The sequence below is a fragment of the Agelaius tricolor genome, unplaced genomic scaffold (genome assembly GCF_023055355.1).
Source record: "Agelaius tricolor isolate 1412-34295 unplaced genomic scaffold, bAgeTri1.0.p SCAF_2, whole genome shotgun sequence".
Classification (NCBI taxonomy): Eukaryota; Metazoa; Chordata; class Aves; order Passeriformes; family Icteridae; genus Agelaius; species Agelaius tricolor.
This window is the reverse complement of record NW_027269262.1, coordinates 4,818,513-4,890,154: the sequence shown is the minus strand read 5'-3', so window position 1 is coordinate 4,890,154 and position 71,642 is coordinate 4,818,513. Positions and strand designations below refer to the sequence as shown.

Genomic DNA, 71,642 nt, shown 5'->3' with positions numbered 1-71,642 from the left:
TATGTCTAGCCCTGTTTTGGAAACTGGGAATTGTCTGTTTGTATTTCAAATGGATGAGGAAGGATAAAAAGCTTTGAACATGTCTCAGGCATGTTGGCCCACACTACTTCACCAAAAGAAGTCCTCCAAGTTCAAAAGTGTCTGCCAAGGCTGCATACATGACATTTGCTGTTTCAGTTCCTATGGGAGAGTGAAGATAAGATCCTTACGGGTAAGGAATAATATTAGACAATCTCTAGCCAAAGATTTCAGAGAATGCTTTAGCCTTTACTTTTTGGAAGTACTGAAAATGGCCCTGATCCAGTAAAGCTCTAAAGAACATAATTTAAGCGCTTTGCTAGATTAGAACTGTAGCATGCAATGGAAGAGAACACAAATATCTGACTATTACAAACACTGAAAAAGGGAACATACAAGCACAGTTGAAGTTTACTGCTACAGTCAGTTTTTCCTATGGCAAATCCCATGTTCCTATGGATCTGCTCCCTTTCCCATAAGAAAAATTAATGGCAAACTGCCAGGGTATGGACCTAGTCTTTAACATAATCCCCCTGTGCTACTGAGTCTCTCTCTACAAATTTTCTTTTTAATGCTTTTAGTGATATTCTGTGCCCAATCATATTTTGCCTTATGCATCTACACATACAACACCAGATAAAGTTAATCTGCAGATATGCCACAGGTGACGAGCTGTAGATCAGGAATGCTGAAGCAACAGAGACACCAGGATGAGCTCTGTGCAGAGCCAATTCAGGTCTGATTGAGTTCATTAGCTAAGGCTGCAGCCCAGACCATGGCAAGATGTCACATCCATACAAGTACTTTCATGTATCACAGAATATGAATGCATCTTGTAGATCTTGCCCAATTATCCCTATGCTGTGCTCCCAGGACAGTTAGGTAGCAAAGTCCAGATGGATTTGAGAGGCCTTGGGATGGAGTTAGGTCTATTAACCCCAGACTGAACTCAGTCTGGGCTTTGGTGGGCACGGCACAAACCCAGCCCGGATGCAGGACTGCTGCTGAGCCCATCCCTGTGCACTGTGAAGCAGAGCACACAGGCTCTGTGCTCAGGCTGACTCAGTACCTCCTGCTCAGCACCAGGCAGCATCAGCCTCTGTCTGGACACCTGCTGCGCTGGGCTCCTCAGCACTCCTGATAACAGGAGCGCAGCATGGACACACCCAAACAGGCATGGATCTGGTTCAGCAAGGCTTAACACATCATTTCCATAGGGGTGGAATGCTGCTGGAGTGTGTCCAGGTGCACACACAGTGCTAGGTGTTCAGAGCCACTCTGGGTCCTGAGGAACTGCTGATCAGACACCCTTGCAACAGAGTCCTTAGCTCGCATCAGAGTTTCCACAGGGCTCCCCTCCCCAGCATCACTTAGAGGAGTTTGCCCTGCCTCCTTTGTACAACACCCAGCTTTTCCATCTGTCCTGAATCTAAGTGCAGCTCTCCAGGAAAACACTTTACAGAAAGGCAGGATGCAAACACGTGAAGGACTGAACCTGAGACACAACAGCATCACAATACTGTTGCAAAAGAAACCCCCAAACCAGCGTAAGTTATCCACATAAATCAGAATGGATACGCAGTGATTGCATTATACAGAGACCATCTTTATAACAAGATGCCAGCATACCAGCCTGGCTCTTTTGCATCTAAAGCTTTTGGTTACAATGAGTTATAATTCGTTATAACAATGGTAATAAATTAAAAGCACAAAGGGGCAATTACAATCACATTAAAACATTCTGTAATTTTGGAAAATTAATGTTTCACTAAGCCTTCATTTTTACAGATAAATTGAGTCAGAACTGTGCTGTTCCTACACTGTGCTAACTAGTATCAATGTTAAGCTTTTTGGAACCATATGGAAAGCTATCAATTTTTTCTTAAGTAGGATTCTCATCACTTTGTTTAATATCACTACAAATTACACAGGCTAATATTTACAGATGGTTTCCTGTAGGAACTGTGAATCAACAAACTCCAAGGCAATAGGTAGTAACTATTCATTCTCAAAGGAAGTAGTGCGAGCTACCTGCCAGAGAGTTGTATAGAAAACCTGGGAAGCTCTCTCACTTCCAATCCTTCGTTTGACTCAGGGCCCCTTTGGGACTTTGGAAAGTCACACGGGGCAAATCTGCAGCAGTATCAAACTGTAGCATGAGAAGTTCCTGAATCAAGTTTAAAAAAAAAAAGTATAGATATATAAAATCACATTAGTAGCTTCAAAAGTCACAAATTTAACATTCCTCTGTAGGTTTGTTTTATTTGTCTCCTGATGCTTCTGCTGCAACTTTTAGTGAACTCAGACTTCAAAAATTTTCTTAGTGAACACAAAGCATAGAAGCATATCTATTAAGTCAATAAAACAAGGTATTTGCAAAGTTTGACATCAGCCCTAGCTCTTTCACAGAGATATTGAGCATTTTAAGTTTTTCAGGTGAGCTGAGAAAGACTACAGCATTTAAGCTTTCAAAACAGTCTATCAAGATTTTCACGTACTGGACCACAATACTGGGGTAAAAAATGTTTCACTCTTGGGCAGCTAAAGAGAAAACATTTTCCAGAAGTACTCAGCACACGGCAGTCCCGTTTCCATGCAATCCTTCTCCCACCGTCTCAAAAACTGGATCACACAACTCCAGGCTTGCGGAGAGGAGCGTCAGAACGAAAAATCGGACCAGAAGTCCGCATGGGACGGGTTGTAGGAATCTATTTTCTTCAGCTGTGGGGGGGAAAAGGAAAGCACCTAGGGAGAATACAGTAGAAATCAGCAAAACCAGTAATTATATATATGTGCGTGTGTGTATATATATATATATATTTGTGTGTGTGTATATTTGTGTGTGTATGTATGTAAGTGTGTGTATATATATAAAATGTATATTGTATATGTATACATGTATATATGTGTATATATTTATGCATATGTATATGTATATGTATATATGTATGTATGTATGTATGTATGTATATGGTGAATGTGGAATTTTTTAGACCACCCAAGCTTCCCGAGACCCGGGGGTGCCTCTGGTCCCGCAGCATTCCCCATCGCGTAGGGCACGGGTAAAATACCTGCGGGGGGAGTTGGCGGGGGTGTACAGGGCTGCCCGGGAAGGGGACGGGAAGAGCGGGGACGCGCGGCGCGGCGGGGACGCGCCGGGCGCGCTCCCGGGGCGGGCGGGCGGGCAGCTGGAAGTCATTGCCCGCGGATCGGCGTCCGCGTTGCCGCGGCGACCGCCCCGGCGGCGCCAGCCGGGCCGCAGTGTGAATGGGTGATGTCACGGGCCCGGCGCCGGCCAGTCTGGGCCGCCCGGGCCAAGGCAGCGGCCGGGGAGGGGCGGAGGGAGCCGGGGGCTGGGAGCGGGAGCGCCGGGAGTCGCCCCCCCCCAGCCCGCAGCGCCCTGCGCCTCTTCCACGCGTGGGGCGGGAGCGCTGCCGCATCCCCGCGGGTGTTCCCGCCGCTTCCCCGCGCCGCTCCCGCTCGTCCCCCGCTGGCCGTGGGGGCCGGGTGTTGCGCTCGGTCCTTGCCAGCTCCCCATTGTTTGAATGGAGATGTCTCTGTTTCCATCCTCAATTCATTTGCAGGCACTTTAGAAAAGTTCTTTCCTGCAGGAATGAGGGGCTTTTCACTGCGCTCCAGCAAGGTTTACAATCCCTGCCAACGCTCACAAACTTGCCACATTCAGCCTCGAAGTTTCCCACTGCTTTCAGCAGCAAGATTCCCACACTGCAGAATACCCGATTATATTGATAATTTGGCCCGTTTCAATAAAATAGCTCCTCAAATTTGCAGTGGAAGTTTATTTCACGTGTGAAATTCTTCATTACTTTCTTACTGCAGTTCTTCACGAGAGGATATGTTCTTAATGGCGTGTCTTAGGCCCACGGTGGGAAAATATGATTGTTCCTTAATGTAAGTTGTTTACATAGATCTGCTCTTTACATTAGTTTCAGAGAGTTCAGGACAAAGACTCCTCAGGAAAAGCCAGCGTAGCTCTTTTTGTGACGCAGCAGGAGATGCAGGTTGGGTTTAAACATAAATTTCTCTCCTTAGAGACATTAAACTATTGCAGAGTGCAGGTTTGTTTCTTTTTTTTTTTTCAGGGAATGGAATGGCCCCTCGACCATCAGTCTGAAACTACAGCTCCTCCATATTTTACCTAGTCTTCATCACACAGCACCTCTAGCTGTGGGCCTCAGAGCCCGCATGCATAGGAGCTGTCCCAGGCTGTGCAGAAGGAGATGTGACATCAGGTACCCCTATCAGTACAATCTTAGAGCAACTCAAGTTACAGCTTTGTGTTTTGCTTCGCTTGGCTTTTACTGAGGAGCCGTTTGAGGCCAGGCAGGTGGGACACTTGCAATGCTTTTCGTTGAAATTCTGCTTGTTTTAATTCTCCCATTAATAAACTGGTTTCTGCATAAGTTCTGAGAGAACAAAAGGAGGTTGACTCCAAACCTTTAGGAATTATAACAACCGTTTGCAGCCATACAGAAGCCTCGAAAGGCAGCAGAAACCGTAGCTTAAATGTCACCTGTCAGCTTGCAGACCCCTTATCTGAACCTTGTCGCAGCAAAGGCTCAGCCACCCGAAGGAGCAAGAGTGGCGGCAGGAGAGGGGACACTGGGAGCGGCAGCGTCTCCACAGGCCAGCAGGGAGGATGGGGAGGGGACCCGTGTGCCCCACCAGCAGCTCAGTCCTCACAGTGACAATGGATTTTTACACCGATTCAAGCAGCACATTCGGTCTGCAGGCGAGGTGAAAGCTGATGCCCTGCAAAGTCAGGATGCAAAGGGACCTTGCAGTCAGTGCAGCATATCAGGACCAATGGCTTCATTCACGGGTGTGCAGCTGGGCATTGGGACAGGCAGGTACGAAGGACTCATGTGCAAACACCAGTTTATCAGAGGTTACTCAGTGCACACACATTGCAGGGTCAAACACTCGTCTTTAGTTTGCTGGACACCTTGAAAATTGGTGGGTGGCAAGTAAGCTGAGTTTATGTAAATATGATTTTAGTGTGAGGCTCAAGTTAATTCTTTCTGATTTTAACTGCTTGATATGATATTTAAATCTTAAATGACCAGTAACCTTCAAAATCTTATTGGGATTTTAACGCTGAATGTTTTTGATGACTGCTTAAGGGAAATTAATCTGACGACAATCATTGACAGTCAGCCATTTCCATCAGGTAACTTTGCAGTAAAGGAAAAAAATTCCAGCTGGTGGGGGAAGGGGGAGAGTGTCCTGAGAAACTCACTCCTGTGCTCCCATTGATCATCACCTGCACCGGACTTCATACAGCAGTTTAATCCTATTCTCTCCCTGAAAGGTTTCAAGCCTCTGCAAGATCCTGACTGCTAGGGAACAAAGACTGGTATGTGGTTCCCTCAGAGGTCAGTCATTAACCTGCCCCAACAACAGTTTTAGGAAGATCAAGGCAATGAAGAAAAACTAAGAAAAAGCACTTTCACTTTGGAATGAATTGTTCAAAATGCCCTTATGCATTCGGTTTTATTCCCTTTCAACTCCACAGTTCTTAGTTCCTGCACGTATTTATTTCTCATCAGGAATAATGGCAAGATTTGCTCTCCCAGAGATTTGACCTTAAGTTTATTTTAGCCCCAACACTATAGATCATTCTATCAATTATGAATGTACCCATGTGTACAGAGGAACTGGTAAGCCAGCTCAGTAATGCTACCTTGTTCTGAAGACTTACCTTATAAATAAATTAGGGACATATCTTTATGAAATACCAGAAAGAAATAGAAGATAAAGAAAATGAGAAAAGAAAAGAAAAAAGAAAAGAGAAGAGAAAAGAAAAGAAAAGAAAAGAAAAGAAAAGAAAAGAAAAGAAAAGAAAAGAAAAGAAAAAAGATGGAAGAAAACCAAAATCTAAAAAGCCACATTTTTCTAAAGATAGGACTGAAGCTAATATCAAAATTGGTTTGTCTGTGATTTGTATTTTCTGTGCCTGCATGTCTGTATGTGAGACAATATACTGGACTTGCAGTAGCCAGACTCTCAGTGAGACATTTATTTCCATAAGTTATTGATGACCCTTTACCTCACAAGTGACAGGCCAAAGTAGAGCCACGAGCAACTTCTGAGAGGTCATCAATAACAACTGAAAATAAATGTTTTATCCAGTCCCAGCCCATTGTGTGTCCTCTTTATGCAATGCCAGTTAAGTTTCATTTGGTGTAGTTTTCTGTGGGTTGTAACTACCTCAGCTCCTGTCTGAAGCAATGTGGAAGGAGGGACACACACACACACACACACACACACACACACACACACACACATCCCCATTTGGTTGCTCACATGCTTGGTGGAGTACCTTTTGTGAGATGCAGAGGTAAAAGCAAGCATCTCTCAACACATGAGGATGAAACAGTACCCTGAAGAGTGAAAGGAGAGACTGCCACCTTACTAAAACATTAAACACCATAGAGGATCCTGATGCTGCAAGTGCAAGACAGTCCAGGAGAAAGAAGATACAGAGGGGACAAAAAAAAGAAGCTGAGATGCAAGGTTGTAAATAAATCATACCTCATGCTAATATTACAAATACAGAATATTCTATTAATGTATTTCTAATAATAATTCATACCATACTGCAAGAAAGACTGATGTATTGTGTGTGTTGTCCCTGAGGGCAAAAGAAAACTCTTTTTGTCTATAAGGAATGTCTTACTCCCAGTGGAAAAAGACAGCAATGGACATGGGGTACAACACCATGGGGACATAAAATGTACTTTGAATAATCATCATCACTTACCAAAATGTCTTTTAATTAAACATTTGTGCTTAACATTTCCATTTTTCTTACTCTTTTGCATATGCATTTTCACGTTTTACAAAATATCATTTTGAGAGCCAGTCCTCAGGCGCTCAGTGTTCAGCAATTATTTCAAGAGGCTGGTCTCAAATAAGCTAATGACTTTGCATCCAGTTTTGAAACTTCTGCTCACTTGAGCAGTCCCTATATCCATATCCTAACTCAGGCAAATAAGCTCATTAACTTCAAGAAAAACTTTCTATATAAGCAAGGATTTGTGCTGCTTTTCAAGTCAATTTCTCCATTGAGGTAAATTAAGAGATTTGCTTGAATAAAATTTTATCAGTTCTTTAAAGTGTTGAAAGAGCACGTTAGTGGAGCAAAAATTACCAAAATAAATGTCATTAACACTTCAAGATAAATATGTAGAAACATACTGGTATCGAGGACAACTTGAAATAGTTACTTAGCATAAGCTGTGTGATTACCCAAAATATTCTCATATATGCACATCATTTAGCTTAAAGAAAACAAAGTGAAACTATAAGAAATTTGCATGCTGAAGCATTTTGAACAGCAATTTTAAATATGTCTTTAAAATAATTTTGCTTAGTTTGTCCCCTGTACAAGAAGCAAAACCATGAAGAATTACTATACAATTACTCCTAAATGGAAAATAGCATTCATTCCCATTTCTTCTAAGAGAAAATTAGTAAGTCATAGAATATATTTAACTGTGAAGAATTGCACTTCATGGATCACTGTCCAATATTCTCCCTACATCCATCTTTCTTTTTCCTGCATCTCCAGCCATTTGCAGTCTGCAATGTATGTCTTGATTTAAATTCACAGTGCTACACAGTGGTTTTTGTTTGACAATCCTGTTTTCCTAATAAATATATAAGGTCACTTTAACATATACTATTGATGAGATTAAACTCATGATGTTACCCTGTCTGCCTCTAAAGGAGACATTACCTGTCAATGGTTTTTTCATGGTCTCTAAACATGAAATCCTGCAAAGAGCAGTTTCTGTCAACAAAAGCTGAGGTCTCTTGTTTTCTTAAGTGACGACTTTCTCAGAAGCCATGCAGGCTACAAAGAATGATCACAGAAAGCAGCCTGCTACAAAATAATGCAAAACTCACCTTTTGAGCAGATTGCTTTTTTCAAACACACACAAGTGCATCAGAAAATTTAACTGGTGCTATCATCCTATAACTAATTTCCTGCTATTCTAGCATTTCGTCTGCAAGATGAAATAAAAGAATGAGGAAGAGCCTTTGTTACTAAGGCCTTGGTAGAGCCTCACGTGTTATGGCAACAGGAACTCTATAGTGGGTAAATAAATAGATAATAAGATTACAAAGATTTCAGCAGGTATGGGAAGTACATGGTGTGGCTCATAAATAGCTGCAGTCAGGGGATTTGAAGATGCATTGAAAAGCTTCTCCTCCACAAACACAACCACCAGACTTGAATTTCTAGTCCTTTCTAACTTCTGTTCCCAGTGGTGTCACCAATTTGACTTGAACCAAATCCAGCAAACACCATTTTCTATAGTGCCTACATATTTGCCAGGCTGTCACTAGCATGAAACAAAATGCAGAACTGGAAATGAGTATTTGGCAAGCAGGTTATGTCTGAAGGTGACACTGGCCCATAGAAGTACTTTGAGAACCAACTGACTGCAGTCACAGAACACATCAATGCATTTACATCCACACAGAGGAAGCAAAGGTCTCTCCATCTACCTTGGATGTCCTTGCCCTCTGGGAAAGATTGTCTTCATGGTCAGGGAAAAAGAGGTGATTTCTTCTTTAAATTTTAAAATTTAAAACATTTATTTTAAAGATTAAAAAAAAAAAAAAACCTCTGAGGATTTTGAAGAATTCCTTAAAACACTCACGGAGAACAAATAATGAGCATGTTAGTATTAGCTTTCAAAATGTAAAATGTTGTATTAGTGCAAAATATTGCTATTGAGGGTTTTCTTGTGGCATGAACTTAGACTGCTTTTGCTGATGAAGCTCTTCAGGTCCCCTGAAAATAAATACCAATATCATTGGTGTAGTGCTAACATATGCAGATGAGCATGTACACATCTAGATACTTATTTAATTTAGGTCGATTTGCCAATTGTCCCTGTAGGCTGCATTATTTGTGTGATTATAGACCTCTTAATGGAAACTCATAACAAACACAAAAATAGCATGAGGTGGTATCATACCATTGGTTTTCAGGCAGATTTGCTGAGGATTTCTGTCTACAAACAAAAGGTATGACATTGCACATAAATCTGATCTAAATCTACACAAAATAAAATTAAAGTTAAGACTCTAAATTCAATCTGTTACTATGTAACTCAGTTTAATAGAGTGTTCCTCAGGAAGCTGCTCCAAATACTCCTGAATTATTTCCCCTTCCCCAGAATAAGCATCTTGATTGCTTATATTTGGACCACACTGCAGAAGGTTGTCAACATGAGTTATCTTTCTTGCCACAAGCTTGCTTTAGTCAATGCAGAAATCTGACATTACCTAACAAACCCAGTGTTTCTGGTCACCTGAACAAAGCAACCTTCTTAAATGACATTAGCCTTCAGCTGACATACAACCACCAGCAAATGCCAGGGCGCCTGTCAGTGACATACCAATGTTTTATGCTGCTGCAGACTCTCAAAGGGACAAGGTGGCTTTGAACAAATTCCCACAACACAGCCATGCTGGAGACAGCCCAGCAAAAAACCCTTGTAGACATGAAGCTCATCACAGTATTTCTTTGGTTCTCTCCACTAACTGAGGTAAAATATTTCCTTATGCATTTATTTCCACATTTGTGTAAAAAAATGCGTACTTGACCATCAAGCCATGGAGAGGGGCTTTTTAAATTCTGTTCCTCATCTCTCTGTAATGTCTGTTTTTATGTGACTTGTAGCATACAAACCTGAAGGGAAGAATAAAGTAGTGGGCAGGAGTATGCTCCAGTCATAAGAAGGGTGCTCTAACCTGGGGAACTACATGAACATGCAAGAAAAAGAAACCAATTCTCTTTTGTCTGTGAATAGCTATTGTGAGCAATCAACAACCATTTTTCTTTTTATTTTATATTAAACTTCATGCAAGGGGGCACTGAGAAATTGAAGGTCTTGAGAATCTTTTAGGTTTTCTTATTGAGAAGAAATTTCTGTAATGAACACAACCAGAAAATGAGAACCCCCCCCCCCCCCCGCCATTTAGTAAAGTGTATGAGTTGTATTTAAAATCTGAGTTTGAGGAATATAAGGACAACAGTACTGAAGATGGCTGGTGTTATTTGGGGAAAAGGCTTTGTTAAGTGAAGTTCTGGTGATCAAGAGCTTTGGTGATGAATTATTCGTGGTGAGGAGTGGTACCAGAAGGCGGATGGATTTCTGTCCACTGGTACACTCTGCAGAGTGAGGTGACTTCTCTGTACTCCCTGAATGCCCAATGGATCTTCCCTGACCTATTTGGAGGATCCATGGGGCATCACTGCAAAGGAGCCTGCAGTCTCACCTCCAATCTGTTGCCCAAAGGGACACACAGACATGTAGGAATAATAATCCAGTAAAAGATTTACACAGTCTTTCCTCCATCTCACTCCCCCGCCCAATTTTTCATTTCATATCACTATCCCCTGTTGCCAAGAGGAGTTTATCTATGGTGTTGGATAAGGGAGCACTAAACACATTATACTGCTATTTTAAATGACATCACAACTAACTAGATATTTTAATTGAAGGTAAATAACCAACATTATTGCCTTTTGAATGATAGCAATAGCTGAGAGTAATGGCACCACTGAGGAATCAATTGCTATTTCCCTCATAAACCATAAACCATTCAGAGATTTATAATGCTTTTTTAATGATCAGCCCTTCTAGGTGTTGAGCAGCTCCTCCAAGATCCTGAGTTTCTGGCTGCTTGCTGAAGTCACCAGGAATGGGGAGCAGGGGGTCTCAGTATCTCATGTATCTTTATGCCCACCAGGATGGAACTTGTCACACCAGTTACCAGCCTCCAGCAAAGGAAAGCTTGGGGTTTTACTGCACTGCTCTGACACTGTGTGCCCCAAGCTTAAAAACGAGGACACTTGACTGAACCACTGTTTCATAACCTGCTTAAGAATAAAAATGCATTCAGCATTTGTGTGCATTTCATGCCCTCTTAAGGTAGGTATAGCAAGTAACCTTGTGTAAGTAACCACGTTGATTGCTTGCTTCCCTTTGCATACCTTAATGTGTTCCCTTCAAATTTTATCTGTCCAGAGACTATTTTAACTAATGTGTTGGTTCAGTGGCATCATATCATGCACAAACATCTGTGGATCCAGAGTGCTGTCAGAGGAAATGCCACACATTCTGAGTTTGGATGGACTGTCCCCCTTCCCTGGCGCCATGGCGCAAGAAAGAGCATCAATGTCTCAGGTTTATTTTTTCACCTGGAGTCAATGGCATGTTCATATACTCATACTTGTGCTGACAAATTCAGAATACATTATTCATTCTTGTTAAATTCAATGGGTTTATCCTCATGACACAAGGGCATACAAGGCCAGTCATTACATTTTCATTTTCAACTTGTTTTACTTTGGGTTTGAATCAAAAGTGACTTTTCTAATCTTCAGAGAACACCTATGATGTGGTCTGAACTCATTGATTCTCTTTTAATAGACCAAACTGGTCCAATCAAGCATTATTAAGGATCTTGGGCTAATATTGCAAGAGTTTCTTAAAATGGAAATGAATCTTGACTCTGGATGTGGGAAGAGAGCACAGAAAAACCCAGCCAAGACAGATAAACCCCTTCAGCCAGCCAGAAAGGGACCAGATGTTTAAAAATGCATAGAATTTATTTAAAAATCCAAATTTAGTCTGGTGAAAAACAGAAGTGTTAATCCCTATATACTCACGTCATGAAAAATATTGCTATTAGTAGGATAAAAGCATGAACAATAGCCACTGTTCCTCCTTCTTGTGTACAAGCCACTTTAGGGATGAAGAGTTTTACTGTGCCCACCTAAATGGATAACATTCTGGGTTCTCCAATCTGTTTCTAAAGCAATTTACTCACCACATCCACCCTAAATTTTGAAAAAAGCAGCCAACCTAACCTGGTCCCACTTAAGTCAATGACAAAACCACCATTGACTTCAAGGAGAGCAAAAGCAGACCTGTTGTTGGCAGGGAATTGGTGCATATTGTTCAGCCAAGCATGTCGGACTAGCATGTATCAGCTTCATGAGTATCAAAGGGAGTTACTAGAGGAAAACCCTGAATATTTATAGGGTAGTTGAAGGGGAGGGCTGTTTTTGCCTCTCCCACAAATCTCTGCTGTGATGCATTAGCTACATGAACACACATAATCCTGTCACAACTTCAGCGCTTGCAGACCCTCAGATTTGCCTTTGTACCCTCTGCGGTGGAAGTAGCCTGATGGAAAAAGAGCTGGTGGGGCATTTCATGGTTCTTCATGAGTTTACAGAAATACTGAGTCATCTTCAGGAACCAGTGTGGTCTCAGTGGATTTGCTGCTCCAGGATGTGTGTTTGTGTGCATTTGTGTGCGTGCACAGAAATAATCTGTCCAAATTAGCTTGGGAGGACTAGAGGGGAACCAGTTACATATTGGGGTTTCCCAGAGATTTCCAGTGAGATCAGAGAAGCTCCCAGAGGGGATTCAGTACAAACAGAACAGCCCAATATTACAGGGTATCTAGTTTCATGCCGATTTTAATTAAATGGCACCAGCAAGATTTGAGCCTGCATTTTCACCATAATTTACAATGGGTTTTTTTTTTTCTGAACAGCATATCAAATCTGTCCATATTGCCAGGACTCCAGAAACAGACAAAGTAACCATACACGCTTTAATGCCTGTGCCTGCAAGGAAACCCAAGGAGTTTCACTGAATAAAACCAATGACTACAACAAAATACGGATCATGCAGCCTATAGGTAATGGAAATACACCTTCTCATCAAAACCTCCTGATGTAGCATACACCTAGACTGAGGTCTAGATTTACACCTCAAAGATTTACACTGCACAAGTGGATTTTAAGCTGAGAGGAGCCTAACTGCCATGGATGGCAGTAGCAGTGTGGGACAAAATAAGGAAAACAAGAGCGTGAGTATTTCTAAGCAGAGCTTCCAAACACGCGTCTTTAAGAGGTGAGAGAGAATGCAAGTGTGCTTCATTATACGCTTCAGATGATCCAGCCTCACCCCTCATTCAAGTTCTGGCTTTGACAGCTTCCCACTGTATCCTTTATATATCACCCGTTGTGACTAAGCTTGGAGGGGACATGTAATCATTAATCACCATTATGGATTCCTTCCCTTCTGGTGGGTTAGACATACAAGCTTAGGGGCAGATCTTTCAGCCTTTGCTCCTTCCTTCAGCCCTTTGCCCCAGCAATCAGCCCTGCTTCACTCACGGACAGCTTGCAGTGCTGTAGGATCGGGCGCCAAGTTTCTTACACCGGCGTCCCATTCAAATACGCAGAGGCTCTTAATCCTTAGCAGGAATTAACAGGAAGTTTCAACACTGCATTATTAAATTAAAAGGTTACAATATGCCACAAGATGACTTAAGCAGGACTCAGGAGTATATGTCTGTTAATTTTAATGCTCTGTCTTGAAGTACAGAACTCTGGACATTTCCAGCATCATATTTAAAACATGGTACATCTACTAATACGTGATCTGGTGCATTAATGGACCAAATTAAGTTACAGGTATGAATTTTACATAAAACGGATTAATATTATATGTCATGGAGGAATTTTAAATACTCCATCTCCATGCATTTTTAATAGTTATGTGCTCTAATTTAATGTTCCCTGGCTTTGCTTTGCTTTAAGTCCCTAAACCCTCCTCCTTCCTTCTCCCCCACACTCCTCAAGTTTTGCTTGGGATTTTCCCTGCCTGTAAACCAGCGTCCCCAAGTCCCTCAAAAAAATGTGTAAAGCTGGAATAAGGCTCCTACACCGAGAGGATAAAAATGCGATTCACCACCGAGGAGATGCCAACCCTCCCGGGAAAGGGAACGGGGGAGGGATGGGGGGCGGGTGCAGCCGCCTTGGTCCAGGTCGGGCGGCGGGGAGCGGCGCCGGTCGCGCGGGGCTGCGCTCCGGACCGCGGGGCCGGCGCCGGGATCCGCTGGGCGGCGGGTCCCGCCCGCATTCCCGCAGTCCTTCCTCGCCGGGACCGCCTCCTCCTCCTCCTCCTTCGCCGCCCCCTCCTCCCCGGGGGGGTCGGCGCGCGCCGCCCGCCCCCCCGCAGCGCCACCGCCCCCCTGCCCCGCCGCCATTGGCCGCCGCCGCGCTCCGGGGGGGCCGCCGCGCCCTGATTGGCTGCGCTCGGCCCCGCGGCGCCCCCCCCGCTCCCGCGCCGCGCTCGCCGGGCCCCGCCGCGGAGCCGCCCGCCCCGCCCGCGCCCCGCGCTATATAGGGGGCGGCGCGGCCAGCGGCGGCAGCAGAGGTGGTTGTGTTCGCGGCCGGGCGTTTGCAGAGCACGGGCTCTTCATTTTAGGAAAAATAATTTTTTTTTCCGGAGCGGGCGGGTTCCCGGTGCCGCTCTTGGCGCGGCTCTGCGAGCGCCTCTGGTTACGTTCCCGGGGCGGCCGCTGTTAACGCCATCGAGGCGCTGCGGCCGCGCTCCGCTCCCGTTGCGGGCGGTGCGTGCGCGGCTTCCCGAGGTCGCAGCGGCGGCAGCAGCAGGCGGCGGTGGTGGAGAGGGAGGTTTCCCTCCCTCCTTGCGGCACCATGAAAGCCGTGAGCCCCGTCCGGCACCCCAGTCGCAAGGCGCAGCCCGGCGTGGCGGGCGGCGGTGGGGGGCACCTGGCTCTGCGGTGCCTGGCCGAGCACAGCGGCTGCAAAGGGAGCCCGCCGTCGGGCGAGGAGCCGGCGGCGCTGTGCCTGCAGTGCGATATGAATGACTGTTACAGCCGGCTGAGGAAGCTGGTGCCCACCATCCCGCCCAACAAGAGGGTCAGCAAAGTGGAGATCCTACAGCACGTCATCGACTACATCCTCGACCTGCAGCTGGCTCTGGAGACGCACCCAGCGCTGCTCCGGCAGCAGCCGCCGCCGCCCGCTCTGCACCCAGGCAGCTGTCCCGCGGGCACCCCCAGGACCCCGCTGACTGCCCTGAACACTGACCCGGTAAGAGGTGCGTGATACCCGAGCGCGGGGAGCGTGGTGCGGAGCAGAGCGGCGTGGCGCGGTGGTCGGCGCTGGCCGCCGTGGGAGCGCCCCGGTGATGTGCCGCCACTCTCGTACCCGTGGCTCTGGCGAGAAGCCGTGGCTCCCGGAGGGGACGGGGCGGACGGGCGCGGGAACGCCCCGGCGGTGCGCGGTGGGTGCCCGCATCCCCTCGGTGCGGGCAGGCAGCCGCACGGTGTGTGCCGTGTAATTACGGCCTCTCGAGGGAGTACCTGTAGCCGGCGTGTTCGCGCACACGAGAACAGGCGCGCTGTTCCTGCACTTCCCAGCCTCCGCGCCGTGCAGCGAGCGTGAGGGGCTGTGGGGGCCGTGCACATGGAACGCAGCGTGCTTTGGAGGGGCGGGAATCGGGGAGCGACTCCCCGGTACGGGACCCACGGTGGCAGCGCGGGAAGCGGGTGCCCCGGCATCCCGGGCTTGCCGCAGCGCTGCGGTGACCCCCTCGGCTCTGTATCCCTGGGGGCTTCCCTGAGCGCTCCCGACGAGGCTATGGCAGTGCCTGGGTGAGCGGAGGAGGAGGGCGTCTGGGCAGTGGGGGGTGTCTCCGTGTCGTTTCTCCCCAGTTGTTAATTTGCTGTGTTTGGTTGCTGTGCAGGCAGGCTCTGTTAACAAGCCGGGGGACAGCATCCTCTGCCGCTGACCGCCGCTCCCCAGGTGAGTGCCGGGCGGGCGCGGGGCCGCGGGCGGGGGCAGCGCAGCGCCCGGGCTCGGTGGGGCCGCTCCGCATCCTGCGGGAAGGAAGCCTGCCGAGGGGGGACCAGAGCCTGGCGAGAAATACTTGCAGGCGGCTTTGGGGTTTTATTTTTAATTACGGGTTGGTTATTTTATTTTCCCTAACTACCGGGTGGTTGGGGTTTCCCCCCTCCCCCCGCGGAGCGCCTCTGGCTGCGGCGTGCAGCTGCGCATCCCTCCCTCCGCCTGGCCCAGCCTGGGAGCTGCGGTTGTTGTTTGACCTGGTTTGTTTTGGGTTGTTGATCAAGCATGTCTTGTGTTTTGTTGGTGGCGCCAGTCGGTCTGGAGCGGAGCGGTTCACACACCCCCTCTATTCATTCCTCTCCCACAGGTGTGCGGCGGCGCCGCGCCGCGCAGAGGCAACGCGGGGGGCGGGCGGCGGCGGGGGGGGCCCGGCCCTGCCCCGCCGCACCGGAGGAAGGAGCCATCCAACCCCCCGAGCAGTTCCCATGCTTCACCCCGGCAGAGCCAAGCCTTTTCACCATTTTGCACGTCCGTAGCGGTCCCCCCCTCCCCAGCTCCCCGTGTCCTTTTCCCCCCTTTCCCCCCTGGTTCCGTCTCTTCTCGTCGTTCCCGGCCAGCTGTGAGCGGCGGCGTGTCCCACGGTGGCAGCGGGAAAAGTTGCGACTCTGCCCCGGGATAGAGGACCGAGCCTAAACCAGACTTTAGAAACCTTGTAACTCTTAAGGGACCGAGCAGCCGAATCTTGAAGCTTTACTAATCTCCCAGAGCATTTGTAGATATATTTGACATCTATTGTTTAAAATAGATGGATTTTATTGGGGCCCAGGGAACTTTCTTATCCCTGCAGGAATGTTACATATTGTATAGACAAATGAGTGACATTTCATACTGTGTATATATAGAGATGTTCTATAAGTGTGAGAAAAGTATATGCTTTAATAGACTACTGTAATTATAAAATATTTTTAATTAAATATTTTTTTGTAAATATTATAACGGTGTGTATGTTTTTTTTAATCTGTGGGAGCTCAAGTACGGAGCTGCTAATATGGAAATATCTTAAATGTTTAGGACTTTTTTTGTCCCCAAATGTCCTATAGACTTGAGAGTTGCAGCTTTAGCTAGTGGTCCTGCATGATTGCATGAGGTGTCTAATTGCAAATAAACTTGTTTGGAGTCCATACAACGTGTTTTCCTCAATCTAGACTAAAAATGTTTGTAAGTGTATTATACATTTTGAGACTACACTTTTGTCATTTAGGCACAGGGATTTTCTGTGCGTTCTATAAAAGTAGCGGTAAGATGTGTTTTTTACTGAGACAAGAAAAATTCTATCTAGTTTTTTTGCATTACGAGGGCAATGCTTTAGATCTCTTATCAGTTTGGTTTGTTTTTTTAAATCTGCTCTTGAATTAGATCAAGAAATTTGTTCGGAAACTTTGTTAGCACCAAAAGGTTTTATCGCAAATTTGTGTTCCTACAGCTTATTAATTGCTTAAAAACTGAAAACTGTTCTCTGCTTGCAGCCAAAGGGCAAACCATTAACAAAAACAGTTGCTGTTTCCTTCATCCAAAGAGTTTTAATAGTGAACTGCAGAAGGGCACATGGGCTAAGTCTTTATGATCAGTGATGTAAATTCATCTGAAAATGAACTTAAGTAGACCAAAAATCGGATAACTGCGTCAAGATTATTTTTCTAGTGCAAAATTACTTACATTTCACTGCAGCTATGTTACAGTTAAAATCCTGTTTAATCTCTGTGATGTGTAACTACTACATGTGAACATTAAACTAGATTTACCTGTCTTTAACCGTGATTCTTCAGCTTATTTCTTCAATCCTCTGAATTTGCACATTGTCCTCACTATTTGTATGTAGCATTTGACGGGTGAATTATTTTCACGGCAAGCTCTTGTACAGTCAGGTGCTGTTGGCTGTAAACTTGTGTCCAGGCTCAGTGAAAGATCCTCATCTTGTGTGATCAGTAGCCTGCACAGTAGTGCAATGGGATAGTCAGAGTGGGAGAATTAAGTAGGATTTAATTGGGTGCTTTGTAAATAGCTAGCCAACTGTGTGTGTAACATGGTCTGTTTGACTAAAAAAGAGGATTTGTTTCAGATTATACAAGTGTCAAAAGTACTATAACCCATGGGAGGACTTCTATTAACTTAAATATTTATAAGGAAATTAACTATGGGAGCCATTAGATATAGACTACAGTGATAGTGTCAACAAGATGAACACTTTCTTTATCAAAATAATTCCGTAAAGATCAAATCAAAAAGTGGCTAACACATCTGCAAACACAAGGCCTCCTGTCACTGCAAATACTTTAAAGGCACAGGCATTTTACAGCCTGAGCAGGGACTTAAGGGATGGGGAGTGGGTCCCTGCATTGTATTTCCCCAGCTCTGCTGGTGCACTTTTAGTCAATTTAATGAGCAAAATACACGTTCTTGTAAAATAAAGTCACAAACCTCTTATCCTGGATTCTCCCAGCTATTTTCATGACAGTAGCAATGCTATCAATAGGATTTTTGCTGCACTTCGGGAATTTTTCCGTTGTGTTAAAAAAGAGAGACTCAACGGCCTTTTTCCAAAGGATTGGTTTAAATTTACATTGATTTTCTTTGTTTATCCTATTAATATTTGTTGTTCTCTGCTTACTTCAGCTTGTACAGCTCAGATTATTTTGTATACAATTTTTCAGTAACATTGGTTCTCAGTACACTCATTTGTTGCTATCCACTGTTGCCAAATTATAGTATTCCATTACATAGGAGAGGAAGCAAGCAAGAGGTGCTGTCCTAAAACATAAAACTATCTTGTAGAGTTTCTAAATATCAAAGCTGACGTATCCTGGGAGAGCTGGTAAACGACTGAGCTGCTCTTCAAGGAAGAACGTACCAAAGCCCAGATTGTTTCAGGTCAGGGCAGTCTCCCGTTAAGTTTAGCAGCTTAAGGGTTTGGGTTTGCTTTTTGGAAAACCTGCGGTGCAACAAGTTAGGACCTTTAGAAAATGAAGTCTTAATAAAGAGCTGTGAAAATTTTTCCTGTTATATGTAGGATTCTTCAGAAATGTGAAAGCCTGCATATAGCACTCAGACTAGATTACAATAGATGCTGGTCTTTACTTATTCCTTATGCTGCATATAAAACTAAAGGAATATCTAATTGCTTGCTTCCTGATGCCTGGGATCAGTACAGTCCTAAGTGCAGCCATAATTATTTTCTGTTTTTCAAAGATTTTAGAGTCTTTCATCATACAGTAATCCCGTATCTTGTTTAAATCATGTTTTCCATATAGCAAAAGGTGTAAATGTTTGAACAAAGGCAAATTAAAAGGACTCTTTCTTCTAATTACTTGAATTTTCTCTTAGTCACAAAAGCATTCCTTAAAAGGAGCTTTTTGATTGCGTGATGAGAGTTGTGGTGAGGCTGCCAGATTAGGAATTAGGATACCAAATTCTGTTCCCAGCTCTGCTACTGAGGCTCTTTTGTGACCTTGAGCAAGTCACCGGCTGTCAAACAAACTTCCAGTTTTCCGCTTGTACCAGTGGCAACATGCACTCATCTTTACAGAAGCTAGGAGATGAAACAGGCAAAATGCATTCCTGTTTTAACACCTTTCTTATGCAGAGCAAGTTTTGGGTAAGAAAGGAAACACGGGGAAAGCTGGGGTGATTACCAGGAGCTTTCCTAAGGAGGAGCTGGTTGGGAAATACATTGCAAGTAAAGGTTGCAAGAACCTCTTCTCATAGAACATTGAAATTGTCAAGAACTAGAAAGCAGTCTCTAGGAGGAATAGATGAGGGAGCCAGGTATTTTCTGTCCCTAACTCGAATGCTGTCTGCAGAGCACAGCGATAGACACTGCTAATGCTGCAGGTCCATTTTAGTGAGCAGCAGCGTGGAGGTCCCGATCCTTGCAGGTGCTGAGGCTCCCCTCTGAAATTTCCAAGTGACAGAAAAGGTTCATTCCACATAAAAGCCAAATGCCAGCTCCTGTGGCATTTTTCCTGCTGTTTCACACGGGAATGGTATTTATTTTCACTTTCCGTAGTGTTCCTTTTATATAGTTGCATTTTCAGCCACAAGCGAAGTGGTCATAAGGAATGCCATAGCTGTCCTGCTGGTTGTTCCGAGAGTTAATGAATAAACCATGTATAGGATAAACAGGTTTATGCAAATGCAAAGCAGCACTTTACTATTATTTGTATTTTCAAGGCTTTTGTAGTCGTAGAACTCACATTTCTGCAAAACCTTTACAGTTGGAGAGAAGAAACCACGGTACAAGTAATTCAAGTAATTGTTTTAGATGCAACACAATTTACTGGTTTCTCCAATAGTAAGGTTTGCAATACTGAATAGCATGGTTCCAAAACAGTATTGAAAACGTTCTGCTCTCCAGTCCCAGAACATGTGATCTGAAAACACTGGCTAAGTATATTCCCCCATACAACTGCCTGCTTTTTTGCATTAGAAAATCCACCCTTTACTCTCATTCCTGGGTAAGAGGAAACTTGCGTGCTCTGCCTACCAGTAGAGCTTGCTTTGCCAAATGTCCAAAGCAGGCACGCAGGCACCAGCCCTTGGAGCACATCAGAGCTGATCTGGGGACTGGGCAGCCTGGGGCTGTACAGCACTTGGGAGCTTGGTTGCAGGCAGTTGCCAGCCATATGCCAGCATCCCACGGATCAGAGGCAGTCTCTAAGCCACCACGTCCTGGTCGTACCTTCTTGACAAAACCCTTTTTCCTCTTCACAGCCTGAAATAACAAAATAATTTGCAGGGACCAGGGTATGGCATAAACTTCAGTGTGATCACAGCAACATGGACATGTGGAGGAATTTTCTAAGTTGGCATCCCCCCTCCAAAACATCTCCTCCAAAACAGCAAAACATCTGCCAGAGAAAAGCCATGAAACCCACGGAGCACTGGGGAAGGAGCAGTGCAAACCCTCCCAAATGCTCAGCCCAGACACAAGCCTGTCAGCCAGATGCTGGTCCAGAGCAATGGACCTGGCTGCTGGGCACACTAAGTACTCCAAGGCAGAGTTTCCCCCTGTTTTGTTCCTCTTGAAGGTATCAGGGGCTGTTTTTAGTCCGTGCATAGCGGTGCTGAGGCAGTTGAGGACCTGTAGGCATAGCCCTAAGAAGCACATCTCCACACACAGAGGTGCAAACGATGCCAGCAGGTTGCGGTTCCCTGCCTGTCCCCCGTGTCACTCAGAGGGGCACGGGCTGGGAGAGCGAGCAGAGCACTCTTCTGGCAGCTTAATTCACCATAGAGGATACAGCAGTGGCTGGAATGAATTAGTCCCCATTTGTAATTTCTTGGCCTGTAGGGAGAAGAGCTGGCACCCCGGACTTTGGCACACAGAGCCACGAGCATTCCCTCCCCACATGAAGTGTGACAGCAGCACTGCAAGGGATGCGGGGCAGGGCAGTGCGGGCTTTTCTTCCTTTGATGGGCATGAAACACACTTTGATACGGGACAAGGGTCGGGTTTTATTTTTTTCTCTTTTTTTCTTTTCCCCTTTTCTCTACTTTTTTTTCTTTCTTTTTCTTTTTTTTTTTTTTTTTTTTTTGCTCCTTCTCTAACCTTCTTTTAGCCTCAGGTTTACTTCCTTTTGGGTTTTTTTCCCCCAAAGACGATGTGTTTGTCAACTGATAGGATGCACTTGCTTCTGGTAAAAGAAGCACTTTGACAATTTTCACAACATGCATAATTTGCTTAAGGACCATAATGGCTTGTTCTGAGCCATGTGTCATGTAAATAAATATTCCGGTGATTTTTAACATGAATATTATGTACTCCATAGATCAATGGCTCCTTTGAAGCTCTTACCATTTATCCTGAAAGTTCCTATTCAGACATTTTTAAATATGTGTTATTTATTCAACAGGCTATCTTTTCACTCAGAGATGCTGATGTCTATGTTTGTAGCAGTCTAGCATCCATATCTTGTTTAGAATATTTAAAAATCAGTATTTCTTAGTCTTTGCAGCAGGTTGAAAATATTCCCATAAAAATTCTATAACAGGAAAGAATACTTCAAATGATTAAGACTGAAACATACATCTATTTAGGATTATTTTTTAAAGACCCTGTCTTCTGTTCCCTTTTACCTTCTCCAGCAGCCCTGAAACCTGCAGGGACAGAAGCAGGTGACGTGTGGGCTGCAGTGCAGGAATTCAATCCTTGGGAGGGTTTGGGAGGGTAACAGTGCCTGGACTCAGGGGAGCAGGTGGACACAGTGCTACAAGCCAGCATTTCCCTTGACTTCTGATGTGTCTGTTCAGAGACTGGGGGCGGGGGGGGGGGGGGGGGGGGGGTCCATCCCAGCAGGAGCATCACAGCACTGGGGCAGCAATCATGGAAAAGGACATTGCCTTCTCCAGTTCAATGAGGAAACAAGTTTCTTGGTTCATGGGCAGGACAGGCTCACCAGGTAAATAGGAGCCAATATTACCAGCACTGCCTTGTGAGCTGCCCCAGGACTTCAGGTGCCATCAGGGGTTTTTGGGCTGTGGTGTTTTTGAGATGCATAGGGGCTCCGTGCTAGGCAGCTGCCAAAGCCAGGGGCAGGTGTGAAGGTGCAGTGCACATGGAAGCAAAAGCATGGATGCATGTGACTTTGTGCCTTTGCAGCTATTAGCCAGGGCAAATCCTTTCCCATTCTCAGAGCATGGGGGAGCAAGCAGAAGTTCTATCCCCACCTCAATAGAAAGCTGCAAGGGGAACCCAGTGAGCTCCTGGGTCCTGGCAGGAGTTGCCCATGAGATAAGAGGGTCTCTGACCTCCATGCAGGCTAATGAAGGAGGAAAACCAGGGCTGAGAAAGATAAAGTTCATATTTAAATGCAGGCATCTGCAACAATAGAGGTGGAAACATAAATTGCTATCAAATTCATTTGCTTGTAGTATGAAGGCTTTTGTCTCACCTTGTTGAAACAGTCCCACTCCTGTGTTTAGTTTACTTGTGTTAATATCCCCCAGAGGCTTCATCATTTGCTATTGATGAGCATACACAAAAAAAAAAAAAAAAAAGGTGGTGCTGTCCAAGCAATTAATTCTCTTTCCAAGTGTTTAAAATTCAGCATGTCCCTTCAGTTCCAAAGGTGCTAGATCTTCAAAACCAGCAAGCTGCTCACAGTCAGCTGGGAAACCCCAAGTTATTTTGGAGCACATAAAAACATTCAGTGCTGATAAATACTCACGCTGTGTTTTGCATCTTCATAATTTGGGATTCCTTTTACTTGACATATGCAATAAATAAAGCAATAAATAAAATATGCTCCCTGCCTCAAGGACGTTTCTCTGTGTAAGTTGCAACCCAGTATACAAACTCCTTCCAAACCAGCTGGTGCTACACATCTACCTTCCTTCCTTATTCTAATTCAGGGACACCTTCATAAGAAGGTGACTTTGAACAATGCTCTTTAAAACCATGATGGAAGCAGATGTGGATAAGGATTCTAATAAGAATAAAAAGCAGTAAAAATAGAGCAGTGCTTTAGCTGGAAAATGGTAAAAAAAATTCATTAGCCCTTTTTGGTGAAAAATGTTTTTACCTAAAGCGTTGGAAAGTCCAGTGACTCAGCTCTTGGATCAAATGCCCACCAGAATCTTTCCATCACCTTCAGCAGATGTCAAATGGCGAATTCACATGAATGAATGGGTACATTTAGGTCTCTGTAGTGCACTGCTTTGCATGGACAAAATCCCATTATGCTTCCTCCAGGCCTCAATTAGGAGGTAGGTTTTGCCATTTTTTGCCAATTTACTCTAGACCTACACTGTTGTTACTGGTATAAGAAGTTGGGGGTAGACTTCAACCAAACAGAACAGCACCAGGACCCACAGCTTTTAACTTTCCCCTATTCTAAAACCATGACAGCTCTCTATGCAAAGACTTATATGTGATTCAATAGCAGCAGCAGCTCCGTCAGGGCACAACGATGAAGGAAATTAATTTTGAGACCCAGCCTGTCCCTGGCTTGGCCTTGGACTCAGTCTCATGTTAATTACACAATTATAGAAGGATTTGAGTTGGAAGGGACCTTAAAGATCATCTAGTTCCAACCCTTCTGCCTCAGGCAGGGACACTAGACCAGGTTGCTCAAAGCCCCATCTGACCTGGCTTTGAAATACCTTGAGAGTTACAAAATTCTCTTTTTCATTGTCAGATGGGTTTTGAGTTGAGTTTTGCCATGAGTTTGTCCATGAGTTAGTTTAGTGGGGAGGGCCAGATGCTCACTGCCATCAGTTGCTGGGGAAGCTTGCATTGTATTTGGCTTGTGTGCTGAATATAAACAAAGCTATCCATCAGTATTTGCTTGGATTCATTGAAATATTAAAACAAATGCTTATGTCTGTGTTACAGGGCAAGGTCTTCTTTATTTTGCTGGGGCAATGGCCATATTGAAACAAATTGTATTTTGTTTTCTTTCAGACAGGTGTGATGGCACACCTGTGGAGCTCAGGCTTGAATAGCAACTTGTAACCTTTTGTGGGTAAGGTGGGGGGCAAATCCTGCTTAACAAGGATGTCAAACTGATCTTTGTTCCCTTCTCCCAACCAAGTATCTGTGGCAACAAACTGGAGACAGGTAAACAATCGGCTTCTGCTACCGCAAGCTTTCCATTTACAGTTCACCAGGAGCTCTTATTATATGAAAGGAAAGGGTGGATGTGGTGTCAACACAAGGTAATAGTAATATTATTTGAACAGGTGTGTGGGGTGTTGCTAAAGTGAGAGAGCAGGCAAGCTGTAGGGAGCAGTTAGTACAGGGCTGTGCATGTAATAACCAGAGCTCACCCGTGTGTATTATCATAACAATCATGTGTGGCCATGGGTTTCACAATAAGCTGGTCTGATTTACCTGGTGCATTAAACTAGTTTTGTTGTTTCTCACTTCCTAACTCCCTTCTGGAAAAGAGCCCGAAAAAATACACACACTAAGAATTTGGTAAGCAGACCCACCGTGCACGCAGCTACAGATAGATAACCCACCAGGCCACAATTATCCCCCAGACTCCACTCCTCCACAGGCAACTTTGCTGCTGATTTACGTCTTGGAAAGAGAGAAAGCAGATTAAGCATCTCAGGACTGCATTACAAAGGGATGGCAGGTTTGCGGCAAGTGTTAAGGCACCGTGGAATTGGGAGAGTCGAGTACCTCAGCAGTTTTGTCTATACATCTATTCTCTGTAATGCAGTTAATTTTAATAATGTATTTCCAGTCTGTGATGTGTGTTAAATTGATATGTATCTGTGATTCGAATGTATATTCATCTCTGACTGTATAGAGTTAGATGAATATCCTTTCAGCAAGAAAACTGTGTGCCACAATAGAGAATGGAAGCAGTAAAAATAATCTTTTAGATTCTGCTTTTAAGGAGATGACTGGAATCACATTAGCAAGGATTAATGCAAGGTAGGTACATACCTTGCTGAAATTTGCATGCTTCCATTGTGGGAAAGTGGGAAACAAAGGGAAAAATCATACCCTGATGCGTTCTCCAAGTAGAGCTATATGCTATGATTCACTGAAGACAGCCATGGAGGTTACAAAACAGAAATTAAGAGACAATATAAATTATGTGAGGGTGTTCTAGACAATTAGACAACTCGTTGGTCCATTTACAGTGCTGCTCGTAGCTTTATATCAAATCTAATGGAAGTGTGGCAAATTTCAAGCAAGGAAATTTTTCACTCTCTCCTCTCCTTAAGGCATACTTTGTTTAGAGATATCGTAATGCGTATCCTGAGCATTTTAATAAGAAACTATTGCATGCCACTAGTTTGTGCAAACAGTAGTTGCATTATTACAGAGGATGAATTAATCTTCCAGGCGTCCATTTGTGTTACTCAGATCAGGCAGGGTTTATTTGCAAAGGGCTGACCCTGCTTCCTGGCAGGTTCGCCGGGAGCTGCCGTGCCAGATTCTCTCCAGTGGATGCGAGAGGGTTCAGCTGGCACATCCCAGGGACCGAGGGGACAGTCACATGGCAGGGGCTGCCGCCTGGGGGAACGCGGGGCAGTGGCTGTGACGGCAGCGGCACCGCGTCCCGGGCTCGACAGGCTCCTGCAGGGATTCTTTAGTGGGTATTGAAGGCTGGTTGGAAACGAGTATTCTCAAAGCTTGGGTCTGCATTCTTCTGGTAATGCAGATTTAGCCCAAGGTCACACAAGAAACCTTTATTTCAAGCAGCTTGCTCCGTCTTAAGGAGAATTGCTACAGCATTTCCCTGTGTACACATTTCATTAAGTAAATGCTTAATAGCAGGGTGGCTGTCATCTTAGGGCAAATATTTTAGAAATCCCTTGTTAGTCACATCAGGTGTGCTTCTTCAATATTGCAACATCTGTTATTTGTTAGATGCAAACAGAGAATGAAAATGTGTATTTGCCTTGTCCTGGGCTCTTCAAGTAATTCAGGCAACCTGGCTGAATGTGCCAGAGACAGTGCTGACAGTACAGTTATGTCAGGAGGGTAAAATTGCACAAAAACTTGAGTAGGGGGTGAACCAAAAAGTGTTGTATTACGCTTGGGTGCCCTCTAGATCTTTTACAATCCAGTATGTACTTTAAATATACCTTGATCCTTGGAATTTCCTTGTAGAAGTCAATGCTGTGCTGCTGTTCCAGCAGAGCAAACACTGCATGGGCTCTTCACAAACAGTGGGTCAGTCACAGTCAGCTGGAGGGAGCGTACTCATGATCACAAGGGTCTGGGCTTCTGCAATGAAACAAGCATTTTGATCTTCCTTTGCAGGTATGATTATTTCACGCTAGAAGATGCATATTCATATTTCGATTTTTGCATCACAAAAGTCTGATCCTTTGCTTTGGATTAGTTTTGCTGGTTTTTAAGCAAATACTGAAGTAATCAAAAATAGCAGCCTGGTAGCATTTTAGGCATAGTTTGAAGAATTTAATTGAATAGGGACTTTAATGAGAGGGCAGTGGATTCTTAATTACCTCAGGCGCAGTTTAGCACTTTGGTCATGTATGGTATTGTTCTGGAGTGCATCAGTCTGTTAGTTGGCTATTGCAGCGCAAAAGTTGGTGGCAAAGTCATTGTGGTGTGCTGCAGAAACAGCATTATAGCTGCACAACAGCCTAAGCAAGAATTCCTTGTACATGGATGGGATATATTCATTAACACCATCAACCAATTAAGAGCGTGTTTGGGTTTGGTTTGATATATATATATATATATATATATATATATAAACTCCTAAGAATATTGCACGTCTTCCATCAAATTTAATTTTTCAGAATGTTCGTCTATTTTGCGACTGACGATTTTCACTTGCTGACATTCTTTTACACGCTTGGGAATCGTCCCCTTCCTTTGGATCAGCCTAAGGAAAATGCTGCCCTCTCTTGAATTTGAGGACGCAGTGCACCTCCTGGCTGAGACTGCCCGGGGAGCAGGAGGCAACACATTCCTGAAAGATGCTCGTGACTTCTGCAGGGCTGATGAGTGTTGAGAAAGGCAGCACTGTACTTTAGACTAGTAAACAGGGTTAAGAGAATTGTTCCGAAGGATGTAAATTCTCTAAAATAGAAAGTTTCTCTCTTCGGAAAGGAATTGGAAAACAAGCAAATATGCTTTATTCCATTATGGAAACACCTTAGCCAGGAAAATGTCATTGTCTCCCGTGCCTGCATAGAGAGGAGGCCAAGTCCTGAAATGCTTTGGACTACTTTCACTCAAATTTAAGTTATTTCTTTGACTGTTTCAGTTGTGAGTTTTGCTGAATGCCCATGTAGATCTTGCAGTCAAAGGAAAACTTACTTTCTGCTAGGGCCTTCTCTGAAGGAGGGAGGATGTAACTGGCTGCCACTGGTCCTCTGCACCAGAAAAGAAACACTTGGGTCACTCTAGCATGTGAAAACCCCCAGAGCTTTCCCACTGGTATGGAACCACTGATGTGTTGCTTGTAGAAACCAACATGTCACTGCCTTGAACAGCTTGGCCACGAGATGTGTCTCCAGCTGGAGGGAGGAGGATGTTTCTCCAGCTGCTTCTCCTCTTCTCTGCTGAGCATGGATGGGATGTACTTTTCGTGTGTCTCCTTCAAGGAGGGATTATAAAGGGGAACTTGTGGGAAAAGATATTCTGGAGTAGCTTCTGCCTCCATTTCTTCAATAGGGACATTAAAACAAGCAAACAAAAAGCTCTCCCCTTCTCCCATGGACACCCCTGCTTGTAGAAAGATGTGTACTTTTCTGCTGGAAGCAAGGGGTGAAAAAGACCATTAGGTGATGTGTAGGAGGGATTGCCTAGAAAGTAGTCCTACAGCAAGCCAGCATCCTTAGGAGGGAGGATGTGCAGGTTTTGGTTTGTATTAACTCCAAAGATGCCAGTGCACTCATGAGAACCAAGTTTCCTGGACATCAGATACTGCATGAGAGGAAGGTGAAGCAGGGTGTGCATTGTGGAAGACAAGGAGTAAAACATACATGCACATCTAAACCCATGGTCTTTTTCTTTACTGTTGTTATTTAATAGGTTTTTCTGAACATACTGCTCCCCACCCAGCCCTCTTGCACTTCTCAGAAGCTAAAAGACAGGGAGGCACTAAAGAGCAACATGCAGGGAAAATGATTGGCTAACAATAGCTGCAAATATTGTTAGTTACATGATTTGTGCAAAAGGACATACTTCTTAATATTTATCTCACTTTTCTGCACCTACAGTTATCTTGGTTTTGTTTTTTACACAAATTTGAGGGTGATTAATCCCAGATGCAATCTGAAAAAGGATAAACAGAAGGAGACTGAGCAAGTGTATGTTGCGTGCACTGTATACTACCTCATCTATATTAAATATGAGACAAAGTAATAAAAATAAACAATACAGTATTGTGTCAGTTGCAACTCAGGCAGTAACAAAATATTGCCACATTTTTTCTTACAAAGCTGGCTGTGTGGTGGCTGGAAAGACCCCTAAAGCATATAAAGCTCTTATCTTCGTACATTTCCCTAAAGAATAATAGATCAGTCGGTGCTCTGATGCTGTTTTAATAATGTACAATTTACAATTCATTTGGTTACCAAGCACTCACAGTATAATTAATTTCACAGACCCTTTCTACATATTGGCATGGTTTATGACAGTACAGAGGGAAGATGGGAAAACTCTGTTCCCCCTGCTGTCAAGGAAAGTGCCTGGATGATGTGTCACCTGGCTGGTCTCACAGCAGTCCTGCCTTCGTAGGGGTGAGAGGGCTTGATTTCCCCTTTCCTTCTGCCCCACTTCCCAGCTGCCTTTCCCATCTCCCTACATAAGCACCTCCATGGAGGCTGTTGCCTTGGGGATGAGCCAGGCTCATCCTGCAGCTCTCCAGTAGCACTGAGCCAGATCTGCCCCATCCTTTTGGGTCACAGCAGGCCCTGAGACCTGCTGCAAGAGCTGGAGCAAAAGCTAAGGTGAGCCAAGGGGAAGACTCAAGGACAAAAGGCAGGTGACAAGCCTTCAGTGCCTCTCAGCAGTACCTCTCTTCCCCCTGGCAGCTGGGGACAGGAGAGCCTGTCAGGAATACAGGTATTGCTCCGGTCAGGAGTGACTGTCCATCCGAACTGTCAGTGCACCAGCCCAAGCCTGATATCATTTAACAGAATCAAGGCATGAAAAACAGAGGGAAAGGCTCCAGAAGTGGCAGAATACATATTGCTGGGGGCTTTATTTCCACAGTCCTGATATTTTTCCCTTTATGGGGAATCTGTACAGTTGCCTGAGAGACTTAAATAATGGACTCTCTCTGCAATGAATGGAGCTGCTGTTCTGTGATGTCTTGCACATCAAAGCAATTTTTTTGAATCTGCATTTACCTCTTTGATAAAGACAACACTGTGAGGAATTCAGCAACTGCAGAGAACCTGCGGGTCTGCACATCCACCCGGAGCTTGCTTTGACAGCAGTGTATGAATTGCTATTGAAGTGATGGTTTTGTTTCCATTATCAAATAAACAGGCGTTTCCTTTTCTGAATTTCCCAAACATTATTTTCTTGTTTGAAGTTCTTGATTCCTATAGATGCACAGTGTATGTATACACATACATGGCTACTCGTGTGCATGTATATATATACATATATAGGCACACACACACACACACACACACACATATATATATAGTTCTGTTAGATATATATAAATGCCTGAGGGTAGAGGTCACAGTTTGTGAAGGCTGAGCACACAATCCTGTATATAAACACACAAGAACTCACACTGAAGTGCAACTTAAAGCTAGGTTTACTGATTTTCTAAAACTACAGTTACAGTTTCTCTCTTTTTTTCTTAGATGTTCAAAAGCTGGTTTCTTCTAGGGACTAAAGAACATTATAAGCCACAGCCCCAAAAGTTTGATTAACCCCTGTGTGGTTTTCACAAGACATTAACTGTAAGAGGTACATCTCTTGCACTGTATCTGCAGCCGGCTACTCAATCCTAATGATTTGGTTTCCTAATCTCTTGAAGAAAAATATGGTGAGGCAGAGACCATGAGATACTGCTTTCACATCTTTTTTCCATATGGGATTTGGCAGCCAATTTACCAACATATTGATGACCTGCTGCTCTTATTTTTTACATCTATAGAAATTTGACTCTTCTGTGAATCAGGGCATATTTGTAAACTAAGTGAAACCAAGAAAGGTTATTAAGGACATCACGTACATATGTATAAAACACCAGCAAGTATTATTATTATCATCATCAATTACTCTTATGCATAATATAATCACAATTTAAAGCTTGTGTGGTTAATGTATCACAGGGTTCGGTTCAAAACAGGGCCCAAAATCTCTCCCTTGCAGTCAGGTTTACTGAGAGTTTGAAGCAGTGCTCATGTGGCATGAGAGGGCTGATGGAGTCCTATCCCCCCAGGAGAGTGTTGGTCTCTTCTGCCTGAGTAAGAGCACCCAGGAAAACCTGATGTACTCCTAAAATGTGGATAGCAGCAAACCTGGAAAACTTTGCTTTTAACCTTTGAATATCAAAGAGTTAAAATCTAGCCTTCAATCCAGGTGAATTTTTCCAAGCCTATGGTTTTGGAATGGATGAATGTCTGTGTAATTATCTATTATCTGCTTTGCTACCTGTTTCGTTTCTCTCCTATACAATATGCCTCATAGCATAATTTTTTTTTTTTCAGTTCAAAAATATCTTGTTTTGACTTGATGTTGCTCAAGAAATAAACACAACTGTGTTCATATAATTCCTACAAGCACTAACCTGGTTGCAAGACAAAACTCTCTACTTTGAATTTCCAGGTCTGTATCTAGCAAAGAGAAGAAAAAAAAAGAAAAGAAGAAAAAAGCATAGCATTGTAAGGAAGTACTACTCGCTTTATTTCAGCATTTTTTTCACTACTAAAATCAAAGAAAAATTTCTCAGCCATGAAAGTACAATTGACAATGTTTAAACCCACCATGTCTTAACAGCATTTCAAAAGTTAGAGCATTCATGAGAAATAGAATGATATTTTAAAGTTAGATCACCTATTTCCTTTGGAAAAAAATAATCTGGCAATCAAATCTGAGCAACAGCTAAACCAATTATCTTTCTTCTATGACCACTTGGGGAAGAAGGAGTCTTTTCTTGTTTCTTACTCCATATTAAATATGAGTTGGAACCAAGATGGTTTTTGCAGCAGAAAGAAAGACAAGGGGCCAGGCTAGTGTCTGTGTCACCAGTGCCATAGTTCTGTGGTACACCTTCCCTCCAATTCCCTCTTTCTGAACCCACAGGGACCCCTGACACTAGAAGGTTAGATGCACTTTGATGAGGAGGACAGCTGGCACAAGATGGCCCCAATCCATTCTTCTAATCCCTAATTCTCCTAATTTCTCTCTCAAAATGCCTGTTGGGAATGGTCCCTGGCAAGTGTTAGCTGTGAGCTGGGTCCAGGGATGGCTGGGGAGAGTCATACTTGACCCAAGTCAGCACCATGCCAGGGACTGCTGTAACAATTTAACAATCTGGAAAATTGAGCTCCAGCACCTGGGGATGTTCCTGGGCACCGTTTCCTTCACTATCTGCACGTGGCCAAAGAGAGCAAACTGATTGATAAACACCTACATGATGGTGCAGGGTTGAAATGCGTGACAGCAGCATCCCACGTGCTGGTCCAAACATTACACTGAAGTTTTGCAAATCAACCAATAAATGTAGCAGTTGCTTTTAAAAGAGAGTCTCAAATTTGCTAAAACGGGAGTCAAATCCCCAAGCCAAAGGCAAGATAACACTTAAGTGGCTTATTCATGAAAAGCTACTGCTTGGCTTTCCACAACAAACTTGCCAATGTAAAGCTTCATGGAAGGAATGCAAAACAGCCAGGCAAAGCTCAAAAAAGAAAAATATTTTCGGTCAAGGACAAAACAATCATATCATCTCGAGCTGCGACACACCAGCTTACTTAGCTTTGATTCTACCAGCGTAACTACCTGGCACTTTGTGTGATCAAGGTGCCCACAGCTGTAATCTAATGTGATCTGGAGCTTATTCACTGATCACAGCTGTGTAATTTCAGGTAACATGCTTCCCTTGTTTAGTTTTGTTTAACATTGTTAAATATATAGTCAGACCATCTGCACAGTATTTTTTAAAATTGGAAATTACAACCATAACTTCCTTTTTATATATCAATAAACTAAATAGCAAAATTTCAAAGGGATCCTTCTCTACCAAACAGTGAAGCAGAATGTTTGTCCCACGCCACACCATTGCCTAATTGCACACTAATTGGACAAACGTGATTAAATATTTCAAGATCTTTACTAATTGCCTCTATTTTAGCTTTAAAATTTGCTTGCCACCAACAAATTTAATGACACTGGTGTCTAGTCATCAGCAAAAAGCCCAAGAGTTGCTCTTTAAAATGTACCTAGTCAGAATATTTACTGATTGTGCATTGTTGTTTCCAATGTAGCTTAATTAGAAATCCAATCAGTTCTCCAAGTCTAATTATACTTGATTTGTAGATTCAGACTATGATACATAATGAAGCTAAGCAGCTAACAGTAAACGTGCTTGAAATGTAACAATAAGAGAAATATTTTTAATGCATGCCTTGTTATCATTTTAGAAACTCCGAGTAATATATGAGATCAAACACAAAGGGAAATACGAAGATTTATGACTCAATAGATTTTAAAAAAGCCCATGTTTTATCCTGCAGCAATATAACTGGTGTATGTTTAGTGTTTAAAAATATTTCCTTTGTTTGTTTACTTATTTGTTTGAATGATAGAGCAACATATATTTTGTGGATACATTGATGTCTGTACTTGGTTGCATTTATCTTGCATGCCATTATTTTTGCCCTATATTTTAAATGTCATTATGCTTCAGAAACTGGGAGCTGGGTTAGAGATGGTTACTAAGGCACCAGTTCCCCTTAGCTAAGTCCCTATATCTTCAAGGCACCCTTAATTTACTCTTCTCTCTGAGAAATATCCTTTAGGGGCCAAGGGCCAGATGTTTCTTTTTATTCCATGCTGTGCAGAGAAACACATCTGCTCTGCTATTATTTTTTACCTCAGTCCCACAGTCTGAACATTGCAGCTGCAGCCTTACACCCACGTTGTAGGATCAAATTAATAGCATGTCACTATTGGTATTGCCTACAATGTCCTTCCATTGGTATTTTTGTGCAGTAGCAAACATTTTGATCATGCTTAAGTAATGAGCAGCCCGTTTTCTGAAGAAAAGGCAAAACTTGGAGGAAGAAGAGGAGGAAGAAGGAAGTCCATCAGCAAGTCACACCAAGACCCCTGGTTGTGTTTCCCAGAGAGGAACCCACAAGCAGCCACACTTTTCTGTTTGGAAAACTACAGATACCCCACAGACCTTTCAGAAATCAGCCTGTCTCATTGTTACATCCCTAGCTTGGAGGCTCTTGATGTCACTTGCTGCAGATTTTTTTGGGAACCACTTGTTGCTCCTAAAGGGTTCCCTGAAGGATAGCCTTTCTCTGCTAAAGACTTTTAGGGGTGTACAGATTAGAAACAGTTAAAAACCACCTAGATTATCTCATATGGGAAAAAAACACCTTTAAACCTGTGACAGAAAGTGTCATGATCCCAGAATCCATGTGGGGAGAGGAAAAGCAAGATAGGTATCAGGTACCTTCAAGCAGCATTGGAAGCAAGGCTGCATTAGAAGGACCTTGAGGCTCACTGACCCTTTCCTCTTTAGAGGAAAGCCCCCAGGGGCTGTATGTAGCTCTTAATTTTCTCTCCTCATCTTTTTATTCTCAGTCTCTTCTTAAATCAAAACCCAGTCTTTTCCTGCAAAGAAAAAGCATAACCAACTGGCAAGTCTTTGTGTGAGGCCTACAGCAGACAAATGTTGAAAGCTCTCCCCACTAATTACTGCAGTTTTGAAAGAAGCTAATAAATAAAGCAGTTCATGAATAAAAGCTGTTTCCCAAGTTGTGGTAACACCACTAAGAATATGAAGGATGGGAAGAGGGAGGAGAAAAAGGCAACAGGGCAAAAATAAGAAAGTAAACAACAAGATTAATGTTAACTTCTGCTCAGTAAGAAATGCAGTGCATAAAGTACGCGGGCACTGAGAGGAAATGTTAAAAGTTTGTGGTGAAGTGGCATGGCCTAGCTATGGGCAATGCAATCCTGCTGCCACTATCATGGTTCTTAAAGTTCAGGATGCCCCTCCATGGGGTAAGACACCATGGGGTGGATCCCAGCTTGCTGGGAGCTCAGTCAGCTGCAGGGCACAGAAATGGCTGGAAGAACAACCCACCTTCCCACTGGCCCCAGTGGCTGAGCTGCCTGGCCACGCTGTGCTGATGGTCTGCCACTGGTTTTTGGGGTCCCTGTTGGGAAATACACTGAATGGCTTTGCCTGGTGGCAGCGTGACCTGTTGGATGCAGCACGAAATGTGTTGGCAGGTGGTGTCGACTTTCACACTGGCTTCCTTCCCGACCTCCCTGGCACCAGGGCATGGCCTCAGCACTTTCTGTCCGAAAGCCAGCACCCACCAGCTTCCCAGAGCACTTGAGCTCTGTAGATGAAGAGCACTGAACAGCAGCTGACTATTATTTTCAGGCTTCCAGCATGGTATTTTGTACCATATACAATGAGATAAATTCCCATTTATTTTTTTTTAAGTAGCCATTACAAGTGTTCTTTAAAGAACAAAAACTGTGAAATGGAGATGTTATTAAAAACTTGACCCTGCTTTAACAACAATATTTGAAATATTTTTCTATGTTGTTCTACTTAATTTATTGAGTCCAAAGGTTGGGCTCTTCCTCCCCTCTCTTCTCTGCCCTTAAAATCAACATCAACAAGGACAAAATTTTTTAAAAACAGCAAAATAAAATATTTCAGTCACATCCTCCATACTAACCAGTGTTCAATATTTTATCTTTCTTTACTTTTTTTTTTTCATCCGTGTGCAATCAGCCTTGAAAATTTCCTTTGCCTTCAATTCTTTTACCTTTGATGGTATTCAGATTGCAGGCTATGCCTTGGCCCCTCATGCCACACAATCTTCTATTTATATTATTAAAATGCGGCACTTGCTTTTTCATTTTACTCTGTTTACAGGGTGTTGCTTTTATTGATTAATGTCTCAGACTCAAGTAAAATGCTAATCACGCAGGAAAAAAATTGTAAAAAACTCAATATGCTGATCTGTGGTGCTTGGCGTTGGAAGTAGCTCACTAACTTAGCTCTGAATTAAGCTTCAAATTGGAAGCAATTCCACCCCACTAATGCAGTGCCTGAAAACCTCTCCTCTTGGGCTGAGGGTACATTCTTATTCTATGATTGCATCGTGAGGCACATGAGACCCAGACAAAAAAAAGTCTACAAAATTGAATATTTAGCATTATTTGCCTAGATCTATAGTTTTCAGACGCTTTTGTATTTACCTATTTTCTGCCAAAATGGTGGCTGCCACATACTCCCTCCTTAGGACAAGTCTTACATGAGAGTGTGTGTTCTGGGACCCATGAGGGTAAATTGCAAGCAGACTTGGAAGAGAAAGCCAAACCTGAGGATACAGCAGATCACTCTGCTCCTGCAGCACCAGCAGGTGACCAGACTCTGCCATGTTGATTGTGCAATGCCCACTGTTGAGCAGAGAAGGAGTACAACAGGTTCTGGGTGGCACAGCACCCAAGGGGAAAACTGCATTTTGTTGCATTGAGGTGGAGGCAAGGTCTCCTTCACTGCCCCCAGGGGAGCAGGCTTTTAACTACCATTTCTGTGAGGAGCTCTTCCATATCCTGGAATTCCACCTGTAATACTGCATCCAGCACTGGGGTCCCCAACACATGAAAAACATAGACCTGCTGGAGCAAGTCCAAGGAGGGCCACTAGGATGATCTGAGGGCTGGAGCACCTCTTCCATGAAGACAGGCTGACAGAGTTGTGGCTGTTTAGCCTTGAAAAGATAAAGTTTCAGAGAGACCTTATAGAAGTCTGCTTGTACCTAAAGAGGTGTACAGGAAGGCTGGAGAGGGATGTTTTGCATGGGCATGTAGTGATAGGACAAGGGGGAATGTCTTTAAGCTGAAAGAGAGTAGGATATTAGGGAGAAATTCTAATTCTAACTTTTTGAGGGCAATGAGACACTGAAATGTGTTGCCCACAGAAGCTGTGGGTCAGTCCCAGGCCAGGCTGACTAGGGCTTTGAGCAACCTGGTCTAGTGGATGATGTCCCTCCTCATGGCAGGGGGATTGGAACTAGATGATTTTTAAGCTCCCTTCAAAACTATTCTGTGATTCTATGATCCCCTTTACCCCTTCCTAAGCAGCGACATCAGCAGCGATACTACCTTAGGTAGCCAAGCAAATCCCAGGAAAAGAGAGAAGAAATGTGAGGAAAAGTGCCCCTTGCCCAGCACCACGGGGAAGAAGCAAGAGCCACAGCCTCCACCTCACAGAGGTGTGTTTCTGCACACACCTGTATTTTCCTCACATGCAGTCTTTTGCATGGTAGAAGGGACTGAAGAAGCTGATAAGACTGACTGTGTGCAAAGAGCTGATGTGTCAGTCTCTGCTGGTTCAGGACCTGTGTGATTGAGGCCCCAATTACAGTAATCTCTCAAATGTATTTGGAATCCTGTATTCACCTCAGTATATGCTTACACCAGGTGCTAAACCAGGAACAAATGCTCAAATTAGATTCACTTCAGCAGGATATAAGCAAGAGCTTCAACTCAAATGTGGGTGTACATCCTAAATAAACAGTGATGCTTTCCTGAAGCAGGATGTAAACATTGACCCATATAAACAGTGTAAAACATTTAATCATCAAAAATCCTTCTTGGTGGTGCTGTGTGATTGCAAGCAGGTTTTCTCTGCTTGAAGTCTTTGTCTGTAATCTACATGTCCTGTAGAAACAAAGCTAAGCTGACTTTAGAAAATGCTCAGACACTGGAAGAGGTTAATTGATGCTTTTGTTTTTCTCCAAACCAGAAAGCTTTCTTTTTTTAAAAAAAGCTGTTTTATACTTTTCCCATTATACTCTCTTTTCCCCCCCTTTTTTCTTTTATTAATAAGGTCTGGCCCTCTTTAACATGCAACAAGAGCCTAATGAGCCATGCAGCCTTCTGTAATTTCTTCACTGTTGAAAATGCCTGACACTAATCTATGCCATTTATACTAATAAGAGGTGCATCAGCTGATCTTTGGTGCAATGGAAACATTTTAAATATACTTTATTGAATTGCAGGTGGCAGTTTCTCACAAAGTTTATGCTGCTGTGGAAACTGGTGCCCTGCAAGTACTGCAGAGCTGTGTGTGCTGTACAGTACACAGAGTACAAAGTACTGCACAGTACAGACAGTGGAAAAATAATCTGATGTCCAGTAATATATTAGTGTTATATTTCATGTAAACCTGTCAAAGAGATACTGCAGGAAAATAATATCCTCCAGTTTTTTTCTGCACTTTATATTTGTGGTTTACAATAACAATTAAGAGATGACCTAAAATATGATGTCCCATTTTATACTAAGTGGACATTAATTAATGCTAAGTTACAGGAGAACTCATCAGGAGTTTATGCTTTACACATGTAGGTATTACACAACAATTCAGCATGATTAATGATGTTCCAGTGAATAACGAGGATTTATATGTGGAAAAATGGGGCGAAGGGGAGATGTATTCCTTAGAATTGGTTTTTCCCCAGTTCTTAATTGTGAGCTTTGCATGTGCATTTCTCCACTGTCTCATCAATAGCACTTAACTCTGACAGAGCTCCACTAATTCCAGCTGCTGAAGTGCTGGTGTAGCTGCAACAGACAAAGGGTATAAGTGAGGCAAGGATCTTTGGGAGGGGCAGTGTCTGTTATTAGAGAAGCAGATGCAGCTGGAAAAAGTGGACAAGTTTTGGGCACACAATCTTTTTCTCAGTTTTGAATCAAAGGCTGCAAATGGCTTTCCATGTCACGCCTGAAGAAAGGCTCTGTGCCTGAAACTTTTTCCAGTTACATTGGTCATTCTAATAAAGCACAGTCTCTTTCCTTTCAAATCTCTCTTTATACACGTACTTTAGAAGGGTGGAAAGTATTATCATCTCTGCTTCAAACATGCTGACACAGAGAAGCTGAGGTGGACTGGACTGAAATCCAGACGTGATGATTGCCCAGGTGAGAGAAGTCCAGGTTCCTCCCTCTGCCTGCTCTGCTTCCTGCTATGTGAGGACAAAAACATCCAGGAGAGAGGACTGCAATGACTCACATTTCTGAAGATGTGCCCCAAGCATGTAGCTACCCTGTGATTTTGGAAATATAAATTCATACCTCCAATTTAATAGGGAATACAAGCATGCACTGTGGTATCCTAATTAAGTGTCCTCCTATCTGCCACGTGGTAGAAATAACCCTGATGACTTCCCAGAGGCTGCAACCCACTCTTTTTGAGAAAAAAGGAATAAAGGAAGGGAATAAGAGGCCTGGGAGAATGGACATGTCATAAAGATCCCAACCCCAGCAGCACATGGATCAGGTGGTCCAGCTGTGAGGGATGCCATAAGGTGGTCCACAGCTAGATTTAGAAACTGGGGGGGAGATCTTTTTATCTGAGCAGGATGTGACCTGTTACTGATACTGGTGTCAAGATGTTCCTCCTATTTTAGCAAGCCTTGTCTAGAGGCCACCTCTCCCAGGCACACTACTGTCCCCTAAGTTCCTTTGTCTATCTCTGTCAGGAGAGGTGTGAAGGGGCATCCCAACACCAATGTCAAGGACATATCACAAGGCACATCCCCTGAGCTGAGTGGCAAAGGAGGGCTTTGAAGCTCATTGACTGGGAGTTTTGAAGGCTTGTCCCTCATAACTGTGACAAAAGCCAAAAAAAACCCTATTATTTAGCTGAATAAGGCCTCTGGCATCTCCAGGCCATGTTTCCCTTCCAGTAGCACCTGCAGTTTTAGTGGAACCTGTGTGAAGCTGTGAAGTGACTGTGGGGTCTCCTGCTTAAACATCTTTCTGATGAAGCAGTGTCACTCAAAACACAAGTGTAGATGTCCTCCCACCTCAGACAGAAGCCCTGTGCATGTTCTCAATTTATACTTATGGGACAAGTCAGGTCTTATACATACTTTCTTCAAAGTGGTCCTGGGGAAGGGAATTTGAAGAAGTTGTTATGCAGTGGGGAATAAAAGGCTTTTCTTTATCGCTGGTTGTCATAGGGTGTGTTTATAAAACTAGACATACTCATGTTTGTCATTTATGAAGAAGTGTTAATAATAGCTTTTTCTGCTTCTTTGTTGTCCTGTCACTCTGCTGTTTTGTGCCCATTTTCTCTGTAAGGTAACCATCATAACCACAGCAATCATCTTCCTCTGGAAAACTCTAGGTGCACTTTTTAATTTATAATCAAACATGTGAATTAATTATTTCAATTATATATTTTTGCCCTTCTCCCAGTCTGGAAGAAGAGTGGCAGTGTTCAGGGGAATCCAAATTGTTATATTGTAAGGCCTGTATTATTGTTTCTGTTTGTCCTTTGTACTTTTCACCCTGAGCACGGATTTTCACAGGAAATCCCGTGTCTTGCATGCTTTTAGTCCTCTTCTATATCTGCATGACAGAGTTCCCCCAGTGTCCAGGCCACCAGCGAGGGAGCAGCCACAGCCAAGGGCTGGGCACCCCTTTGCCAGCAGCACTGGCTCATGTGGCCACCTCGGAGCAGTTGACCCGTGGGTCTCTCACATCAGACAAAAGGATAAGAGCGCTTGCAGGGAGCAGCCTGGCTGGCAGGAAACTCAGCTCCCTGCTTGCCACAGTGCTCCGAGCTGCTGATGGTTTCCACTCAGTGCATTCCCTTAAATATTCAGGGTGGTCATAGCAATCTGTGTTGTAATGACCCCTCTCCTGCTGCTGGGCCTTTCTGACATTCTGGTAGCAATCTTGCTATTTTGCTGGCGCTGAGTAAATGGTTATTCAGCCCCTCTTTCCTTCCCCAGACCCAGAGAAATGCTCTTTGATTTATCCCCTCAGCGTTTACAGGCACTGGGTGCAGATTGAATTGTGGGCTGGCTGCATCTGTAACTCATCTCCCGGACAATTACTGGACATGCACATCCCAGCATCTCGCTTCTCTTAACCTTCAGCAGCCTAAGTGTGTAACTCCCCAAAGATTATCAGCCTGTCTGAAGGTGTGATTGAAATGAGCTTTGCTCCTCTCAAGAAGGCAGTGCCCTAGCTTGCTAAATCACCGGCTCTAATCTTGAGCATTAAGCAAAAACAAACAAAATAATCTTCTAGGAAACACTAATAGTGCAGTGTCAATACTCACATCATGTGTGTCAACTGCCCTATTAATTATTATCATTACCTGCCTTCATAAATTGAATGCAACTGCAGTTCTAGCACTGTGGGAAACCAGCATTAATTGGGAAAAGGTGTACAGCAGCATCCCTCTGTATTTGCATGTTTTCCCTGTCTCCCTGCATGCTCCTACAACACAAAATATACCCGCTAACCTACTCTGCCTTACATGCTTGCATGTAGACACACATCTATTTTGTGGGCACATGTATAGGCTCTTTGCATCTATAGGCTCTAATGTGGTTGAGTACAGCATCTTCTTCCTAAGCAGCTTTTTTTTTGCAAATGTTGTTACAGATTCTTAGCCTGTTATAGCTTGCAATAAGTGCACCCATACACTTCATGAGGATATGTCTTATGCCCTGTGTCTTGACATTTTCCAACAGATGTTGGCTAATGCAGTTGTAGAAGGTTCACCGTGGATGCAGTGAGCCCAATAAATCTTCCTCTTAAATGCAGACACTCCACCATCCCAGCATCATATACCTATAATACATTTTAATTACTTGGCTATTCAAATTATACTAAATTAGATCTGCACGGAGCTGCATCGCGGATTTCTCAATTTACATTTAATCCATGGCAAACAAAATAAAAATTTAAAAATTGCAAGCACACTTTTTATTGGAACTTGCAGGAGCTACTGAAGTCTGATACCTTTAAAATTATTAAGTGACAAAGATTACTAGCACTAAGGTTATACTTTGCTTTCCCATTAGCCATTTAGGTGACAGCTGCTGTATTACACATAAAGATGAACCATTCCTTAAGGGATGATAGTGGTTCCGCTGTGACACTACTGGCATAAAGCATTATCAGACCATAGCTGTGCTTAGAGCCATCACAGTCTCCTAGGCACCTATCAGTACCCTCATTATCTGCATCACAGAGTGTCTAGAAAGAACACTGCCAGGCTTCACAGCTTTGCAGCTCATTTGAGAAGCGGAAATTAAACATCCCAGGAGAAAAAACAGGCACATTGTAACAGCACCAGTGCTGTACACACATAACATGTTGACTGCTGTTACGCTGACTTCTGTCTCATTAATTTAATAGGCTCCTGGACTGGGGATGGGGAGGTGGAGAGGCAGCCTTTACAAGCAGATTACTGAGCTGGGCTCCTTGCACTGATTGCAAATCCAGATTGGAGAACTTACTCTGAGCACAGCCACACTTCAGATGTCTGTCCCCACTTCTGCAGCTGCCATGTGGTGAAATAAACCAGTCAGAGGCAGAAAAATGAGCGCATCATACATGTTATCCATGCTTAGATTACACTTGTGTGAAGTAAAGCAGCACAAGTGCCTTTTCAGCAGTGACTGTAGCTGGGTACCTGTGTGAGGGTTAATATGAGTGTGTTAAAAGGGCAGTGCTGCATTCAGACAGGGCTGTGATAGCAGGAGCAATCCTGCAGCAGCTCAGTGTGGCTCTGCTCTTCAAAAGGAGCTGGTTTGCTTCCTTTGTCTGTAAAAGTAACATTCACTCATGTGGTGATGTCCAGCAAAATCACAGCACACACTGAGGCTTTTGTAGGATCTGAGCAGAGCATACATCTTCCCATGGCCAAGGGGTGACTCCCTGAATCAATACATTTAAGCAGCTCTCACTTAAACTGAGGCCACTGAGCACATGTCAGGGAGGAAAAATGGACATGGGCTTCCATTCAATTTCCTTGCCTAATTTTACATGGAATAACACCTGAAGGAATTTGGAGGTGTAAATGTTTTCTGTTTCATTCAGTGAGTTACTGCAGGTGATCTCATGCACTTCTGTACATTTAAATTGATAGGAACATTATAGAAGATGTCAGTGGAAGCAGAACTGCTCTGCAAACGTGTGTTGCGAGAGATGTTCATTAAAGTGATCTCACTGTCAACAGGGTGGTTGGGTATGTGTGTGTATCTCTGCCCTCTCTTTATTTGTATGAATGGGTGACAGAAGAGAAGATAAAAAGAAGGTGAACTGATTTTTACAGTCTCTGCAAAGCAACTTCACCCATCATAGAGGAGCTGAATTCTTCAGACCCCATTGTTCTCTTCCCTTAGGTTGTTTAGGGGTTACTCAAATGCTTCAGAGGTCATGCTCAGGTATGGGACATGAAAAGGAGCCTGTAGGATGTATACATAGAATCAGAATTATTAAAGTTATGAAACACCTTTAATAGCATGCTGGTTTTTTTTTCTGGATCATGTAACAAAAAATGCAGATGCTGCATTACCTGAAAGCACATACAAACAAGTGACAGTGCAAAGAGCAGGTGGGAACCTTGTTTTGAGGGCCCTGTGGATTATACTCTCAAAGGAATTGCACTTGGTGGGTCTATTAAAAAAGAGAGATGGCATCTTAAACACATCCCCACCACCTGGAAATGTTTTAGGTCCTTGCATCCATATACCTTTTTGGGAATTGCTCTAATAAGAAGGGAACCTTCCTTAAGTGTCTCACTTGACATCCAAACAGGTATTGTTAAGATTTTTGAAACTGTGAAAATGAACAGGAATAAGTATCCCAGGAAAAAAAAATCAGAATTTTCCTTCAACAACTGATTCCTAGGAAAATTTCTCCAAAGTTGATAGCAATTACTGACACTTATGTACTTGAGATTTGATCTGGCTTAAAGAAGAAAACATACATTGTAGTTTTCTTCACATGTTCTTGTACATGCACTTACTATGATAATCAATGTACTTTCAGCTGCTTCAACATTGCTCCTGCATTCAGCTTTTGGGCTGATATTCTTCAGGTACCCTTTGACAAGGGCAAAGGTCTTGAGTGGTTGGGGCTGGAGCATTGGTTGGAAACATTTCCATTATCTAACCATTAAAAACAAATTTGCAGATGCTCATCTTGTTTAAACATATAAACTCAATGTTTACAGTCTCATTTTTGACTGTGACCTGATTCCTGATGGTGATGCCTGATCCAAGTGGAAAGGAAACCTTGGGGCAGCAGTAGCAGAGGCTCCCAAGCCCTGCTGGCAGTCCCCCAGCCTGGCTTGCAGCCCTGGTACTTGATGCTCTGCCCATCTCCCCCTTCAGCACAGAGCACCTGCACCACCCTGATGCCAAGGGAGCACAAGTCAGGTCACTCAGGTACTAATGGAGGCTTCTAAGGCCTCCAGCAGCTTTACCCTGCTGAAGTCTTCGACTCCCAAACTTCAGGGCTGGACTGAAACCTGCCATCTTCATAGACAATATCTCCATGTCCAGAACACACTCTACTTCCCTGCCTTTTTATTGTAAGATAAAGAGCAGAAAAATCCACTTATTCACATGTGGAGTCTGGAAAAGCTTGTAAGTCCAGTAATCAATGTTCATCCTGTTGCACCTTTGTGCTTTAGAGTTTAGCAAAGGAATGTGAGCTGGGGAAAGGTACAGGTTTGGGAAATACTACTCCCTTTCCAGACAAAAGGAAACAAGTTTTTCTATGTTCATAAGCATGGATGTTGGAATTATAATGTGAAATTGCCAATAGGTGGTCCTCTTTCAGTCCAAAATATGGCAAGAAACATTTGTTTCAGGATACAGTGTTACCTTACATTCCTATCTTGTTTTATTCTGCTGTGTCTCTCCTTCCACCAGATGATTTTGGACAGTGCACACCAAGGCTACCATGTGTGTAATACTGTCTAGGAATTTGTGTCCCCATGGTGGACAAAAGTTTCTGGGGCAAGTCTACAGCTAAAGGCCTCATTGCAGCTTCCAGACCATGCCTCTGCTTAGACCCACAAGTCCCCTAGCCATTTGGTGGGACTGGGATGCAAGGTATTGAGAATCACTAATTCCTGCCTTGAACATTTTTATAGCTTATCCTTAGAAGAACCAATGCATTTGAGCAGGGGCAGAAACACTTGATTTCTCTGCAGGCATTTCAAACTCCAGAAAAGTCAGAAGGCTTAAGGATTTTGGGAAGAGGGGATAAAGGTTTACATAAGTCAGACATATTCCTGTATGCCTTTAAGGTATGCAGGGTGGCTGGTATCTGGTTTGAGGTGCACAAGTATCAGTGCAGACCAACACCTACTTATTTAAGTGGTGATACAGAACATTTACACAAATGTAACTGAAGGATTCTTTTATTTTGAAACTGTTCCAAGTCAAACCCTATAGGTAGAAACCATATAGGGATTAATATTAATTTATTGCCCCTCCATTAATGTATAGTGAATGACCCGTTCCTTTCCATTCCAGCTTGGTTTTGCTCCCAAGGTGCTAAGTTTAAAAAGCCCATCTCAGCCCTTCTCAGAGGTCATTTAAGTCATGTCTTCTTCACTCTTGGTGCTTTAGACCCCCAAGGAAATGGACCATTATTTTGTCCACATTATCCAAAAAGACCTGATAGAGGTTCTGATAGAAATTTAAATTTTAAGTAATTTAGGCAATCTGTTTATATGGACTGCACTTTGCTGCCCTAACCAACTAGAATATGATCTGCCTAACCAGCTTATTCAGAATACAGTCTCCATTTTGCATCACTTGCACTAAAAGCAGAAAATTTACTTTACCTATTTTTGCTTTTGTCACCTGGAGCCCCAGATATTGTTTTTAATTTCTTTTTCTCCTCTGGCTTGTTGAAATGGCACTCTCTCTGAAAAAAAATTATGCTGTATGAAGAATATCTGGTGGCAGAATTAATGGTTTTGTCAGTTTATGGTGAGTATTTTTATTAATGCTGCCTAATTAACTTATTTTAGAAGCACATATCAAACATATGCTTTAAAAAATCCCAAAATGAAACACACACACACAAAAAACCAAACTACATACAAATCTTTCAGGAATGGGAAGAAAACACAAAAAAAAACCCAACAAACTTTGCAGTCATCTCTTGTATGCTGGATTCTTCCAGACTCACAGCTGCTAGAATGCCTTCTGCCAGCTGAGTGAAGAGTTTGATGTGATAACAAAAGAGCTTCCCTGAAAAAGCCAAAAATACGTCTGTAGCACAGCAGCTGACCAGCTCAGCAGCACGGGTCACTGCAAGCACAAAATGCCTGTTCTCTATTCATTCCTCTAGCTCCTGACTAAATGCTGAGTCAAGTTGAAGGGCACAGACCATATTCAGACCATTCATCACCACTGCTGCAACCATTTCTGGCCCTTGGTTTTGCAGGAAACCCCAGGCAGCAAATTCTCTGGGTCACACATAGTTCTCTTGAAATTAAACACCAAAATCTGAATGCCTAGAGCCACTGTAGAGGACTCCTGAATGTGGTCCTGAGTCCTGTGAAGGGTCTTTGGTGACCTGGGGCTCAGGGACCTCTCTGTTTGCAGGGATACCATTGCTGGCTGCATTCTGGCAAGTCAGAGCCACCAAGAGCTGTTTTGTTGAGGAACAAGACCTGAGCACACACCCTCAGCCCCATTTTCCCCTGCTGTGTCAGCCAGTATTTATGAGAGACAGTGGGAAAAGCATCCTGATTGACAAGCCCCTCAGGGAAGGAGAGGAGAGCTGTATTGTACCAGCAGTGAGTCATCCTGCTCAGATTATTTTCCCCTCCTAAAAGGCTAAAGATACTTCAGTGATGTAAACTCAGGCTGGAAAAAATTTAGGATGATGATGAAGATGGTTTTAAGCCTTCAACACTGGCCAAATGCATGAATTTTTTGAGCAGTCAAAAGAGAAGTAATGGGAAGACTAATGGTCCCCCATGTGACTGTCCCTACTCAGGATCCTCTGTCCCCCCATCACAGCCCGATGCCAGGGACCAAAGCATGCAGAGTCGGTGCAGGGCACACAAAGGAGAGCCACAGAGAGGCTAGGAGAGATGCAGTGTGGATTGTAAAAAAAAATTATGCCCCAATAATAGAGAAACACACAGACCCTTCGTTCGGTTCACAGGCTGCAGTGCTTTAATATAATTATCCTGATTTATTTCAAGGAAAGGGTCACTTTATGAAGCGACTGTGTCTAAACTTTGTTCAGATAAAAGGCCTTTAACAAAAGGCAGGCTTTGGGAAAACAAGCAAAACTCAGGCTGTGCACTCAGTAAGCACATTTTCTAGTTTTCAGTCAAGAAGTCATTGGCAGTGTCAGTGCTTGAAAACTGCATGGCTCAGACATTTCTAAACCCTTTTAATCCATCACAAAGGGCTCCCTTGATTGTTGCTTTGTTTTTCTGCTGCTGCCCTACAGTATGGCTGCCAGTGTATATTCCTGATAAGCAGTGAGCTATGCAGATGCTGCTAGCTTTCCGTGCTCTCTGTACCACTCAACCTGCCAATGCCTGTGTGAGGGACACAATCATGTGTCACAAACAACCAGGAGCGGTGACACTCCATCCTCCTCTTGTAGCCCAGGAAACTTAAAAGAATACAAGATTAATTTCCATGGGCTATGTGGTGCCACCCATAAAAGTCCCTATTGCCTTGAATGGGAAGTTCTGCTTAAAACCTGAGGATACAGTGAAACCCCCACAGTATTAATGCCAGTTTAATTCCCCCTGGATTTGGAATTTGGCATTACTAATGCAATTAATTCTGGTAAAAAAGAGAGAGCACCAGGTCCATGCATCTGAATATATACTTCAATTCACAATCCACCTTGAGATGTATGGGGGAGCTATGTCTCTTTCCTTGTGTGACAGAAGCCTCAGCACAGCCTGTCCTACTCAAAAAAGCACCACAAAAGTCCAAGGGACATATTCAAAACCATCATGAGGAAAAAAAAATGGAGCAGGGAGGGTCTCAGCACAGCAGCAAGGTGACAACCCAAGTGAAACTCTGTGTGGATCCCCTGGCAGAGCTGGGGCCACGCCACGTACAAGCACTTGCTGGAGCAAGCTACCAGGGGAACTTAGGGAACATTGCTGTTTGCAGCAAACAGACTCACATTCACAGCTCTGCTTCACCTCTGAAATCTCTTTTAAATGCAGTGCATTAGGCAGCAGCCCCATGGGGGATTGAAAGACTCTGGGGCCCTGGGGCTGTCTGAGCTTGGTGCACTGCCAGGATAATATTAGCAGAGAAAACATCTGAAAAGAGACCAGCGTGGCACGCACCCCACCAGCAATTCTGTGCACTTATCCCAAAAAGGAGCATGGATAAGAGGGGGCTACTGCTTCACCCCAGGTGCAGATTTTGATCAAGAGTCTGGGAAACTGAGCTGTTCAACTCAAAGCACCCCCTTCGCTTGCTGCAAGCAGGTACATATGCTCAGGATGCTCAGGTTGTCCTTTATGGCTGGCTGGAAAATGTTGTGGTTTTATCTGTAGGAAAAGAGCACCTGCTGAGATTGGCCATGAACCAGTTGTTCCTTCTCCTTTCTCCTCATCCTGAGAGGAAAGAGATTACATTTTCACCTACAAACAAATGCTTTGGTTTTTTTTCTCAAATCGTGGCTACACAAGGAGAGGAAAAGCAGAAAGATGCTCCATATGAACTAAGGTCCTTGCAAATGTTTCCTTTGACCTGGGGACAGGGCACAGGCAGCTGTACTTGTGTCTGAGCTGCAGGACAGAGGACTGATCAAGAAGTACAGCAGGAAAGCAATCAGGGACACACAGAATCAGGAGGAAGAGCAGAAAATGAGGGTAGGGGGAGAGAAATGAGACAATGAATACAATCTGCTGATCTCTGAAGATCCTGGTGAAACATAAATGGGCCCTGGGTTAAGGAACATCTGTGCATGGTGAGGGCTAGATGATACTGGGAATAAACACAGCAAAGGAGATGAGAGTGAACACATGCCTTATGTTCAAAATCCAAATGGAAAGACATTTGCATGTCACTATTTTAATAGTAGATATTAAACGCCCAACATTAACAACAGGAAATAGGCACCCTATCAATTTTTAATAAATACTAATGACCTCTTAAATTAAATTTCTAAGCTGAAAAATATCATCAATATCAAACACTTTTGAGACACACAAAATCCTTACCAATCTGTATTAATGCCACTCATTGCAATACCTGCAATATCAACTTCCACAGACATTTTCTGTTCTTTTGACTCCCCCCTGGCATTTTCACTTGCCTCTCCCCTGCAGCTGCTCCTTCTGCAGCCCCATCATTCCCAACCAGCCCAAAGCACCTAACAACAACCACCACAGAGGTGCTCAAGCCTACACAGCTCTTCACTGCCTGACATCTTACCAGCTATGGGGAATAGGAGGGTTAAAACCCTGATGTGTTTTTTAATAGTCTCATACAACCTTCTGAATGACTGCAGAGCAAAACATCAAATTTAGGAAGAACAGCTGGTTTTTACCTTTTCATTACTAACTAGCAGCCTCAGCCTTTAGTCCATCTTTTGCTTTGAAGCAAGAGGATGTATTAGAGAGGATATGAAAATGTTACCAGAATCACTACAAGCAGCACACAGAGAAGCTCAAGTGTGTCAACCCCCAAATCCTTATCTTCTCTCACCTTTGAATGCTCCTATCTTATTTTTCACTCTGTCTGCTAAATGCATTTACGCCATTACAGCTGCAAGCTCTTTCAGACAGGGGCTGCATTTTCTTCTACTGTACTTCTCTTTCAGACACCCAAGGTGAGGTGAGCTTAATTAATATGAAGTCACAATGATATGAAACAGCACACGAAAAATATTTCTCCAAAGAATAGAAGACCTGGCAGAATAAATCTACTAAAAACATAAGATTTTCATTAGGGTTTGTTTTTCTGGTTTTGGAGGAATATTCTGTACCACAGTGTATTCCCTGGCCTGACCAATGAATATTAGCTGGAATAAAATGGTATATTAATTTCCCCTGACAATAATTGGAGCAGCCTATGATCTCAGCAACCCTCTGGGTATATTCCTAAGGTCAGAAAAAGAGTGTCACAGGCATGTTGCTCTTTTATGCCACTCCCTACACATCTTCAGGAAAAGCTACTAATCCACTTAAACAATTACCTTTCAGAGGAAGAGGCAGAGGACTTTGTACGAGGATACCTAATAAACGACTCAGCCTGTGAAATATTTGAAAAGCTCACAGAGCAAAGAAGTGGAATACAGCTATTATCTGACATGTAGCACCAATGAATAAAATCGTCACCAGACTGAAACCGCTCAGTATTTTTATTCATGTCTGCACTGCAAAGTGGTTGAAGCCTAAAACTAATGAAGGAAATAATATGCAATTCATCATGGTGTAGAGAGAGAAAGGCAGACAAACATAACTCCTGACTCGTGTCACGTCAGTGCCTCTCAAACTTCTCTTTGTGGCAGCTTTTGGGAAGGAACCATATTCTCTGTGCCACATGCCAGCTCTCTTTCATCCTGTGAAAGAGCCATGTCCCCAAACCCTGCTCAGGCTGCGAGCAGGAAATCCTCTCAGTTTCTTACCGCTCGCCTGGCACATGCATACAAAATAAGGAAAGATAATCAGTAATCATGCCTAACTTTGAGTTAATGGGGCATAACACTGGAGGCGGATCACTAAGTAGCTGTTCCACATACTGGAGCTGGGAGTCAGATGCAGACTGCTGCTGTGCCTGGGAAGGGATGATGGGATGCAGTTACAGCACCTGCATGTGCTGGGACCACATCGCCTCAGCCCAGCTTGCCTGGCTCTCCCAGAGAAAAGCTTGAGGCTGGGAAAAAAACTTCACTCTTTGTTGCCCACCATGGACTTTGCATTTCTGCTAGGGGGTGAAAGCTCCTTCTCTTGTCTTCCTGCATTCTGCACAGCACAGGGAAAGTACTGGAGGCAGGAGGGACTGTGACTCAGTTTGGGGCTCTGGGCTCAGATGGAGGGGACCCTGCAGAGGGCAGTTTATATAGCCCCGTTTCAAGAGATGTCTGCCTGCTGCCAGCACACAGTGCTTGCAATCAGCTGAGCAGGGGGCACTGCCCCAGGGGAAGGATCCCACCTGGGGACAGCACTGAGTTGGAGCATTGGGTTTGCTGCTGGTGGCAACTTCACAGCACACACACACACTTTAGCTTTTTCTGTCTTAAATAGCTGAACTTGCTGCTTTGCCTGGGTATTTGGGCACCGTCAGTGCGCTTGCAGCTGCATATTGGCACCTCTAAAATTTCAGTCATGATTTCAGTCAATTTTCACATTTCCAGAATGGAGCAGTACCTCATAAAGCACAGATCTAATGCATATAACACCAATTTGCTGAATGTCAGTGTATACTGACCTTCTATTACAAACACTGGCAGATGGCCATTCCTTTACTACTCAAGAGTTGCTTGAATAGAAAATCAAGTTATGGCTTAGCCTGTGTTTCGCCTCTGCATCAGTGCCCATAGCAACACACAGTGGTAGCTGCCTGAATGCAATACCTCTGCCACCACCAGCTCCTTTCCAGCACAGCAAAACCATTGGTGATCCCATGGCTACGATATCCAGCTCTGTCAGAGCTGCTAAATAGCAGGAGGGACCTTCTGGGAAGAGGATGGGAGCACACAGGCTGCCAGGCAGGAAGCCTCAACCCAGCCATGGCACGTTGCATCCCATAGAGCAACTGCTGCCATGTGGTGCCACTGGGGCAAGGAGACACAGGCAGCCTGGAAGTAATGACTTCCAAAAATGGATCGTAAGTGCAATCTAATAGCAAAGGAAAAAACTGTCTGAAGAGCCAGGGAATGCAGGGCTGGATCAGACATACCTTCTGCAGCCTTGTGTGTGTGGCCAACCTCTGCACAAGTACCAGCTTCCTCCTTCCTGTGTCCACAAAAGCTTTGCAGGTATTTGCTAATAGCCCAGCCCTAATGTATTGAAGGTCTTTTCCCTATCCACCCTACAAGGCCTATTTCCAGAGCAGAGAGCCTGGCAGTGCCCAAGCACAAGTGTCCCAGTACAGGTAATGCACACTGTGCATTGCTCCAAATACATTCCTTCCCTTTTCAGCATCCCTCAGGTCTTCCATTTCAGAGCAGCCTGCACATTTTGGAAATTTTAAGTGTGCTGTGGATGTTTTGGGAAATTGGATGTGGCGTGGTGAGTAGCCAGATGTTGCGGCATCCTGCACTCCTGACCTCTTTTCCTCCAGGACTCGGCTTTCTCCCTCCCATGGGGAGGGACTCAGAGGTTCAAGGCCAAACTGGGCGACGGTCCTGTGCATCCAGCTGAATTCTCTCACTTAGGGGTGCAATCTGCATTTCTGTGTGCCAGACCAAACCTGTGGTTGAGTTTGTGAGTCTGCTGGCAGGGCCACCAGTGTCTTCCAAGTGGTTTTGGTTGGTTTGCAGAGATGATCGGGATGTCAGGGGTGTTCCCTGCCAGACTCTTGAGGTTCTTTTAATAGGCTGTGAAATTTTGGAATGAAACTACTTAAGCCTTCTGACAACACAACACATCTCCAGGTGCCTTTCTCCACAACAAACATCCATTGTAGGGCCTTCTTCCCTTACAATGAGGATTAATTTTAACCCTCACAGCAGCCTAATGGAAAGACTGTGCTGCACTTCAAACGCCAAACACTTGCTGAAAGCTTTCCTTTGTTAGCGCCTCCTGCTTTAGTCACCACCAGCTCCTGAAAAGATTCCACAGAGTTAATGTTTCCATTTCTTTTAATTCGCTCTCAGTGATGACACAGCCATAACACAGCTGTGTTCCAGCTCAAAGGAGCCGAGTGCGGATGCTGCCCACTGCTCCTCGGCCCCTGCTCCCTCCCTGGCTCCTAAGTGGGGCTGGTGCTGTTGGGAGGATACTCTGACATTTTCCAGTCTGGGGTGGAAAGTTCTTTTAGAGGAAGCCTCTTCTGTTTTATTTTTCCCCCTCATTATTTCTTCTTCTTCTTCTTCTTTTTTTTTCTTTTCTTTTTTTTTTTTAATTTGACATTTTCTCTGTGAAAAGCTGACCTAATTTTCTGGGAATAATGTAAATGGTTATACACTCAAAGCATTGCGCTGGAGAGTTTATAGATAAAGCTGAACTATTTTATGGTTCAATTATCACAAAGTACAGGGGATCCCTGTTGCATTAACACTTCATGAAGATATTACAGTGGGGGCTTCCTTGCTCTTTTCCATGTAAGTTAGGATTTGCCAGTAAAAGCTTCACTGCTGTTCTGTCACTACAAAATCCATTAGCCCTGCCAGTTGTAAAAGACATGTTAAAGACATTTTCCTCAACGACTGTATCTGGTGTTAGTATTCATACCAATTCCTTGCCCTGTTCCAAAGGAAGTTTTAAGTTGTCTATTCTGATGCGCAAAAGATAAGACTTATTATGGAGAAGAATTATTCTGGGATAAGAACAGGCAAAGAAAAGGCCATGAAGCGGTGGCAAAAAGGGTTGGCAGTGACACAAGGGCTGTAGCAGTAGCTGGTGCCACTATGCTGCTGGGCTGATGTTAGGACAGGGGTGTCCAAGTCATCCCAACGTGAGTGGCACACAGGGGGCAGTCCTTTCCTGCAGCAGGATGTGGGACAAGTCGTGCTGGCAGAGCCCTTCTCCCTGTTGCATGGGCTGTGAAGGGGGCTGCAGGAGACTCCCATTCCCCTCCACCATGCCTGTGCAATCATCTAGATTAGGCTGTGGTAACCTGTGTTTCAGACTAGGGTGGTGTGCACCAGGTTCACTCCACCAAAGGGCCAAGGTAGTGTTTTGGGCTACAGCCTTAATGCACTAAATTGAAAATGTGGGGCAGGAGGGATCAAATTGTCTGGCCTATTCTTCTTATTCAAGAGTTTTCTCTTTAGGGAACTGAGCTGTAGAAATCTCTGAGACCCTGCTTGGGTGCATTTCCCTATTGACCAAATTCGGTGTGCAATTCCATGGTAGATTTGCAGTTTCAACACCAGATTTTCTGACATTTCTGGTTTGTTTCGTTTCTTTCCAAAAGACCAAGGTCTTTTCATTTTTTACTTCACATATTCTGTCAGTCAATGCCTTCAGCAAGCTGGACCATGCAGTGCTATTCAAAGGAATTGATGTACCACAGTCATCTTCCTTGGTGGTATCTGAACCAGCAGCTTTAAGTGTGGAATGGGTCTGGCTTCCAGCTCTCCAGCCATATCTGGCTGCCGTGGAGATACGGCTCATGCTCTGGAAGGAAATTGTTCATCTGTTGCTGGTGTGTGCTTTAATTTCTATGAGAGTCTAATTAGGTTCAGTGATTAGGAGTGCTAATAGGCATAACAATCCCTCAGAAATTTACCTTTTGGAAAAAGCAGGGCAGCAAAAATACCCAGCAAAGGAAGAAAGAGAGGAAAACTTAAAAAAACCCCAAACCAACAAAACCCTAAAAATTTTATGCGGGATATTATAAATAAATAAATAAATAATAAATAGCCACTATGCAAATGCCTCTACCTATCTATCAGAGATTGTTGTAAAGGCAAATTAGCTAATTGCTGCAAAGTGCTTTGAAAATGAAAAGGGATATATAAGAGGTGATTATTATTATTCACAACAATCTGGTAGGTGAAGGCATCTGTCTATTTTGCTTTTTATATCCCCAGAGCTTTCCCAAAGCAACATTAGAAGAAAAGAAAAGACCTAAAATAGGAGAAGAACAATCCCAAAATGGAGAGAAAAGGCCTGTGACATTTGTGAATAATAAAAAATAATAAGCTACAGATCAGTTTAAAAAATACCATCAGGAGTTTAGGGTAAGAAAGCTACACTGAGGTGCATTTGAATTGATCTTAATGGATATGGAGATCATTAGCAGTGTGCTGATACTGCTGAACTGACATGGAAAATATTAATTTAAATAGGAATATCTTACATTAAGTCTATAACTGCATTAAGATGCAAATGAGTCAAGCTTCCATGCCCTATGCTTTGGCCCTTTTGGTACTAGGCAGAGCATCTGTTTTGTGTCAAAACTTACACAAATTACAGAGAGTAAAGTTTTTATCCCATCACAGGATCTGATGCAATTCTGCAATCTAAAATGTTCAAGGATGATGTAATGAGAGCCATAATTTAGCCTGAGACTAAATCACACATTTATCTCCAGAAGCTGTAGAATAGCATCCAAGCCTCTGAATACTTATATTATGTGTTAACTCCCCTTGCACGGGCAAACCCCAGGGAGCTACTCTTGTGCTTATGCTAAGTGCATGCAAAAGTGCTAGCAAGATCACTACATTAATTTTCAGCATCAGAAAGTAAAATAATGCCTATACTGAGGCAAGACTCCTGATAAGTCTGTGAACTACAGCATTTCATAGCTGTGGATTTCATAGCTGTGGAAGAATTAACTCATTTTTCCTTTTTTTTTTTTTTGCCTTCTTCTCAATTATCACTTGCTCTAGCTATGAATCACTTCAGACCTCATTCCTTAAAGGTATCCAAAATTCCCTCAGGTGTTTTGACATAATTCTATTACATCTTATTTCTGTTTAATATTAAATTCTTTCCTGCATGTTTAAATAAACCTGGAAACCTTTTTAGGGAGCCCAGCTTAATGGGGAGCTAAGAAAATGCACGCCGAATGTCACCATCTTACACATGTTTTATGATTAATGGTAATTCATGCAGAACCAGCCACTTCACAAGGAGAGACTAAACACTTACATAAAGCTAGGTGCTTCTCTCTGACCTTAATTTGTTTCTGTACTTGAACACTGGATTCCCTTTCAAAAAATAATTATTCCCATAAAGATTAAAAACCAATAACCCTGTCTCTTTCTGTGAGAAAAACAAATGCAGAGGCTTGAGTGGGAATGCTGGAAATACTTTCTTGGTGGCTATTCCAATAAACTACAGTGTAAGAGGTCTTCTCCTGGGCCAGGATGTGTGTGTATGGAGAGTAGGGATATGGAGGATGGAGCCTGTTTGTTTTCATGTGTTTCATGGCATTTTCTGTCTTGTCTGTAATACATTTTCTTACTGCTTCTTCTATAAGTTGACAGGATGTCAGGGATGGTCTTCCAGTATGAAAAGCAGGCGGCTTCTGCTGTTTGATATATTCTACCCAGAGTTGGGAGATTGTGGGGTGTTCTCTCATTTCTGATGCAGTAGCCCATCTATCCAGGCAGGGGCACATCTTGGGCTTTGTCCTCTGCCTGCAAGAACCATAGAACCAGAGGCACTTCAGGTAGCTCACAGTCTCTCCACATTTGCCCAGAGAAAAAGGAATAGTAGAAGAAATAGGGACAGGTTAGCTGAGACAAGATTTCCACCTCACCTCTTTCAAAGCTGGTGTTTGCTTGGGTGATTCACACACCCTTCTGAGTGAGCAGTGAAAACACTCCTTGCAGTGGTACCTGGTGATTCCCACCACTGGTCATGAGGGACACATAATTTCAGACAGACTGGGCTACACACACAGAAATGGAAGGTTTGGCAGTAAACCCAAATATGCCTTAACTGAAATATCTACATGTTTAACATTGCCATTAAATCTGGATATCATCAGTTCCTAAAGTGTTTCTCCTTCCTCCTACATCTACTATAGTTCTTTCCCAAATAACCAGTTAGCTAAGTCCAGGGATCATAGCGAACTTGGTCAAGTCAGTGGCAAAGGAAGGGTGTCCAAATAATTAGACTGCATGGAGACTGTGTTTGCACCACTTTTTCCTCTGCTTTTGGAAAAGGTGGATGCATTCACTGTGAGGAACAACTGCAAAAGAAAGAATATTAATGACAAAGGTGCCAAAAAACAACAGGAAAGAAAAGCCAGGATTCTTGGATTATAACAACTTTTCCATTAAAAAAAATGTATATAAAAATCACAACAGTGCATGATGGCTTTTGTGGTCCTTTGGTATTACATATCTGTTGGCATAAAAAAGAAAGCTGTGATATAAATCTGATGCTGCTTGTCAAGACACTGGAATATTATTCTAATGAGGCATCTACTATATCCTTTTCAGAATCCAAAGACATCCATCAAAGCCAAAGATTGAAAGGGATAACTTCGACTTTATATTGCTAGGCACTGGTTTTTTGGAGAAAAGTATTATTATTTTTTTGTTCTTTTTTCAGGAATGCAAAGCTGGAACTTGAAGAGGAAAGAATCTGATATTTTGCAAGTACTGGAAGAAGTGCTCGTAGATACATCTTGAATTTTCCATCTTAACCTTGTGGCATAGTCACAGGTGTCTGCTCTGAGCATGCAGTGAGTATTTCTTGCTTTGCTAGCAATTAATGAGCAGTACAACAGCATTGCACTGACATTTATCTCTCCAAAACTTTGCCCTACCACGTCTAACTACACCCTTCGGGTGGTAAGTAGGATTTTATTGTGTGGAAAAAAAAAAGAAAAAGGAAATTGGAGGGCTGAGCCAACACAGATGCACTAAGGACAGTGAGAACTCCCACTGAGGGATGCAGCATGAACAGCACAACCAAAAAGTCTTGTGTGGCAAGCAAGCCTTCATCTAAAATTCTTTGGAAACTGAATAAGCAGGATTAATTTCCCTGTCAATCACAGAACTGGCTTTCAGTTGAGCTGGGTTGCTGAGCCCCATAGCCCAGGTCCTCACTCGTCACCTGGTCTCTCTGCCTGTGAAGCTGAAGCAGCACACTGCTTCATGCCTCTCTCTTCTCACCTGCAGAACCTGCATGCTACCTATCCACCTCACAGTGACATTACAAGGCTAATTTAATCACAGCTCTATGGGCCTTCTGAGAGAGCTGGAGAGAAGGTGCTGTAGCAGTCATCATGCCTTTTGTTATCATTAGAAGTGGCATTTGAGTGCCAGCTGAGGACTGCGGGAGCTGCATCCAGGCATCAGCTGCGGCTATATGTCATAATGACCCAGATGATGAGAGTGGCTGAATGGGGAACAATTTTGGTGACCTGCAAAAGAGCTGCATGAAAAATGCAAACTCTTGTGCAGCCAGAATTTAATTCAGTGCCTGCAGAAACCAAAATCTTCTCACATCTTCTCATAAAGAGGAAATTAATTAATGCTTTTTCTTCAGAAGTGCTTTTGCTTTTGAACAAACAAACTGAGAGAACAAATGAGACTGATAAAGTTTCTTGGAGGATCGCATTAGGAGGCTGGAAGGCAGCAGAGGTGACAGGGAGACTTCCCAACACCCAGGAAAGATGTTTTGACTTTCCTTGTTCTTTGGTCTCTTTACCCTTCTCCCACTGCTCTTGCTATTGTTGACAGCAGCATGCCAGCAGCCCCATGTCTCTTTGAGGTCATCTTGTGAGAGTGGGTGGCCATGTCATCCACCCATTTCAGCCCAGTTATCCCATCCACTGCCTCCCATCCCACATTTTCCATGACAGAGGAGCCACAGAGAGGCTGGAGTTTGCTTCAGAAAGTGGAACAGCACAGGAACCCATGCCTGTGGCAGAGCCAGCTTGGAGACACCTTCTCACTTCCCTCACCCAGTTTCTTCCATGGGATCTAACAGAGAGAGCTGTGTGAATAAATATTGATACTAAACATAGTCAGAAATGAGAATTCACGATCTAAAATTACACAAATATTTGGGAATTTAGACACTATAACTCAAGTGGCACTTAATCTCCAAGTGCAACCAAAAATATGTAACTCCTCGGTTTACTAGCAGTGTCAGCTCCCCAAGTGTGGAGCTGAATAATTTAGAGTGGAAGAGAAAAAGAGAATGGCTGAGCATGGATTTTGCTGAAGAGGAGAGGAGCTCCCTTTCAGATTCACTGGTGACTTTTCCTGGCTGGATGGGGAAGGGGGGCTCCAGGTCACCTTCAAGACAACCCCATAAATGCAGAGAAAAAACAGCCACACATGCATAACCCATGGTCCTTCAGCCTCCTGACTGCAGGCTCCAGGAGAGAAAAGAGGGGCACGGAGGGATAGGAATGGGGGGCATGCAGGAGTGCATGGTGCTGTAGCCTTCCTGTGGCCGGGGAGGCTGCCCAACACCTGCCACCAGCCAGGCTCAAATCTGAGAACTACAGCTGTAGCATAAAGGCGGATTATCGCCCATCCAAACCAAATTCAATTATCATATCTATGCTGCTTCTCTATTTCTGTAACTGGAAGGCTATTATTAGGCTCCCTCCCTCTCTCCCTCCCTCTCGCTCCCTGTTTTTAATACATCTCCAAGTAATGCTGCTGTAAAACATTCAGAAAAGTAAACATTAGCTTTAGGCCATTTGATTATCAGTTTTCCAGAACGCTTCGTTCTGCCCTGTGTTACTCCATACTCCTTTAATACCAAAAAAAAAGAGATGGACTGAGATGAGTTTAATGAATCCACTCTATAGCAATTCCTCTCTCTGTCTCCAGTGATGGCTCTGGCTCACTCTCACAGTGACAAAAAAAAAATACCAGTTTATGCTTGGATGGAAAGAAGTGAGGAAATAGGTTTTCCCCGTGGAAAAAAAAAAAAGGATACTAAATTTCCTCCTGTCCTAATTGCTAAAATATTTCTTAGCAGCCTTCCTATCTGTACCCCCATTAATGACTACTTCTTTTCTCATGTTAGAAATGGGAGGTAGTTGGGTGATGAGACGCTGGTGTGATGGAGTCCCTGAGATGAGGGAACCAGTCCTCAGCACAGGAGTCAACATCCCAGAAACACATTCACTGCCAGTGTCCTCTCTGATGCTGTTCATTTACACCACAAAGTGCATTGTTTTTCCCTTGGAGCTGCAGGACAGGGGTGGGACAGGGATGGATAATGCTTCACACCTCCTGCAGAGCTCTCTGCCCTTTGTGCCAAGGGCTGACACTTTACTCCAATGAGAAGCTTATATACTTTTTGTGGGTTGGTGGTATACTTCTTTCTTCTGTTAAACACACATTTTGAGCAGGAATTGCGCCTCACAGGCATGGTGAAATAAAGCCTCTACACTTAAGCTGTAGGAACACAGAAATGAAAGTGTTAGTAAGAGCTGAGTTAATCCTTTGGGACACATGATGCGCCTTTGATGCTTTTTAACATGCCCATGTGTGAATAAGACAAAAAAAGGGCAAAATCTTTGCTCAGTTCTTGTGGGGTTACCATAATATATGTAATAAATCATACTCCTATACCCCAGCTTTTTGGTTGTAACAGGTGTTTTTAGCATCACGACTTTCATTTCAAAAGCTGCCGTAGGACTTAAACTCCTTTATCTCTATCTTTCACACAAATCAGAGTTTCATAGATAATAAAACAGTTGGGCAAAAATATGAAGATTGAAGAGGTAGAGTCTTACTTCTGTACTCTTGGGAATTAACTAGGAGCAAAGAGAGGGGCTCTGGCTTCAAATTCCACCCCCCATTAGCATCACCTGTTCGAGACATGACTCAGGGCCACACAGAAGTTGGGTGTTCTGAGGTCTGGGGTGTCACTCAGCTTACAGAAACATCCTTCCTGGTGCATAATTAAGAGAATTTGGCTCACTGACACATCTCAGATGAATCTCTCAGGCCACACCCCTGAGCACACAGATTTCTGCCTCTCATAGTGACTGGTACCAAATACTCCACACCAAGGCAGGTGTGAGCCTTCTGCCTCACAGACACAGGAACCTGCTCACTGCAATGGGCAGGTCTAAGCTGTGTGGGGAAACTGAGAAGATGAAAACTTAGTTATTCCCTGCTTCATTCTGCTGAGCTGCAAATATTGTGCAAATATTGTAGCCAGCTTTTTTAAAATTGATTTTTAAAGCTTTTGGATAAGATTCTTATTTACATCGTTCTGATTGTGCAAAGGGACAGAACAGAGCCAAGTTTTTTAATTAACAACTCATATACAAGAGAATTCAGCATGAAATGCAGAAGTACTTCCTCTCTCTTATGTTTTGGCCATGTGCAACCATAACACCACATAACATTAATGATAGTTGCATGACCATGCACCAGAGCAAAGTCTCCTGGGATGCTAATTGGTCTGTAGGATTGGTGCTTGACACCCTGCTCATGTCTGTAAACTAGGATAAGGCCTGGGGCTTAGCCACACGCCATTTGTTAAGTACTGGAGTTTCTTCATTTCCTTTGTTTAACTACCACTGATTAAAAATTTAGCAGTGATGCTGTGCAAAGGTGAGCCTACAGGCACTGCATTAGAGAGCCACCTTTGAAAACAAAGGCACAGAGAGCAGCTGGGGAGGAGATAGGAATGTGGACCTGGATCTTGGCAGCAGCAGAAAATACTCAAGGGAGACACAGAAACCATCTCTTGGTGGGAGGGGGATGGGGGGGAGGGAGAAATGTGACAGACTTTGGAGCAGAAATGAAATAACTGAGAAATGAGCATTGTGAGCTGACCTGCTCTGAGGGCTGAGGGCTGGGGTGGGCTTCACCCAGGGGCTGGGGCACCTCTGCTGGCCCTGCCACCTGCAAGAGGGCACTGGCTGGTCACCCTTCCACCAGCACTTAGCCTTGCACAAGGTGGGCTGGTGGGCACTGGGCAAGGAAGAACCTGTCCTGTCCCACAGGTGTCATGTCTGGGGGTGAATTCATGCTATTTTCCTTAAATCTCAGAGCTGTTTCAATTTCATGTAGCAGGAGAAGCCTAACAGCTGGTGTAGTTTTTCACTTCAGCTGTTTAATGTGGCGTCTGTGACTCAGTTTGCACCAGCAAAAATTAGGGTGAGGCCAGAATCAAACCATCCTTGTAAGCAACAGCTTCAGGTCACTCCCGAGCATCCCTGCTGTGAGGAGGGGCTCAGGCTTGTTCAAGCTGCTACTTCTCTATCTGGTAAACATACTGAAGGAAGTTTGTTACCTGCTAATGCAAAGAGGACAAAAAAAAAAAGGGAAAAATACAGGAAAAAAAAAGGAAAATAGGGAAGTGAAGTAACTCAGTGCTATTATTTTGCTGTGGTGTTTGTCATCGTCCAGTTTCCTTGCTGGGAACGATGAGAGATCACAAATTTGCTAATTCTCATTGGTATTTTCTCAGCAGTATTTCCTGCAGAATGCGAATGTCTCTTTTCTTGTAGGCAGATGGACAGAGCCTGCAGGATCACATTTACTGGAGAGAAACCAGCTTTGAAAAGTTTCAACAGCCGGCATGGTATCTGGTCCATCTCTATTGAAATGAGTTCATTATCATTCATTTTTTGCCAAATGCCAATCAGTTCTTAAATCACTCTTGAAATTAGGATGTTAGGGAAAAAAAATATAAAAGTCTCCACAGATACATTTTCAACATTTGCAGGAATATTTTAGAACTATTTCTCCAACAGTTGATGCTATATAATTAATGTATAAAGCAAAACAGACACAACAGACCTTCCAAAAAGTGGTGGGATTTTTCATTATGTGGGTGCAGAAAGAAAGCAGCAAAAGTTCACCAATTCCTTCACCTACTCATTTGCTAATGTATCACATTTCAGATAAGATGGAAATGTATTATTTTGAGAGACTGATACTCAGTATCCATCCTTTCTTTTTTTCTTTTTCAAAGGGTTACGCAGTTTTTCTGCAGAGATTCTGATTTTGTACTCAGAAATTTATCATCTTCCTAGGGCTGGTCCTCTTAACAAGTGTTTGTTAACATATCATGAAGAGACTCACATTCAGACTGTCATACTGTTCTACCAGATTAAGGTATTTGCATATTTTCCTGCAAAACAAACCCATTGTCACAGTGGATTGATAGGAAATAAAGAAGGCAGAAAAATGTAGATTTTAGCATGTAAGCCCATGTCTTTCACCTATTGTATAATTGGTTTGTGTTAGCTGATTAGTGAGTATGATGGCTTGAGAACGCAAAGTTTTGCCACTCCTTTCCATTTTAATGGTAGCAGATACACAAATTAAATGAAAATACTCTGCACTGTGTGCCTTAAGTAAAAAGTTGAATTTTAGCAAAAGCAGCACCCCAGTGGACACACGGTCTCTCAGTGTATTGTTCCATGCAGATACTAACAAAGGGAAGACATAAAGTGTCCATGTGCTCCACGTGCCCTCCCTAGCTCATCTGCGAGTGCCCAGGTTCTGTGTCCTGTTTGACAACCACATGGCACTTCTGACAGACACATGGAAGGTCATGTCTAAATTCATCATCTGAATTTTTCTACGCGGGATCAATAACATCACTCATTTTCTGTGTGTATCTGTGTACAAATACACAGAGGCATCAACCCTTCACTGATGGGAGCCAAATTTCTCCAATTTGTCCAGTCTGGCCCTTGGAGCCCAACAGGACATCTCCAGCACATTTCCAGCTTAAATAACATGAACCACATATTAATGTAGGGAAAAGCTATGAAAATTCTTAAAAGGATATTGATTCTGACACAAATGTCTGACTGAAGATGCTGTGATACACAGATGAAATTACTATCCGGGCTACTTCAGATGCACGGAGCATTGCCAATAGCCAAAAATTTTTGTCCCTAAATAAATGAGGTTAAAATGGACTTTTTCCCAAGTGAGCAGCCTCATGCATTTTGCTTTTTATTGGCTTCCTTCTCTGTGTTCTCTTTCTTGTTCTCTGTGATCTCTTTCTTCTTCTTCTTCTTCTTCTTCTTCTTCTTCTTCTGCACCTCTTTTTTCATCTTTTGGTCTCAAGCAAAATAAGAGGAGATAAACCATTAAATAGGAGAGGAAAGTATAAAAAACCATGAGGATTTTTTCACAGCCACCACTACAATTTGGAAGAAAAAAACACCAAAACATTCTCTTTTGAAATGCTTGAGAGTAAAAAAAAAAAGAATCCCATCCCTTTTCATTCAGCTCTAACATTTGCACTGATTAACAAGAATATTTTCAATTCTGTTCAAAAGGTGTAATGCAGGTTAACACTACACCTCCATGGCATTGGTTTTTCCACAGTCACGATGAGAGTTTCAGTCTCCCTCCCACAAATATTTAGCAACAAGAGAAAATGGTTTCCCCCCCCACTCTGTATTTTGTTTCCCTCAGGTGTCACATAGTTCTCCTTTGTTTTAATCCAGCACTACTTGCACCCATCTCTGTGCCATCTCTAGTGTCATCTCACTTCCTCATCTGTGCTAATAAGGAACATTTAGGAGCAGCTCCGGCTTTGGCACTGCATTAATGAAGCACTAACATTTGTTAGGAGAGAGACTCAGCGATGTTGACAAGTGACTTTGCTGATCAGAGGAGCACAGTTGGGTTGGAAGGAACCTGTGTTCTTGAAATGTGGGAGGTGAATTATCTCAGTATTCAAAAAAATAAACAGAGACAAGTTTGATGAGTTTAAATTCACAGAAGAGCTTTTTAATATTTCCTGAGGTTCTAATCAAAGAAGCATCTTAACTGGTCCCAAAGGGAAATGAAAGATGAAAGGAGCTGACACTGATGCCCACTCTACCTTGCCTGGCTGCTACCGGATTGTTTTTTTTTTTTATTGTTTTCTTGCTTGTTACTAAAAATATCTCAGCGGGTAAGAATTAACAGTAGGATATTAATGCAAAGTCACAAATAAAAATCCATGGCAAAATGTAGCATACCTTTAAAATTTTAACATCTAGTAATTCTAAATTGAGGAAATTGACATAGATCGGATGAAAGAAGATACAGCACCTCTAGCTTATGCCAACTAAAAATAAGAATTATTAATGAAGCTGGGCTTTCTTCTGCTGTGCACATTAATTATTTATGATAATAATACTCTGCACTGCCATATTAAAGAATTTTCTTCACCCAGCTTCCCAGAAAACTCCATCTTCTGAAACCCTCAACATGTTAAAAAACACAAAAGAATGAATTCCTTTCAGTGTATTTATTATACTGGAAGATGAATATAGTCTTGGGTTATTAAACTGGAATGAAAAACACATCTTATTAGAACTTACATGGTGATTTTTATTCTCACTAGTTTCATATAAACTTAATGATGCAGACTGCATTTTTATGCTCATCTATTTTAAAATGGTGCCTGGAGCAAAAGAAGCTTCCATTAATGCCAGTTTGGTATTTCAAATACAATTTGATGTAATTTACTTCAAATATATGTGAACAGAGAAGGATAATGCTGAGAGCATTTGCTGGATTCAGATCTGGGTTAGCTCATGGCAGTGATTTGTTAAAACACAAGTTTTATGAAACAGAAGAAAAAAAGAAAAGGAAAATGAAAGTGTTTTTCAAAATATAGGGTAAAATTAATATCTTTATAAAGATGTTGGGGGGGAATTTATTTTGAATTGTCAGTGTTTAAATAATTTGTTCTGAAAAATAACGTTATTATTATTTAGAAATCAACAAATGAAACTCATTTAATAAGAGTATTGGACCACATTTTTTTAGAGCTGTTGAATTTGTTGTGATCAATCTAAAATAGACTGAGATTGATTTTTTTACGTATCTCCATTCATTTATTTCCAATCCAAGCTTTATGTAGCTGTATCCTTTGTTTTTTCTTATAGCAGAGACACTTGAAAGCACACAGAAGCATCTGCAGAATGTGGGATATGGCAGGGGCAGGGGTCTCATGCAAGGACCGGAGTTTTTACAATTGAGGAATGCATACACAAAAAAATACAATTCATGGTAAAAAATGTGTGCTTGAGAATGGTAAGGGTCTGTATGTGTGAATGTAATATCATACTATAAATTCACACTGTGCTTCTACACAGAGCGCCACGCTTCCAGTGTATCTTGCTGTGTCAAGGGACAGCATTCTGAAGCAGAAAACATTGCAGCAGGTGCAAGGTGCTGGTTCTGCTCTCCTCCTGCAGCTGGGATCCCCTGGCAGGGGTTTGCATCCCCTGCTGCACTGGGACACCCACCATTTCCACAGGCAAGGAGAAAACACAGTTATTGCCTCCCTGCTTTTATTGCATTTCTGCCTGTGTTTTTTTCTTCCTTGTTTTTTCTTTTCCAGGGGTTTGCAGGGAGGGAGGGTGAACCCGAGATCAAGTAAGTGGCTTAAGGGTAAGATTATAAAAGCATTGGTGAGATGTAGGCACATAACCCCTGTGAGGAGACTTTATGCCTAGCTCCTCTAGGGCATTTGTTAAGGCTTACTCCTCCTTATGAATTTCCTGAGCCTCTTTCACACTCTGTCCTTCTGAAGATAAATGCTACCCCTACCAGGGCCCATGGCATTGTAGCCTGTCAGCAGGTGGTCACAGCTCTACCCTCTTCTCATGGCTCTGCTGCAGAAAACCCTTGAAATTTAGGCAGCACCAGTTGCCCCAAGTGGGACATCTGGGAATGTGGTGAACAGCACCAGTGATGGACAGGCATCCCCTGCAGGGCAGTGCCCCTAAACAGGGGGCTACACAGTGCAGGGTGGCCAACACAACCCACCTCCTCACTTCTGCCTGGGAGGCTGAAGAGAGCCTGCCCCAGAACAAGGACCCTCATCTCAGGTGGATTAGAGCCCTTTCTGGTTAATTTCCATGAAGCAAATAATCGAAATCCGATGGAAAAAATATTCCTAATTGGTTTTTAGGCAAAGATTGGACAAAGAGCTGCTTCTGGAGGAAATGTGTCACAGCATCATTTCGTAAAGCAACAGCAGCTTTATGAATGTGTTCATAAGCTTCTGCATACACATAGAAATTGTTATAAGCAAAATGAATGCCTAAGAAAATTAATGAGAATATTTAGAGTTTAGTAATAGACTCTGTTTCCTCTGCCTGGGACAATGCACATGACCTCATGAGCTATACCATTACAAAGATTTTAAAAATCATAGGCATTTCAAAGCTACATGTTTGAATTTTTTTTTTGTCTTAAATCCAGGCGTTAATGCTTTCAAACCAGCCAACCCCATCACCTGAAATGCAAGTCTTCATTGGTGCAGTTCTTTGTTTAGACAATGGCAGAGGTATGCCTGTGCTAGGGAGATGTTTAGTGTGCACTGGAGAAAAGTGTTAAGAAAAATCACAGTATTAAAAAATAGAAAGAAAAATACCACCTGCTTGTTTAGCTTGAGATTTCATTTTTGTGGAAACTGTACCCATTTTGACCCTCATGAGTCAGTGACAGCACATACAGGCAAGGAGCAGGGGATGAATCCTGTGTTGGGTCCTGTTCTCTGTTCACTTGTGGTCCTGACAGTGAGGGCAGTTCCTGGATCAACAAATAACCACTGAACTGTGACAGATTTTCTGAATTCAGTGATTACAGAATCTTCAAAGTCAAAAGGAGATCACAGCTTGGGTGAAAATACTGGTGGAGGTCAGCTGTATTAAAAGTGATTATGTGTTAGTCCCTCACAGCTTTTGCTCAAAAACCAGGTAGTCAGCTTGAGGGATATTTTGACCTTTTCCACTTTCCATCTCTGTGTTTCTGATAAAACAAACAGGATGACCTCTGCAGCACACACTTCTCAAGGTGGTATTAGACTGACACATATACTGAAAGCATGAGACCTTTCCTTTCATCTTTTCTGAAATGGTCAGGTTTGAGATTGTTACTGGAGAAAACTTTCCCTAGAGTGAACCTGAACTCATCATCACTACTATATCTGATATTTAGAAAGCACTCATTCAAACAGGGCAGGCTAATAGGTACTTTGAACTACCTTTCAGCTATCAATGAGTTTCACTACAGACATTTAGGTCCTCAAACAGGTACAGCACCTGCAAGATGTTTTTGTTGCTTTGGTTTTATTTTTTACAGACAGGAAAGAAAAGAAAAAAAAAACCAAATAAAACACTGCATTCATGAAAACAGTCCAGCACTGTTTCACCATAAATCAGCTATTGCTGATTAGATCTTTAATGTAATGGATCAATGTCTCAGCTGACACAAAGGAACTTCACTGCCTTGTCTCAAACAAGCTCAGGTTCTGGTGCAATGTCTTTGCCAACATCATAAACACCCACTGGATGTTTCCAGTGCACTCAGCAGCTAGCACCTGCTGGGCCACACAGCAAAACAAACCCACTGGCACCTACTTCATTTCCGGAAAAATCAAGGCGGTATGAAAGGAAACAAAAAAGCTGTGTAGCCTGTATATAAATTAATAATATTAAGCCTTACTTTTCCTGTAATTAAAGAAAAGAATTCTCTACAAAGCATCCACGCACAAATGACTTTATCATTCAGTATGCTTTTCTAGCTTACTCTGATCCTACGTGTTGTCCCATCCTTCCAACAAACAGCTCCATTGCCCACCAGGCTGGTGGCAGCAGGTGCACAAGCAGTTGCTCAGTCCCATATCGATGCTTCTGTCCCCTAGAAGGTGCCAACCCCATCCCAGGCTGGCAGGGAGATAAAAGGCATAAGAGACTTCATGCACCAGGGTTTTCTGGGCTGAAATATGCAGGAGAACTCATATCCATACATGCAGATTGATGCTGCACTCTGGACCACTCTTCACTTTTTCCACCTCCTCTTCCCTAGCTGTCATGTAGGAAAATGAACTGGAGAGCAGAGGGCAATTGCCCTTGAGCCTTAACAAATGCAAAATATAGAAAGAGTTGAAACTTCCTTCTACCTATACAGTTAAAACCCCTGCTGTGAAGGGGCAGAGGTGACATTCAGGAATTGGAACACAGGTAGAAGTCTCTTCTTTCTTCCTGGAAGATAAACAAAGTGAGAAGTAGGGGAAGTGAGAAGTAGCAACATATCACTGCCAATTTATGGCACTTGAAAGAAAATTCTAATCTGTGATTTACTCATTTAACTGCAATTTCAGTTCACCTACAATGTCATGACCTTCTTGATGATAGTTATATATGGCATGTGACATAGATAGAATGAGCCTCTTGCATATGTAGAAACGGGTTAAAAATGAATGTTGTGTCCACCCTATTTTACTACTGCTGTGATTTAGTAAAAGACTAGTTGCTGTCAGATCCAGTAATTTGAGTCTCATCTTACAACGAAGTATATATGCTGATGAAAAGCTGCTTTAGCAGCAGAGAGACTGCTAATTGTTTGATTATACAGGTCTTCACATTAATGAAGCACTATTCCATGGATTTGGAGCATGGCGTGCAACCAAATTACCACCCCAGCACTCAAGCTGTGAAATCTGATTATTCATTAGCCAGTCAGTGAGTGGTACAAACATCTTTTCTTTTTTCAAACCGTCAAAGGAGAGCAACTGCTTTTTTTTTTTCCCCACTCTTCCCTCTAAGAATATAGAGGTTTGGACTTTTGTCAATGATAGTAGCTTACTTAAGAATTTAAGGATAAACATGTTATGTAAAGGGGGCCTCATTTTTCCCCTAACTGTGCCCTTCTTGCATAATTTATCCCTGATGTTTACTTAGTCCTGGCCTCCCCAGAGCCTGTCACTAACTGACAATTGTGGTGGATTTAATGAATTGAGAGTAGACTACACCCTCCTTAATTGACAGGAGTTACTAAAAGATAAGGAATCAAAGTAGGGAAAGCTCACAGTGTATCTGGCTCTACCAGGCAGACCTGACTGAAGATGGATGGTGGTGAAAGTAATTGTCAAACTTCTTTTATCATCATTGTTTTATAAACTTGGATTTTTTTTTTCAGGGGAAATTTCTCTCTCACATAAACAATGAGATGGAGAAAAAAAATAATTGGATGTTATTAACAAAAAGGTCTTCCTTCCTTCCTTCCTTCCTTCCTTCCTTCCTTCCTTCCTTCCTTCCTTCCTTCCTTCCTTCCTTCCTTCCTTCCTTCCTTCCTTCCTTCCTTCCTTCCTTCCTTCCTTCCCCTGCCCACAGCTAACCTAACCTAACAGAGATTCCAGGTACAACCAGCCTGTTTTGTACAGTGAATGTAGCTGGGTTCAGTTACAAAATGAGCGGTGTGGAAATCCTTCCTCACATGCTGGAGAAGTACTGACATCTCTAGCAAATGGGATTATCTGTAATGAGATTACATACAAAGAGATTAAGATGTGAACTGACACTCCTAGGAGATACAAAAGAGGCTCCTGAGACAACAGAGAAATGAGGTGTCAGAAGCAGAAGGTGGAATTGCTTCCTTGAGAAGGTTTTTCATGATAATGATAATGATCTTACCCGTATAATAGCGCCTTTCATCCAGAAAGATCCCCAAAGAGCTGTACAAATGCCGTACACTAGTTCTTTTCAGACCATCATGGAAATGCTTCCACCTCTGGTCGGAGTACAGCAGCTGTTTAACCACACACAAGCTCACCTCACACAGCAGTGCTGGGCAGGAACTATTAGGATAAAGGCAGATCTCAGGGAAAATTCTGGACACCAAAATATAACTATATAAGTCTATATAACTATACTCAAGTCTGAGTCATTCCACAAAACTATATTTGGGATTTGAGTTTCCATTTCTTTGCTTTTTTCCCCCCTTGCTTTTTGCTATTCAGGCTGACATGTTTAAATAAGAATATTGAATTAGTTTTTAAAATGTTCATTAAAAATGCATCTGTTTTCTTCCTCAAAAAATGTGCTGGAAAAATAAAAGACCAAAGCAAATATGAAAGGACAAAGATTTTGAAATTTTGGTTGAAGCTTCGACCTTGTTTCAGGTTGCATCTGACTGTGCAGTGCATTGACTGGCCATTGCCAGGCAGATGACAGACAGATGAGACCCATGCATGCCTGCTGGTGGACACAGTTTTAAAAACAAGATATCTCAAATTTGAGTGACAGGGCTGTGATTGAAGCCACCCAAACCAGTGAAAACTGTGGAGAGAACTCTTCCAAAAGTAACCTTTGAGTCTGGGGTGCTTCAGTTTTCATCTCACAGAACACTAGGGTACCTACTGAGCCTTTTAACTATTCTCTGTAAAGCTGCCTGGCAACAACTTCACATGAAAAGCCTCAGAACACAGGCAGTAGGTGTTGTCCAGAAGAAAAAAGTTATTAAAAAACCCTTCTGTGTCCGCTTATTGCTCATCAGAATAAATATCTGTGCTTCAGGCATGGCTTGAAGACATGAGTGCAGCATAGGCGTTCCTCAGATAAAGCGCCTCTCTCACTCTCTGAGTGCTAAATTACCATCCTTGTTCTTAGTAGATTTTATTAGTCTTCTTGTCAGTCTTATAAATAGAGTTTAACAGGAAAATAAAATGTATTTAGACAATATGGTCTATATGGCTTTGCAGCTAAACAAGTCTCTCTGTCACATTCTTTCAGCTCTGGCAAAAAGGGTAATGAGAGGTTTTGCTTGCTCCTCCACTCCCATGTTTGCTCTGCCAAGCAACCACCAGCACCAATGCCCAAAGGAAAACTTGCTTTCAGAGAGGGGGCTTAGTACTAACCCTGGATATTATTCTCCTCTTTCCAGCCTTCAAGCCAAGAAGCCTTAAGTCAAGATTACTCCTTCACTGGTTGCCAGGTACCAGGGGAACTGTTAACTGCTCACCACAGACCATGGCGCAGCATCCTCCAGTGCCTGTCTCTTCCCTGTGAAGGAGCCCTGGGTCCTGGCCCCTACCAACACCTGACAGCCCTGCCATGACTCCACAGCACTGAGAAAACCCATCTGTGGCCCAGTATCCCTGTTTGCAGCATGGATAATGATGCTACTTATCCTGGTAGGGGTGGCTTTTATTTCTCTGTCAGTCACAGTGCACAAAAGAAAAATACGCATCTTTGTAGCATCCCTCAGGCATCACAGACTGTTAAACCAATACAAATTACAACTATTTCACCCACTGCTGCTGCCACTGGTAAGCTACTACTAACCTCCTGAGAGCACTGTATGAATGAGAGATCTCCTTTGCTTCTCCACATTTGAACTGTATCCTCTCACCCTGGATGAAAACCCACAATTTGTTGATGCTAACAATGCTGTCCTCATAAATGAAATCATTCTATCTTTTTAACTTTTTTTAAACTGAATTTTTTTCAGGTATTAAGATTAGTTTTCTAAAGACACTTGCCAGTACAAGCATGTAATTTTAGGCTTTAGGGTCTTTTTTCTCTACCTTTATAAGATTATATTGGCAAAACCCCTATGTTTGACTCACTTGTCCTGAAATAAAGCTGCTTTGACTGATGTGGCTTGGTTCACATGAATGGCACATCCAGACTCCTGACATTATTTCTTTTCTGCCACAGGCTGTAGCTACCCAAGGAAAGTTTTGCTCACCTAACCATCCTAACAAGGTCCACCCTAGGATATGTAAAGGGCTAATAAGTCTGGCTCTAAACTCCCCCATGGGACTTCTCCATTTGGGACTTCTCCAGGAGGAATCAGGTGGGGAAACCAGCCTCTTGCCTGATTCACTCTGGTGAGCATCCAAGGCAGGAAACATAGCACAGCCTCTCAGCCGGCTCAGGTGCATCATTACCTGCCCCAGTAAGGAGATATTCCTGTCAAAACCCATCATCCTGTCCCAGAGTGGACAGGAATCCATTACTCACTGAAGAGGGTCCTGCTTATCACTCTTGCTCTGCAGCATTCAATAATTTTGATCTCTGTCTCGGCTACCAA

General features: G+C 43.2%; 2 protein-coding genes and 1 long non-coding RNA gene across 5 annotated transcripts; 2 read left to right on the top strand and 1 right to left on the bottom strand.

Moving 5' to 3' along the window:
* Window positions 1-1,351: 1,351 nt before the first annotated feature.
* Window positions 1,352-15,514, bottom strand: LOC139601793 (basic salivary proline-rich protein 2-like). 2 transcript variants are annotated; one of them, XR_011683022.1, is made up of 2 exons: window positions 15,259-15,514; window positions 1,352-2,763 (listed from the first exon to the last, which is right to left on the bottom strand). XR_011683022.1 is itself a non-coding variant. In XM_071451083.1 (2 exons), exons 1-2 carry the CDS (start codon window positions 3,456-3,458, stop codon window positions 2,677-2,679), a joined length of 456 nt encoding a protein of 151 aa, XP_071307184.1. In that variant the 3' UTR covers window positions 1,352-2,676. The 2 variants fall into 2 exon arrangements, 1 of the variants encoding a protein (XP_071307184.1); XM_071451083.1 differs by lacking the exon at window positions 15,259-15,514 and adding an exon at window positions 3,090-3,458.
* On the top strand, window positions 14,277-17,554 carry ID4 (inhibitor of DNA binding 4). 2 transcript variants are annotated; one of them, XM_071451100.1, is made up of 3 exons: window positions 14,277-14,986; window positions 15,642-15,700; window positions 16,110-17,554. In XM_071451100.1, exons 1-2 carry the CDS (start codon window positions 14,588-14,590, stop codon window positions 15,684-15,686), a joined length of 444 nt encoding a protein of 147 aa, XP_071307201.1. In that variant the 5' UTR covers window positions 14,277-14,587; the 3' UTR covers window positions 15,687-15,700; window positions 16,110-17,554. The 2 variants fall into 2 exon arrangements, with proteins under 2 accessions (XP_071307201.1, XP_071307212.1); XM_071451111.1 differs by having other exon boundaries at window positions 14,277-14,993.
* Window positions 17,555-26,391: 8,837 nt separating this feature from the next.
* LOC139600474 (uncharacterized) lies at window positions 26,392-71,204 on the top strand. The gene is made up of 3 exons (XR_011682560.1): window positions 26,392-26,525; window positions 56,419-56,551; window positions 70,491-71,204. It is a non-coding gene; the product is annotated as an uncharacterized lncRNA (long non-coding RNA).
* Window positions 71,205-71,642: the final 438 nt, after the last annotated feature.

Coding starts and splice junctions, on each gene's coding strand:
- LOC139601793 (XM_071451083.1), bottom strand. CDS start 3,458: ATGCGGCAGCGCTCCCGCCCCACGCGTGGAAGAGGCGCAGGGCGCTGC. Junction 2,764..3,089: donor CCCGCCAACTCCCCCCGCAG/GTATTTTACCCG, acceptor TATTCTCCCTAG/GTGCTTTCCTTTTCCCCCCC.
- ID4 (XM_071451100.1), top strand. CDS start 14,588: ATGAAAGCCGTGAGCCCCGTCCGGCACCCCAGTCGCAAGGCGCAGCCC. Junction 14,987..15,641: donor CTGCCCTGAACACTGACCCG/GTAAGAGGTGCG, acceptor GTTGCTGTGCAG/GCAGGCTCTGTTAACAAGCC.